This window comes from Aegilops tauschii, chromosome 3, assembly GCF_002575655.3.
Source record: "Aegilops tauschii subsp. strangulata cultivar AL8/78 chromosome 3, Aet v6.0, whole genome shotgun sequence".
NCBI classification, from domain to species: Eukaryota; Viridiplantae; Streptophyta; class Magnoliopsida; order Poales; family Poaceae; genus Aegilops; species Aegilops tauschii.
In genome coordinates, this window is record NC_053037.3 from 627,201,462 (window position 1) to 627,273,550 (window position 72,089).

The following is a 72,089-nucleotide window of genomic DNA, read 5'->3' on the forward strand; positions in this document are numbered from 1 at the left end:
ATTCTTTCTCATGAGAAAAAATTCTTCTGTAGAACAGCCTTCTTGAGATATCCTCGCAAAGAGGTTTCATATGATAAATATCATGACTAGAAGAGCAACATGTTTCAGCAACACTGACGTTGCGGGTTGTCATGATTAACCGACTTCCAATACTATTCTTAGAGAAAGCACACCTGATTAATTGCCACGCTCTTTCATCCCACGTGTCATCAATTACCATGAGGCACCTATATGAATATTTGTGAGAGTTAGTTGACAAACCAATAAATGGAGATATATCTAAGAGTTTTTTGGGCTACATGTTGGCTAATGGACCATAGTAAGCCCCAGGAATTCACATGAACACTGTATACCAATAAAAAAAGTCTAGAATGCGCTATAAGGATGTGTATGCGCCAAGGCCAAATGGTGTTTATTTTACTAGACGAAAAGACTATCGGTCAATAGTATGAAAAAGAAGCATACCTTTTTTCATCAAGGAATTCAATGACTTCATTGATGAGATGCTTTTCTTCTCGTTCGACATTATATATGCCTGAATACTTGTCCTTGTCGAGTTCAAAAAGAATATCCTTCAAGATTTTCTTCATGTTTGGGTTCTGAGAAACTGAAACAAAAGCACTGCAACCAAATTGCACTTTGATCTTGTCATACACCATTTTAGCAAGAGTTGTCTTGCCTAACTCACCAAATCCAACAACAGAGACCATCTTCAACGAATTCTTTGACCAGTCATCATCATCAAGCAACATATTGATCAATTCATCTCGTGGCTCTTCAATGCCGACGAGCTCTGTCATATCTATGTACATAGCCATGGTGCGAGGGTCAACACTAGCCCCAGCGTCGGCGTCCCGCGTCTCCAGCTCGTACCTTTGGCGAAGCTCAGCCAACTGTCTAGCCTGACCAACCGCTTCTTCTAGAGCATCGGAGATTCGATGAAGACCTTTACCCTTCTTGAATAATCTGCCTGTCTTCTTGAGTAACTTCTTCACTCTATTCTTCGGGATGGCAGATCCATTGCCCACGCGCAGCACGAAGGCATCGACGATGTCCTCCATTTGGTAGGCCAGGTCCCTCACCATTCCAGCCCAGATCTTGACCCCCTCGTCGAGCTCCTCTGGCGGCACCTTCGCCACCTTGCCGAGAGCAGCGTGCATCAGCTGCAACTCCTTGTCGAGAGTGTCAACGCCTTTCCTCATGCGCTTCTCCAGGGTGGACTCGCCTGTGAGCAGGTCCCCCAGCTTCGGGAGGAGGGGGCGGATGGCCAGCATGGCGAGCTCCATGGCTGGACCTCTATGGGTGTGAGATTGTGCTAGTGTTTTGGCAGTGTGAGCGGAACAAGGAATGCTCTCACAGTGTGCTATTCGTTTGCTGTTGTGTAGAGAAGAAGATGTGAAACTGGGTTGAGATAGGTGATTTGCCTTTGGTTTTGGGGTATGGTAAAGATAGATTATTCGTGTACTGCACAGCTTTTGGGGTATGGTAAAAGCGGTCACGCGCAGGCACGTGAGCTGTGTCTCTCCCTGTATACAAGAACACGCGACAAATGGCCTTGGATGCTGCCTGGATTACTGGGTAGTCAGGTCGGCAATTAGTTGAATAGTACTACCTGCCAAATTGCGCAAACAGTAACATCACAGAGTGATCACACACACAGAGAGAGATTACTACAACCGATGCACCATCACATGCACTGACAAGATTATTACTACTTGAATACGTACTTTTCTAAGGGTATATATACTACTTGAATACTGCTACCACCATCATTGGATGGATCAAAGCTGCAGCTAGTTAAATGCAATGACGCTATGTACGCTTTGTCTGGTATGGTTAGTCCCTCCGACCTAAAAATAAGAGCACTTAGGTTTTCCAGATTCAAATTTGACCATCAATTTAACAAATAAAATGTGGATTATATATCAGAAAGTACACCATTTTATATGATACAAAACCGTATACCGTTAACTTTGTGTCTGGAAACAATTTCAATAGTATTTATCTTAAGTTGAATGAATTGTGTATTACTTTTTTTGAAAAATCTTCTGATCTATTCATCTTCAATCATGGCAGTACAACAAACATCAGAAAAAATAAAATCGCATCCAAATCAGGAGACCACCTAGCAACGACTACAAGCACTGAAGCTAGCCGAAGGCGTGTCGCCGTCATTGCCCCTCCCTCGCCGGAGCCGGGCAAAACTTATTGTATAGTAGATAGTCGGGAAGTCATTATGCTAAGGCCTTATAGGACCAGCGCACCGGAACAGCGACCGCCGCCAATGAAGAGTAGCATTGATCAAAAGGATCCAACCTGAAGACACACAAATGTAAACAAACAATAACCAGATCCGAGCAAATCCACCAAAGAAAAATCCGCCGAAGACGCACCTCGACATGCCCACCGACGATGCTAGATGCACTACCGGGACGGGGGCTAGGCGTGGACAATCTTATTCCATCTTCAGGAAACCGCCGTTGTCTTACCTTTCTAAGCAGGACACAAACCCTAACAAAACTCAAAAGAAAACATCTAAGAACGGAGACTTCCGCCAGCAAGGGCCAGGATCTACTGCGCCACATGGCCATAAGGACACCAATGACGAGGCAGACCGGCGGCGCCGACGACGAGAGGCAGAGGAACCCTAATCTTTTTGGAGAGCATGCGGCTGCGTGGGGAGATGGCTGCAAAGAAACAAGAACCTAGAATAGTAACCAACTAAGCGAATATTCGTTTCTGAGCTCGGGCTCAGATGGTCCTGATATCACAACCTTCCATTCTCCCCGTGATCTGCGCCATAGGATGTATTCCTTTCTGTAAACATGCTGTATTGGCGTTAAATGTAAAGCGGGGCCCTGCAATTACTGCTGGTAGATGACGTTACCCGCGTCTCGCACCAGGTTTTTGCCTGTCGATACCTCCTATTTTCTGGGCCGTTCTAATCGATTTCTCCGATGTACTGACACTAGCAGCACAACGCGTCCTATCAGGTGATGCACATACCTTTCCCTCAAAAACAAATCCTACAGTATTTGTGCACCACATCTAATTTCCACAGGCACCACCGCACCAATTAATGCGTGTTTTCAGAATTCCCAGACCAAAACTAGCGATCGGGATTTCGGGTCTAGCTGAGCTCGGGCTCCGAAACGCCCTGTCCCCAACTAAGTTGTGAATTGAGCCTGACTGCACAATGAATTGTGTATTACTCCCTCCGTCCCCAAATAAGTGACTCAACTTTGTACTAACTTTAGTATTATTTAATAATAAAACGGTCAGTTAAAGTTGAACCAACTTTTTCCTTGAACGGAGTAGTTCATAAATGACTAGTGAGCGAGAGGCTACATCGAGATAAAGTATTTCTCCTCATCATCATCGTCAAAGCTAGTGGAGGCGTCGGCAAATTGGTCATCTGGGAGTGATCATTCGGGCAGCGAGAGAAGGTGATGTCTATCCCGACGCAGCATGTGGCACACCACTAGTTTCGGAGGTAGGCATGTAACAGCTGGTACTTATCGTCATGAGGGAACTGCTTGACGAACATGCAATGCCTCATGTGGTCGCCATGCAACTGGACATGCCCTCGCAGTTGTCACCGATTCCACCATTGTCCTCCGGCTTCGCCTCCTCATCGGAAGGCATCAAGATCCTATTGGACTCGCCAACATGGCGGCGTTGCTTGGCAAACCCTATTTAATGTTCAACGTATCGAGCAAACCCATAGGCAGTAATGCACATGTGTTCATAGTCCAGCCCATTCCGGGATCTCTGTTTTCTTTTTCTTCATATTTTTCATTCCTCATTTTTCGTTTTTTGTTCCTTTTTCAAATTTTGTTCTTACTTTTTTGTTGATTGTGTTTTTCTATATTTTTTACTTCTTTTTGGAAAACATTGTTTCCACATTATATGAAACTATATTATTCACATGTGTATGAACAATGTTTCTCAATCATTGAAACATTCAACAAAAAAATGCCGAACTTCTAAAGAATCATGTATAGCTTTCAGCAAAAAATCCAAACAAAAACTCTTAACTTTCAGCTTTTTTGCCAAACTTCCAATGGAAGGAAGGGAAAGGGGATAATGAAGAGAGAAACCATAGATGTGTGGGACGGCCGGTCATGAAACTGAGATGAATTGGTGCTAGGATGAAACATGGCCGCGTGAATTAGTGTCTCAACCATGAAGGGGACGACACGTCGTGGCACACCTGAGTGAAGGGAAAAGAGGAGCAAGACCGTAGACGCAGTTATTCGTGTAAGAACAAACCTAGATATTGTTTTTTATGCATTTATATAATATAAGGTATGTATAGATTTTTTTTTCATCAACTACAGTTTTTATATAAAGTTGCCTTCAACCGTCAATATCATGTAAGTTTTTTATATATAACTATCTTATAGATAGGATCACTATTTACAAATTAAAGACGTTGATATAGTTATATCTTTTAGATCTTATTTGAGTGAAATGAGAGTAAATGTTCTCTAGCATCGTGTATGCTTCTTGACGCCCAAAGAAGGACAACAAGAAGTTTGTGCCTGGTCTTATGGAGGGAAAAAATATTCTTCTTTGCCTTATGGTGATTGTGCAACTAGGAAATTCCATTCATGTCGGTACGATATCAATCTCCTACTCCCTCTGTTCCTAAATATAAGTCGTTTAGAGATTTAAATATGGACTACATACGCAGCAAAATGAGTGAATCTACACTCTAAAATACATCTATATACATCCGTATGTAGACCATATTGAAATCTGTAAAAAGACTTATCTTTAAGAACGGAGAGAGTATATCCCTATATATGTCTACAGAGGTAATTGCTTTTGCAACCGTTGTATGCTAAGAATTAGATTGCTGGTTGTCCTGCTGGAATTCTTGGGGAGATCACGTCATAAAATCTTACTGTAGGGTCGACAACCCACACGTTCAGCAACATTGTTACTGTTTTGTTTGTGACTAGGATTGCACTAAACCATCATGTTAAAAAATGGGCAATGATGTGATTCAATAATAACATATTTTTTTGTGACATGCATGTGACAATGTATAGTGATCACCAGTACTTGATTTTTTTTATTTTGCCGTGCATCCCTGGTGTTGAGCCCAATTCTCATCGCCTGCAGAAACCCTAAATGGCAGTACAGAGCGCAAGAAATGACGTTCGACGAGATCCCCATGGACATGGACGGCATTGCAGGCGCCTACCCTGGTCTGCATCACTAACAAAGCCCTAAACTAGGCTCAAGGAGTGAGGAGCGAGCCTGCTGCCTTTTTTCTATACAATATCCAGGAGCCTAGGAAAGCATGCTGCCAACCAGGCTCCAACTAAACCAGACCTTAAAGGAACAAATTTAGAAAAAGAAACGATAAATAGAAAACTGTATGCAGCAAATGTTTGTAATTCATCCATCGGTTAAATTAACACGGCAAATGTATGCACACCCATTAAATTAAGAGGCCAAGTATGTATGATGAACGTGATAAAAAGATACGTAGCATCCATTCATCCCATCTCACCACTACCTCTATAATTACACCGAGTGTTAAGGCTATGCTCAATGCACACCCAGCAACAGCAATTAATAGGCAGTGGCGGACCCAGGAATTGAAGCTAGCCGGGGCGAAATTTAAGGTCAATTTTTTTTGGATGTAAATACACGTGTACTGAATCGAAAGTCATGGCATTCAACTACCAAAATCATGAGAAGGCATAAAAAGTTATGAGAAACTACTGATAACATGGACTCTTGCCGCTCCATGCATTTTTTGTTCGATATCTTGGCATGTCACGTTCTTTCAAAAGCCAATAAGATATGACTTCATCGTGTGATTCCACTTGATCTACCACAATTCTTGGTGGTATGACATCGAAAGTGCAACTTTAGCATCAGAAGCTATTTTAAATATTGCATACAGCAATACAGTATTGATAATACCTGGATGTAACGTGTCTGCTCATTTTACTAGAATTATTAATTAACCAGACAAAGCACTTTGTTGCCAGCACTTGATCAATTGCGACATAGCTTAGCCTAGAGCAGTGTTGGCACTTGGCACTATAATTCATACCCTGATTAAGTAAGTATTCAGTAAGGGTATGAGCCAAAGAGTAGAACAAATCAAAATACACAAGAAATATGTTGCACAGTAGTGGGGGGACGCAGCAGTGAGTGGCTAGTGCTCGGGGATCGATTGGGGCTGGATCGGTTGTTTCCCCCTGTGCAAGATATGCGCGCGAGAATCCAGATGCCATCACCACCACGAGGCATCAAATCAAAGCTCACGACGGGCCAGTTGTGACTTGATCCAGATTGATATGCCGCTGAGTCTGGCGGTCAAAGTCCGACATCACCAGGTCTACAGAGACTGGCGTTGTCAAGCTCATCTTTTCCCATGGCCAAGAGGCCGGAACTCCAAGGAGGATCTCAGGAAAAAAGAGTCCAGGATGCGGCGGGCAACCCGGTTGACGATTCCACTGTAATGAACAGAGAGAAGGGCGCCAGAAGCCGGACTATCATTAGGAGAAGACCATCCGGTTTTATCATTAGGAGAAGCTTAGCCAATCTCCCAAACAGAAGCTTATTTTCTCAAGAGAAGGAAAAAAACTGCAGCTTTCAAAATAAACAAACAAATGCATGTTGAAAATCATTATTTTTGCTTGCCTCAAATAAAATTGTACTCCCTTCGTAAAGAAATATAAGAGCGTTTAGGTTACTACTTTAGTGATCTAATTATGCTCTTATATATTTCTTTACTGAGGGAGTAACACGCTCTTCGGCTAAATAAAACAAGTAACTTATATGGACCATAAAAACACGCACCCGGCAAAATTAGAAGGTTGAGTATGTATGACGAACAAGATGAAACAAAATTAAGAGGTTGAGTATGTATGATGAACATGATGAAACAAAATCAATGGTCCTAGGCTGTGCTAAGCTACCACCATAGACTAAACAATGCCATAAAAAAACAAAAAAAGACAGTATCCATGATCCATCCCTCCACTACTTCTGTAATTACACCTCAGTGACAAACTACCCTCCATACCCAGCAAGACAGCTCATCCTAAATGGGCTAAAGAAGTAAATTATCTCTAGTTACGATCTGCACCAAAGTAGGAACCCAATCTAACAATCATCAGTTACAAAAAGGGCATGAATGTATAGGTAGCACAGCCTGCACATGTCAAATATCTTGAGAAGAAACTCCATGCTTGCTCGCTAAGTCATGCGACGCTAGAGCCGATCGGATGCACCGAGTTCACGCTACAATGGTATTCCACCTCCATCCACTCCACGCCCCGGCGTAATTTTCAAAATGACAAATACCAATAGATAGAATCAAAGCCCCAGTAACATACAGTCAATACTGAATACCATCTGCCAATCCTACTCTGTCGGACCGCACACGAATAGCTGTACCATGTCTTTGCAGTGACAGGAAGCTGCCTTCCATCCATGTTTGGCCCTCCGTTACCAGTCAGCAAAGCGGAACCGGTTAGCTTAATTCCATTGGGGGTAAGGTAATGTACAAGATCTACCGGACCAATCATCTATATTAGCCTACGCTGCCGGAACCCCTTGGTGAAGTGAGGCTGCATCAACTTGATGTACAATCCATTCATCTGCACCAGTGAGTCGTGCGTCCCTTGCTCCACGATCTTGCCACCGTTCAGCACCACGATGTTGTCCACGTGCTTCATCATGGCCGCCCTGTGTGCGATGAGGATCGTCGTCTTGTTCCCCATGATCAACGTATCAAGCGCCTCCTGCACCACCCTGCTTGACTCGGACTCGATGGCGGAGCTGGCTTCGTCGAGCAGCACAATGGGCGCGTTCTTCAGCACCACACGAGCGATGGCGATCCGCTGCTTCTGCCCAGGTGTCAGATCCACTCCACGCATCCCCACGTGCGTGTCGTAGCCATGAGGCAGGCTGCTGATGAAATGGTGGGCATTGGCGATCCTGGCAGCCTCCTTCATCTCGGACTCCGTCGCGTTGTGCCTCGCGTATATGATGTTCTCTCTTATGGTTGTGGAGAATATGACAGGGTCCTGAGGAACCAGCCCCATGTGGCTCCGCAGCCATCTCACATTGAACAACTTCAGATCACGGCCATCCAGCAAAACTTGGCCAGCAGTGGGGTCATAGAACCTCTCGATCAAGGAAATTATCGTGCTCTTCCCTGACCCAGATACACCCACCACAGCGATAGTCTGTCCTCCATTGACTTTAAGGCTAAAATTACTCAAAACCATCATCTCGGGGCGAGTTGGGTAGCAAAAATCAATACTCCTGAACTCAATGCTCCCATACACATTGGGGGGTTTCAGGCCACTAGCATCATCTGGATCAATCTTGGGTACACGATCAATGATCTCAAAGACTGAGGTCAGGGATTTCCGACGCTTGAGGATGTATGGCGCAAGGCCAAATGGCTCCACCAGTGCAAAAGTCGCAAAAGAAAAGACAATGTACTCTTTGAGTGCTGTTACCAGGCTGAGATGCCCAGCCTTCACAGCTACGGCTGTATACCACAGCAGAAGCGCATTGCAGGCGAAAAGAAGGAACTGAGAGAAGCCAAATGCAAAGCCAATGCCCATCCCATGGACAAAGCTTTTTGTGAGAATACTTCCAAGCTGCAATCTGTAAAGCTCCATTATTTTGTTACCAGCACAGAATGCCACCACAGTATAGATATTCCTTACTGCATCTTCAAGAACTAAAGAAGCTTTTCTGTGCATCTCCTGAATTCCTCTAGAAAAGCCAGAAAGCCACATTTTCTGGGAAAAAAAAGAAGGAAGAATCCAAGTATCAGCTCCATTGTACAGTTTAATAAGAGCTCAGTAAGAACTTACTCAAGAGTAATGCAACTATGGGTGAAAATGTGTGCTTGGACTTACAATGGGCCGGAAACAGAATAGTAAAAGCAGTTAAAATAATTATCAGTGATACTAACTTAAGTCTCCTAGAGAGTAGACACGCTAGAAGTAGATCTTCAACGGTATTACAAGTAACTTTTGTAAATGATATGGATGGAAATACAGGAGAACTAGTATAGCCTTAACTCCGCCCATGTGGAAGATTTTACAAATCTATGTTCAATTTTGATTATATCATGTACTGTAAATTTTTTTAATACAAAACCAAGTTGTGAGAACTACCAATGACATGAGCATCTGCTAGTAAAGTGTCTCGACAGAGCTGAAGTTGTACATGTAGCACAACAACAGAAAACCTATGACACCAAGTGCACTCATCGTTCAACAGATATGTGAAGCTCAGCGTCTTGTTCTAGAAATTTGGTTATGTTATGCATGTTGTTTTAGCAGCTCAGGTATGATGGGAGATATTATTAAGAGGTTACTTTACTTGAATATTGCTAGAGAAAGGGAGGTCATCAGGGCAATTGACAGGTAATGATAACGCAACAGATATATCAAATATCATAACAATATGATTCAAGCTTCCAATGTAACTCATATTTGGACACAGCTTGAACCTTACCAAGAAATACCTAAATGAACCATTGTAACAGTACAACATAACATAGACATTTGGTATAGAGATATATCCATACATGCAAAACGGAAGGTTCGAAACAAATAGCCTTACAATCTTCAGGAATCGGAATGATGAAACCTGATGAGAGCTAACCTGTGCAACTGCAGATATCACAAGGATAGGCAAAGTTGCGAGTGCAACAAGAGCAACACGCCATTCTAGCAGCATCCCAAGAAGAAGTGCCACAAAAATAGCTGATGTATCTTGGATGAATATAGAAAGCCTGTTGCTGAAAGCAGCACGAACAAATGTTGCATCATTTGCGAGTCGCATTGACAAAATGTCCGCACTGTTCTCCTCATCATCAAACCATCCGACTTCATTGCGCAGAATTGCTGAAATGCAGTAAAGGGGCAGCAATCACAGATCACTCTTTGGCAGTACAATGACATTTTTTATACTCCCACCGTAAAGAAATATAAGAGCATTTAGATCACTAAAGTAACGCTCTTATATTTCTTTACAGAGGGAGTACTAAATTACTAATACTAAGCTATGATGTTAGATATTGATGAGATGTGGTTGATGTAACAAAATGATAATAGGTCAAGAATATGTTATAAAAGAAGGGCCCGCACCATCAAGGAAGCAAGAAAGAAACTTTTCATAATATAGGACATACCTGAAAACATCATCCTTCTTACACGCTCAGTCATTTTCTCTCCCATTATACCAAAATAGAAGTGTTGCAAGAAGTTAGCCAGCACAGTAATTATACCCATGCCAACAATGAATGAGCAATACTTGTTCACTTCATCATGTACATCGCGGACACCTATTCTGTAGTATGCCACCAGTATTAAGGATATCGTATAAGCAAGAAGAGGATTAAATGAACCAAAGCAGGCAGCACCAGCACTCCCCAGCAGAGCATAAAAATACTCGGTAAGGCTAAGCTCAGCAAGCTTCCAAAATGATGGAGCCTTTGTTTGATGCTTCTTTGATGGATCAGAACGAAAATTATCGAACATATCAAGAGTTCGGCTGAAAGTTTTCGAGTGGGAACGCTCATTTTTTGGATCAGAAGTCAATAATGGTGATATTGGTGATTCTGGATCTGAAGTATTTGAAGACTGTCGATGTAGGGGGACATCGATTTTGGGAAGATCAGGCAATTTCATTTCAAAACTATCCTGCCTTTTGATGGATGGAGCTCTCTCAGAAGGAACCATTGGTAGTCTGATTTCTGCCATTTGCTCTGAAGGAGGACTCTGAATGTTTGGCGACTCACGTGAGTTAGGGTTAGCATCAGAATTTCGAAATGCAAGAAAACCATGTGTTTTCTGAAGTGAAGGTGATTTTGACATGATAGGAGAAGATGACTCCTGGAAGCTGTGACTTGCTGACGAATCCCGTTCAATTTGGAAGGAGCTGGGCTCTTTGTAGTTTCTCATAGGTGTCCTGAAACAGTTTAGGAGAAAACAAGTGCTCCGATCAGCAGACAAAACCAATAAACACTTCAAAGGACAAACAAAACCTAACAGGTCTATGAAATCAGTATTGTATTATGCCAGTTGCTGCAGGCATGACAAACAAACATTTTATTCCAGCGGAGCAAAGTAAATTGTTAAGACCTTATAGTAGGCATATACAAGGAACTGAGCGACATCAATTTGAAGCTAATAGCACAATAAATAATTCAGAGCTTACAGAAGGTAAGGTATGTCAAGGAACTGAAACTGTTTCACTGCAATACTTAAGAAACCCCAACATATGTTGTGTGTGAAATAAGCATTCAGAAGTAACAGCTCTTCTGCAAGCTAAGAGGCAGTTACACATATTGCTTGACACAAACAGCTCAATCAAAATATACATGTACATAACTTAGATATTTCACTTTCATCATGCAGGTCACGTGTATGAAAATAAAATTTGTACAATATCAAATGCACAGATGAGTGAGCCCAGAGGAATCAGAACAAATTGCACCTTAACATCATCCGTCCAAGGTTACCATATAATATCAAAACAGAATACCACTATTCTTTGTTCGGTAAACAGAAACTAAGAGATAGATGTTACAAACAATTAAAGCAACTAGAATGAGGAAATATCACCATTCCGTTGGACATAAAAAAATCAGACAATATAACACAATAAAGTAGGCACAAAATACTGAAGGGACTAATAAACCAGGACGGAGGTAGTAAAAAAGTAAAGATGCGACAAAGTAGCCATGTTGAAATGTAATAGTGGCAGTCGCGTACATAAGCAGATTTATTTTTTATCATATTTCTACATCAACATAGGAACTCAAATCAAAATAAAACAACAGCTGTTCACCAAAGAAGAATCAGGAAAGTTTGCACAAACATAAAATTATACTTCCAAGGAAGTAACGGATCACTAGTTGCATATGAGATGATGCACTGACCTCTTCGGAAGTTTTGCTGCTTCTTCACACTTAAGAAGTTCAGCATAAAGACCATCAAGATTTAACAATTCTTCGTGTGTCCCCATCTCAACAAGTTGGCCTTCCTCCATCACCGCTATATAATCAGCATTCCTGATAAGGCTGAGACGTCTGGCTATAATGATAGTAGACCTCCCGAGCATCAAAACATCTAGTGCTTCCTGAACAGCTTTCTCAGCCTCAAAATCAAGAGCACCAGTAACCTCATCCAGCAAAAGAATTGATGGATTTGAGAGCACAGCACGAGCAATGGAGAGCTTTATCTTTTGTTCCTCAGTCAGCGAAAGCCCAGCACGGCCAACCTATTTCATATTAGTTCAAATTAAACAACATGTAAGAACTGTAAAAATAAATAAAGAAATTGCCGTTCCAGCAACTTCTAAGATAAAAGCAGCAAGGTACCTGGGTTTCATATCCTTTTTCTAGCGAACTGATGAAAGTATGTGCATGAGCTGTTTTGGCTGCCTCCTCAATCTGGTCAGTTGTAGCAGATCTTCCATAGGCGATATTTTCCCGAATGCTCAAGCTCAACAATGCTGGTTCTTGGGTCACAAGTCCTATTTGGCTTCTTAACCACTCTAGCTTTAAGTTCTTTATATTCTCCCCATCCAAAAGTACTTCACCTGTAACACATAATCACGAGTAAGCCATAAGCATAGTTGAGGTGACAAGATAATAGAAAAAATAGCTTGCAACTAATAATACCTAAGGAACCCAAAGAAAACTATAATACCTAAGGTTGGGTCATAGAATCGCTCCATGAGAGGTATTATGCTGCTTTTTCCTGAACCATTTCTGCCAACAAGAGCAACAGTCTTTCTAGCAGGTACAGTAAGGTAGAAGCCACTTAAGATGGGGATTTCTGGGCGGGAGAGATAACTGAAGTAGACATTACGAAACTCGATGTTGCCTTGTACTGAATTTAAGGTACGACCATCCTGGTTTACAGTAGAAGTTGAACGGCTTATCATTTCATAGAGTCTGTATGCAGCTATACGCCCTTGCTCGAAGGAATAGAAGTTCGTTGCTGCTTGATTAAGTCCACTACAAACAATTAAGGGCACTGGGTAAGATGATTATCAGTGCAAAAGTGTAGAAGTAAGGAAATTGTTACAATCAACATGCTTACAGTCCACTCAGAATAATAGCAAACAGGGCAACTACAATTTCACCACCATTGGCTCTTCCATGCAAAATAAGGAATCTCCCGACCCAAAGTTGTAAGGCACAAGAACATATGGCGAGCCCATATGTAAATCCGAGACCAAGACCTTGCACTAGACTTATCAGAATCCCATAGCGCAGAGTCGCTTGAAGCGAAGTAGCATAAGAATACTTTGCCAGGGTCTCATTCGTGAAGGAGTACAAAGTCCTAATGTATAAGATTGCCTGCAAAACAAGCACTGCTCAGTTGGATATACGACTTCATTTGCAGTTGGCTGATGGATGCAACTCTAAAAAACAAGCATGCTTAATTTTGCAACTAAAGTGACCCAGCCAACATAATCAATAGAAACAGTTGACATGTTTTATTTTCTTATCAGTTCACGGGCAAGTTAATATACCTGTTCAGCAATGCTTGCTGCCTCGCCATACGCATCCTGAATATTTTCTGCCAGCCTATGGAGAAATATGTTTGATATTCCTCCTGCAGCAACAATGAAGGGTCCAGTGGCCAATGTCAAAAGAGCTATTTGCCAACAGTTCACCAAACCAATGACAAGTCCACCAAAAAATGTAGCCATATTGTGGATGTAGTTTCCAACCTAAAAATAACACAATTCAAAACAATTCAATGGACCATACAATAGCAAGATAAAATTCCAAATGATCCATAGATCATATAAGATAATACATAATGATTTGATAGACCATATGGCCGGAAGATAATTAAGCATGCAATTCATTATCCACAGTTAAGAAGGTTTATCATAAACATTGAATGGATCATATAGCAGCAAGATAAACTATAGAATGGTTCAATAGACTATAGAGCAGATATGTAACGCAATTCATTATCAATGACTAAGAAGGTTCAGCAATAAAAACTCACTTTCTCGCTCAGGGCAGACTGAATGAGCAAGACATCACTCAGCACTTGACTAACAATATCACCATTGTTTCCATAGGTATCAAAGAAACTCATGTCTTGGTTTAACAAGACTTGGACATACTTTGACCTTATCACCGCTGTCTGCCTTTCCCCAGTTAAAATCCAGCATGAAACCTCTGTAAATATAGCAGACCTGATGAAATTTGCTAAACATACAAGGACCGTCTAGTGATTTTTGATAAGTTGATGCAGCCTCATCTTACCTATCCATCCAGCAAAGAACACACCAATTGCTATATAGAGGAAGTATAAAGCATGCTGCAGAGCCAACAACAAAAAGGGTGACTTGTAAAACACAAAGAGAAATAATCTGGTAGAAAAAAAACTATTATAGGCAGACAGCAAGACAAGTGAATGATACAGAAACATTTTCAGGTACAAAAGACTGCTAATATGCAGTATTTAAGCGTAGTGTGGCAAATTACAAAATTGATAAGTGAGCGCTACATCTGTGCAGAAAAGCGTGACAGAGTTACAAGTTTCCCATAGACATGCAAAGGTTCATGAAAACAAAATTTCAAGCATGAATTTGTGAAGATTCACAAGAGTGATTTTCTTCTTCCATATGGATTTGTAGAAAGTGTGGTTTGCACTCAAATTCACATACAAACAAGTGAAATAGAAAATTAATCAGGTAAAACATAGGTAGAAAATCATAATAGCAAGTTGGGGTTCCAAATTGAGATGGTATGAGCTCAGCACAATAATGCAGTAAGATCAACTGCAGAGCATAGTCAGATCATATTGGATCAAAATAAATACCATTACATAAACAGATGCGCCTATCATTTTTGGAAAACCATAAAAATAAATTATCAAAAGAAATGAAAGGTTAGCAGCCAGCCTCGCACAGCAAGCATGTCGGACGTCATGATCTGATTGGAGAAGAGCCATCCAGATTTTGGTTGACACGAACTTTGGTGTATCCATTGAATTGTACGCGGAAAGCAACAAGTACTACTTTAGTGTCGTCTAGCCCAAAGGAGAACACATGCACTTGGCCGCTACCAAGTGGGGTGAGCGTGCAGGCCTCAAATGGTTAAACCTACTTATAACGGCCATCCTAACTAAATTCCTTTGTCGGTATTCCATCCAGATAAAATGCTATAATTCCCTTCCTTCAAGGCAAACACATGCAGCACATTCAACCCCAGCAAATGGAATTAATATGATGACAACAATCTTGTAAAGCCAAGTAGCAGGCATGAATAAATAACTACTGCTTACCAAACATCACAACATCAATTATAATCTATATTAACAGTACATATCAATTATAACTTATATTAACAGAAGCACCTAAAAAGAACAGTACAGGACTCGAACAGCACATTTTCACATTCAGTCCTAAGCACGTGATTTAAGCAGATTTCTCCATAGCATCATCTTCAGGAGTCGAAAACTATAAAAATGTATTATCAGAACAAATGAAAGATATGTGGCCAGCCATGCACAGCGAGCATGTCGGACATCACGATCTGGTTGGAAGAGCCATCCAGATCTGGCTGGACGTCATTGAATTGTATGCATAAAGCAACAAGTACTACTTTTTTGGGACCTCGTGTACGCCTTACCCCTTACGTGTCGTCTAGCCCAAAGAAGAACCCATGCGCTTGGCCGCTACCGAGAACAGTGCGAGCACACGGGCCTCAAATGGCTAACCCTTTAAATAGTCATCCCGAACTAAATTCTCTTGTCGGTATCCCATCCACAAAATGGTTTGACCCTACTTAAACGGTCATCCTAACTAAATTCCCTTGTCGGTGTTCCATCACGACAGAATTATATAAACTATAATCCCCTTCCTATAAAGCAAGCCATGCAGTGCATCCAACCCCAGCAAATTGTGATGGCAACAATCTCGTAAAACAATGTAAGTAGCAGGCATGAGTAAAGAAGTATGACTTGGCAAACATCAGAACGTCATCGATTGACAATTTGTATGAACAGTGCACCAGGACTTGAACAGCCACATTCAGTCCTAGGCACTTGATTTAAGCAGACTTCTCCTAACATCAGAACATTGATTATAATTTATATGAACTGTACACCAGGACTAAGACAGCACATCTTCACATTCAGTCCTAGATAGAAGCAAATTTCTCCCTAGGATCACCGCCTCTTCTGTTTGAGCAAATTGGGCAGAATAGAACAAAACTAGCGCAAATGTTCTAAGCGAACCCAGATTGCCAACTACACCCAGGTACTGCAGGAAAACCATAAATATATACTAGCATTACTTAAACAGATGCATCTATCACTTTTGGAAAACCATAAAAATGTATTATCAGAACTAATGAAAGATATGTGGCTAGTCAAGCACAGCGAGCATGTCGGACGTCACAATCTGGTTGGAAAAGAGCCATCCAGATCTGGTTGGACGTCACTGAATTGTATCCGGAAAGCGACAAGTACTACTTTTGGGCACCTAGTGTACGTCTTACCCCTTTCATGTCGTCTAGCCCAAAGAAGAACCCATGCGGTTGGCCGCTACCGAGCAGGGCAAGCACACAGGCCTCAAATGGCTAACCCTATTTAAATGGTCATCCTGAACTAAATTCTCCTGTCGTTATCCCATCCACACAATGCTTCAACTCTACTTAAACGGTCATCCTAACTAAATTCCTTTGTCGGTGGTCCATCCAGACAAATGCTATAATCCCCTTCCTATAAAAGCAACCCATGCAGCGCATCCAGCCCCAGCAAATTATAATGGCAATAATCTCGTAAAGCTAAGTAGCACACGCGAGTAAAGAACTGTGACTTGCCAAACATCAGAACATCATTGATTACAGTTTATAGGAAACCACCGTGCACACGCGTCGCTCAAACAGCAGCGGTCAAAAAAAATCCACAAAAAAAACAGGAAAAGGGAACACCAGGACTCGAACAGTCACATTCAGTCCTAGACACTTGATTTAAGCAGATTTCTCCTCTTTGAGCAAATCAGTAGAACTAAAATGAAACTAGTAGCACAGATGTCCTAATAGGCTAATACCTAATACAAACACGTTAATCCAGATTGCTCACTACGAATAAGTTGTGATGGCAATAATCTAATGAAGCCAAGTAGCAGGCATGAATAAAGAGCAGCCATCAGAGCATCGATTATAATTTATATGAACAGTACACCAGGCAGCTAAAAAAACAGTACACCAGGACTCAGACAGCACATCTTCACATTCAGTCCTACGCACTTGATTGAAGCAAATTTCTCCCTAGGATCATCGCCTCTTCTGTTTGAGCAAATTGGGCAGAACTAGAACAAAACTAGCACAAATGTTCTAAGCGAACCCAGATTGCTAACTACACCTAGGTACTGCAGGAAAACCATAAATAAATAGCATTACTTAAACAGATGCATCTATCACTTTTGGAAAACCATAAAAGCGTATTATCAGAACTAATGAAAGATATGTGGCTGGTCACGCACAGCGAGCATGTCGGACGTCACGATCTGGTTGGAAAAGTGCCATCCGGATCTGGCAGGACATCATTGAATTATATGCGGAAAGCGACAAGTAGTACACAGGCCTCAAATGGCTAAGCCTACTTAAATGGTCATCCTGAACTAGATTCTCTTGTCGGTACCCCATCCACAAAACGGTTTAACCCTACTTAAACGGATCGTCCTAACGAAATTCCTTTGTCGGTATTCCATCCGGACAAAATGCTATAAATTATAATCGCCTTCCTATAAAGCAACCAATGCAGCGCATCCAACCCCGGCAAACTATGATGCCAATAATCTCGTAAAGCTAAGTGGCGCGAATGAGCAAAGAATTGTGACTTGCCAAACATCAGAACATCACCGATTACAATTTACATGTACAGTACACCAGGCAGCTAAAAAACGCATCAGTACACCAGGACTCGAACAGCACTTGACAGAAGCAAATTTCTCCCTAGGATCATCTCCTCTTCCGTTTGAGCAAATTCAGCGGAACTAGAACGGAACTAACACAAATGTTCTAACCGAATCCAGTACCAAGCTACTGCAGGAAAAACTTATCCAAGGAAACATGGAGCGGCATGGGCGTGAGTGAGATCTGCTGCTGCTGCGGGGGGTGAAGACGGGGGCGCGCACCTGCTTGATGTCGCGGAAGAGCTGGTCGGTGTGGCGGCCGTGGAGGGAGTTGATGGCGCGGCCGAAGAGGTGGAGGTAGACGACGAGCGCGACCCCGTGGGCGGCGGCCGCGGCGCCGCCCGCGGCCATGAGCGCCCAGTCGAGGCGGTCGGCGCAGGCGAAGAGGCGCTTGAAGGGCACGGCCGCGGGCGGGGGCTCGGGGTCCTCGCCGTCGGCCCCGTCGTCGTCGCCGCCGTCGTCCTCGGGGCCCGCGCCGTCGGGGTGGCGGGGCGGGTCCCCGGGGCCGCCGACGCCGAATGCGTCGGCCGCGTAGGGCGAGGGCGACTCGGGCGGCTCGGAGGTCTCGGAGACCGGCGTGAGCGGCTGCACGTGCGGCGGGGACCAGCCGAACAGCCCCCGCGACACCATGGCCGGCTAGGGTTCGGGGCGACCGCTGCGCCGGGCTGGGCTGCTCCCTCTGCTGGGCGAGTCTGTGCCGGGTGGCTGGGCAACGGCTACTGGGCGGGCGGGTGGGCGACTGGGTCGCTGGCGGCGGTGGCGGCGGGGGATTTGAATGGAGTGGGTGGTGGTGGGCGGGTTGGTTGGGCGGTCGGTCAAACGGGCGGGGCGGGGGGGAGATGCTGGCGGAATGAATGGCGAGGGCGACGGGGGCTTGGGCGGCCGTGGCCTCTCGCCGGCGGCGGTGGGGGAGGGGGCTCAGGGGAATGCGGCGGGGTGGCCGCGATTCGGCGGCGGGCGGCGGCGGGACGGCCGGATCGGGGCGGCGTGAATAGTGGGGTTCAGTTCCGCTCCGCTCTACTCCAGTTCCAGTTCCAGTTCCAGTCCAGGGGAGACCAGGCTGGCTGGCTGGCTTTGCTGGCCCTCTGGCGTTTTCGCGCGGGGGCCCTTGGGGTTCTGATGTTTTACCAACACGTCCCGCCAAGTCTGAATGAATGGAGGGGTGAGCACCCTCTCTTTCATACGGATGAGAGCATCTACATTTAGACGCCTCAAACCTGTCTCAAAAAAAGACCCACCCGAGCGACTCAAACTGGCCTCAAACGCCCGGGCTGCCCGGCGCCCCTCATATCCAGCCCAGATGTAGGGACGATCCAGGCAGATATGGTGACCGTATATGCTCCGAGTCCTTTATAAAAGTCGTATGTATAATTCAATGCCTCGACCTCATATGAAAAAAAAAAACAATACCTCACCTCCAACGGTTACTCACACCGAATGTGATCCGCATTAATGACCCGAATAGATTGTTCCGTCGCACGGTTAGACATCCTCGACCTCAATGGTTAGATTTTTAAACTTTTTTCCGCAAAAAAAGAATTACATACACTAGTGATGCGTGCAGAGGCGCGGATGCGGATGCGAATGCAAGATATGTGTGGCATCCCTTTGCAAAGATGGCCCCGGTTTTCAAGTCTTGTTTACCATCACAATCACAGCTCTTTCTTATTTGGTAGAGTATTCATTTCAAAAGTCTTTGAAAGGAACCTCAGGTTATGATTACTGTGAGTTGGCTGGGTTTGCATACAAATAAAGTACGTACTAGTCTAGGGCGGGGGCCACCTGCGGCTGAGATGGCGCGCGTCATGTTTGACCGACGGTTGCGATGTGACAGGCAGATGTTATAGATTGATAGATAGATTGCTGCTATAGATAGATTCCAGCACCATGAGGATTGCACATACAAATTCTCATATGCTTTACATTACACGACGGAATAGATCCAACATCGATTCGGCGTCGAAACAAGATCCAACGGTCCTGTTTAAAAACATACACGCGCGATCCGATGCACAATGACGAGGATTCCTCCCGTGGTTTTTGAGGGAAGAAAAATAAAACCTGCCGTCAGGATACCGCTGCCTCGACCATATCGTCGGGAGATGGCGCCGACGAGCACGGTGTCCTTCACAGCCGCTGGTCCACCAAGACAGGCAGGGGCTGCCACCAAAACAGACAGGCACATTTTGTAGTCAGACCTGCCTCAGCTGTTAACAACATAGGTCTATCAAGGAATTAGAGCACCAAACACACACCCAACTAAATCCAACAAAACATCAAGTGCTACAGCAAACTGAAAACAAACATAGCAAGCAGAGACGGCGCACGCCGAGCAGAAACAATACTACGAGTTACTGAAAAAAGGCTACAGATAAGCCTCCGCGCATAATAAGCCCTGCAATCTATACATAGTATGCTGTGTCCAGCTCCATCAGAAATGACAGCCATGTACTCCCTCCGTTCCTAAACACTCCCTCCACCCCAAAATTCTTGTCTTCTCCGTTCCTAAATACTCCCTCCACCCCAAAATTCTTGTCTTCAATTTGTTTACATACAGAGGTATCTATTCACATTTTAGTGTTAGATACATCCGTATCTAGATAAATTTAAGACAAAAATTTTTGGGACGGAGGGAGTATTTGTCTTTTTAGATATGTCTTTGGCATGGCATGTCTTTGGCCTCATGTGCACAGGATAGGAGACTAGGGTTGTTGATTCCTTTGAGCATATAAGATGGCAAAAACTGGTGCACTTTTGAGCTGGATGGATTGCACATACATATAGGATCCATTCGGCACACTTCGCGCGTGGAAAAAAAAGGCTGTTGATACATAAACGGTGTGTGGAGGACAGCAGTATGCATACCTGAAGACAAAACGGATGATGCGCTGCAAAGAGCTTTCTTCACATGCCCAGACAATGCTGCCGCTCGGGGTTCGGTTAGCACCAGGACAAATGGAAATGAACTCTGCAAAGAAAAAGGCAAGCTTCGCACGCAGACAAGAACAAAAGATACACTTCAGCCACAAATGTCAGTATCTTCAGCCACAAATACTAATACTAGCACTATTAATGATGAACTCTATAGTTTGCCTGTGACAGCCTGAAAGAGTGTGGTGGGTAAGAGCACCCACACGAACCACCCACAATGGTAAGCTCTAACAGCTGTCTTATGATGAGCAGTAAAACAGATAAAATCACAAACTATTAATTAATTCTCATACTACTAGAGAGATGTAAATAAACTATATTTCTACGTTGCTTAGTAAAGGTCGGATCTCTAGGGCAAAGATTAGACCATCTGGAGTCGAAACGTCACTCTACGGTCCACAGGGCATCCTATGAAACCCCTTCTAGTATCTTGCATGATGATTTGTATGCTTCAATAGGAATAAGACAAACGGTGGGAAACAAACACTGTTGAATGGTTTGCATTGCTCATGGTAGATTATTATTAACATGTGACATAACATATGTATATTTGGATAATGGGGCAGGAACAGAAGAGTTCCTCTAACTAGAAAGGCCAACATGGCAGACAAGCAAAAGAGAAAAACAGTACCAATATCAGCAATTCCAAGTTTTGGACAAGGTAAAACAGCACATATTTCCAGGTTTTGGACAAGGTAAAACAGCACATATAAGAGACTTTTTTTTCTGACATACAAAATGACCGCCGCTTACTCACATTATGAGCTTCATTGATGAGACGGCAAGACACATGGCATACAAGACAGGAATGGCTAATCCCAGACCTGCCCTTGTATGCAAAGGTAACTGTCAAAAGTATAGAAGCTAGGAAACGCTATAGAAACTAGCTAGTGCCAACAAATCTCTGATGCAAAACGGCGGGCAGATCAACAAAGATATAACGGAGTCGCAGCATCAACCATTTCAACTGGATTTAGAAGTTCCTTCTGCCTCCTCCGCTGTTTCTGTGATCCCCTGAAGAAGTTCCTTCGGAATTGCAGCTGGGTCTACCTCATAGCTATCTTTGGGGACGTTTGGAGCTTCTTCCCCAGACAACCTATAGAAGGGGACCTGATGTGAAAACCGAAACATCTCCTCTTTCGGAATCCTCTTGATGACGTTCCGGTTCTGGTGACGCTGAAAAACTGTCCGAAATCCAGTGACCTTAACCAAGGGAATTACAGAGATTCCATGATCTTCGTCATAATCATCCAGTACCTCAACCAGATCATAGACATGCAGCACATTATCTGGAGTATCTCCATCCCATTCAGGGGACCAGTTTCGGTACAAAGCCCAGATATCGCCTTCCCGTGGGTAAACGTTGACCATCCCACGTGGGCCTTTCTCCCATTTAATCTGGTGAGAGAACATGTTGACCACATCACAGATTTCATGTTTGGCAATCCTGAAATCACCACACGTCTTTGCAAAGCCAGAAGAAACCCAACTCAATGGTCCAAATTCACTATTCGTCTTCGACTCGAGGTAACTTATTTTGACCTTAAACGGGTTCAAGGAGATAACTTTCTGAATAAATGTGTAGAAACGAGGCATGCCATCATCATCGTCGTATGAAGCCCAAATTTGATCACTCTGAAAACATTCCTCGGTACGATCCTTATCAAAATCATGGAAATCAGGATCAGGAACAGTATAAGACATAGGGTCCTCATCTTCATTTCCAGCAGCTGTGCTATCATCAGAACCATTGCTATTAGCAGAACCATTCTCCTCTGGATCCACACAAACATCTTTCTTTGCAGTAGAATCAACTGTTGCTTTGCTAACCTCAACATATTTCTTGCTCGCTGGACCATCAACAGTAACTTGGATTGACCTACTTCGTATCTCACTTAGCTTCTCCTTCAAATCGCTCTTCACCTTGTCAACCAAAATTCTCTTAAGATCTGACTTAGAGAAAATCTTAGTTACGCTGAGCCGAGTAACAGGCCTGGGCTTCCAAGTGGGCACACCATTAACAATCTGAAACTCAAAGGCACTGTTGGTTGAAAATGGTATAGTTCCAACTGGCATTCTAGCAAATTGGGCCCATGGACCTGAGGGAATGGATGAACCAACTCCAGCATCAGTTCTCATCTTCTTTCCAAATGCAGTATCGCCCATTCCATGGTTCATTGACACATCTGCTTGCCTTTTTAGAGGATTGTGCTTCCTCTGAAAAGCTTCTTCCCTTCTTGCTACTGCTTGTGCCTCCTCCCTCTCTCTCTTAACTTTCTCATATGTCTGATGAACCACATTAGCAGCTTGAGCAGCAGCAGATGATGATGCAGTAGCACTGGCTGCACCAGCTGCCCTTGAGAATGGACCCCACTGAAAATTTCTCCTAGTGCTTGCATCTTGAGGTGCACCAGTGATGTTTGAGCCCCTTCCTGCATGAACATCCTCAGTTGGTGGCACCGGTACCTCTTTTGCAAGGAATGGGTCGCGGCAGCTAGGGCAGAGAAGAGTATGATTTATATACACTCTGAGATATTCAAAATTCATCTTGCATTTGTTGCATGAGGTCCAAAATGTGTCCTTCATTGCTGGAGGTGGAGCAGGAGCAGGAGCCTGATGATGAGGAGGCGGGCGCTGTGGGGGTGGGGGTGGGCGCTGGCGCGCTGCAGATGTTGTTGACCCTGTCTTTGGCTTGTTTGCTCTTGGCTTGAAAGCAGGTGATTTGGCTGCGAAACTCTCGAAGCCATTGGTTGCACCTTGAGTTGCACTTGTCCTATTTGATTGGGCTGTCTTCTGTTGTAGTACAACTACTTTCCTTTTTTGATCATACAACAGTCTCTTGGTTTTATCAGATAACACAGTCCATGCCTCTTTAACCAACTGGAAAGCACCCTCAGCGCCCACTGATTTGTTCTTGTCAGGATGGAGTAGAAGTGCCAACTTCCTGTACTGCTTCTTCACTGTTTCATCATCTGCTGACGTGTCGACAGAGAGGATAGAGTAATAGTCATTCTCACCAGCAACCTTCAGTTCTGAGGTAAGGTAAACATCAAAGGTGATGATCAGCTGCATAATGCCCTCAAGATCCGGAAAGAGAGACTTGGCCTTGAGTGCGAATTTCTTGGCACCCTGCAGGTCCTTGGATTCAAACTTCCTCTCTGCAATTTGCTTCGCCCTAAGGGCCTCATCCTTGTTGCACTCCATTCCGTCGCAGGTCAAGAATGTACAAACAGCAGGCACGCGTTCACAGTGTACTTGGAGAAATATCAGACCTCACGGCCACGCCCTCTCTTCCACCAATCAGCGTCGAGCACGTGACCAGTTTTAAAGCCCTGCCCAAAAGAAGGAACCGATGTTACCAAAAAATCATATACGACAAATAGATAAAGATTTAAAAAAAAAAATACAGCCCTCTCGTGAATGACAGGAATTATAAACTAGTGCATGGACGACAGATATAAATGCTCAGGATCAATTGAAGATACAAAATTGTCGTATAATAACAACCATTCTGGGGCACAATGGATGACGACGCAGCACCGCATTAAGGGTGCAAGACCAAGTGCAGATTTAGAAATTTACAGTAACCGTCTTAGCACAGACATAACTGTAAATGCGCATAACATAAACACTACCGTAGCATGCAACGGACAACACATCACGGAATTAAGGACCAATTGAATTGAAAGATACAGAACATCATACCGACAAAACGGAGAACCAATTAAAAGATACAGGCAGGGTGCCGACAAAACCAGCATGGCTGGAATTACAACTACACAGAGCTCAACTTAGCCCTAGTACGAAACATAGTACATTTACTTGGAGAAATATCAGACCTCTGAGCCCCGCAATATCTTCCACCAATCAGCGTCGAGCAAGTGACCATACAAGAAGCTTCCAAGTCCTGCCCAAAAGGGAACAAATGTTACCAAAAATGGTATACAACCAATGGATAAAAAAATACTTTTACAAATACAGCCCCCCCCCCCCCCCCCCCCCGGCATGACAGGAATTATAACTACACAAAACTAGTGCATGAACGGCGCACATAAATGCTCAGGATCAATTGAAGATACAAAATTGCCATATAATAACAAATAAAAAATGGCGCACAATGGGTGACAACACAACACCGCATTAAGGGTGCAAGACCAAGTGCAGATTCAGAAATTTACGGTAACCGTCTTCAGAACAGACGAAACTGTAAATGCGCATAACTGAAACACTCCCGTAGCGCGCAACGGACAACACGTCACTGAACGAAGGACCAATTGAATTGAAAGATACAGAACATCGTAGCGACAAAACGAAGGCCCAATTAAAAGATGCAGACAGGGTACCGACAAAACTTTGCGCGCGACCGGCGAAACGGCAGAATTTGCCGGAATAATTTGAACCCAAACCCTAACCCTAGCTAGCGCGCAGGCGAATCCGCCGAGAGGGCGCGGGGCTCCGGACAGGGCTGGCTTGACGCAGGGCTGGGGAATCCGGTGTAACTGACGGAAACTGGTCTTTTTCTGCAGAATTCGTTCAGCACAGCAGAACACATCGGGAGCCGGAGCATCAGTTGAACCGAGCCCGGAGCTACTGCGGAAACAAACTGCTAGAACTAATCTACGGCGCAGCGGCGAATTGCCTTCGTTTTGGGGAAAACGGGGATTTTTCGTTCGGGGCGGAGCAGAGCAGCGGCGGCCGGAGCGGCGGCCCGGGGCGGATCTAGGCGGCGGGCAGGGCGTGCTGGCTTCGAGGAGGCTGGTCCGGGACTACTAAGCGACCAGCCGCCGGAGGAGCGGAAGGTGCCCGTACCTCGGAGACAAATGCCCGAAATTCAGGGGCGGCGCCGCCGCTGAAGCCCCGGGGCATGGAGGGGGGGGGGGGGGGGGGGGGGGGTGGGTGCTCGGCGGCGGCTCAGGGGTGGGCTTGCGGCGCGGGGAGGGAGGGACGGAGGGGGAGGAGCGAGGTTATACCGGCGGAGGGGACGGAGAGGAGAGACGGCGGAGGGGACGGAGGAGGATCTAGATTCCCGGGGACATTTCTCCTCGGGTGTGTTGGGCCATGGATTTGTTTTTTTGATTGATTCAAGGGAACCTACCCAACCCTAGCTTAATCTAGGGGGAGTTCTTAACCCAACCCAAGGGTCTGGTTAGGATTTAACCATGGTTGAGTCAAGTGTGGTGGGTGGGTTTGGTTGGGTGGGTGGGGGTTGGGTGGAACACTCTAGGGGCGTGTTTGGTTGCCTACAAAGGTTCAGCCAAGGCCGGTATATGCAGGAACTTTTCGACGTCGCGCTATTTGGTTGCCCACGATACACTATTGGGCCAGCACGGCACGGTTCTTAAAGCATCTCTGGGCCTGGCTCACCAGAAACTGCCGACTCACTAGAAACAGCCGAATCGACAGTTTATAGCGAGCCTGGCCCGAGCGATGCGAGGAAGCGCACGTGGGTGGCTTGCTGGAAATGTGTTAGCAGTTAATCACCTTATCCCTCGTCTCCTTCCTCCTTCTCTAATTACTCACACTGATCTAGCCTGCTCGGGTGCCGGATCTGGCCGACGGGATCCCCTGTCGCAGCAGCCGCAGCGTTCACTGCGTGCGAGGCCATCGATGTTGGGGAACGTAGCAATAATTCAAAATTTTCCTACGTGTCACCAAGATCAATCTAGGAGATGCTAGCAACGAGAGAGAGGGAGTGCATCTTCATACCCTTGAAGATCGCTAAGTAGAAGCGTTACAAGAACGCGGTTGATGGAGTCGTACTCGCGGTGATTCAAATCGCGGAAGATCCTTCTAGCGCCGAACGGACGGCGCCTCCGCGTTCAACACACGTACAGCCCGGGGACGTCTCCTCCTTCTTGATCCAGCAAGGGGAGAGGAGAAGTTGAGGGAGAACTCCAGCAGCACGACGGCGTGGTGGCGATGGAGCTCGTGGTTCTCCGGCAGAGTTTCGCTAAGCACTACGGAGGAGGAGGAGGAGTTGGAGGAGGAGAGGGCTGCGCCAGGCAAGGGGTGCGGCTGCCCTCTCTCTCCCTCACTATATATAGGGGAAGGGGGTGGAGGAGGCGCCCTAGGGTTCCCTAGGGGAGGGGCGGCGACCACAGGGGAAACCCTAGATGGGTTTGGGCGCCCCCACCCCTGGGAAACTTGCCCCCCAAGCCGGGAGGGGTGGCTGCCCTAGGGGAGGCGCCCCCACCTCTCCACGTTACGTGAGAGGGGTTGGGAGGGGCGCACAGCCCCTTAGTGGGCTGGTTTGCCCCTTCCCCTTGGCCCATAAGGCCCCCCAACGCTTGCCGGGGCCTCCGAAACCCCTCTCGGACATGCTGGTCATAGCCTGGTACCCCCGGAACAATTCCGGACTCCAATACCCTTCGTCCAATATACCGATCTTCACCTCCGGACCATTCCGGAGCTCCTCGTCATGTCCGGGATCTCATCCGGGACTCCGAACAACCTTCGGTAACCACATACTATTTCCCATAACAACTCTAGCGTCACCGAACCTTAAGTGTGTAGACCCTACGGGTTCGGGAACCATGCAGACATGACCGAGACACCTCTCCGGCCAATAACCAATAGCGGGATCTGGATACCCATATTGGCTCCCACATGTTCCACGATGATCTCATCGGATGAACCACGATGTCGGGGATTCAATCAATCCCGTATACAATTCCCTTTGTCTATCGGTATGTTACTTGCCCGAGATTCGATCGTCGGTATCCCAATACCTCGTTCAATCTCGTTACCGGCAAGTCTCTTTACTCGTTCCGTAACGCATGATCCCGTGGCTAACTCATTAGTCACATTGAGCTCATTATGATGATGCATTACTGAGTGGGCCCAGAGATACCTCTCCGTCATACGGAGTGACAAATCCCAGTCTCGATTCGTGCCAACCCAACAAACACTTTCGGAGATACTTGTAGTGCACCTTTATAGCCACCCAGTTACGTTGTGACGTTTGGTGCACCCAAAGCACTCCTACGGTATCCGGGAGTTGCACAATCTCATGGTCTAAGGAAAAGATACTTGACATTAGAAAAGCTCTAGCAAAACGAACTACACGATCTTGTGCTATGCTTAGGATTGGGTCTTGTCCATCACATCATTCTCCTAATGATGTGATCCCGTTATCAATGACATCCAATGTCCATGGTCAGGAAACCATAACCATCTATTGATCAACGAGCTAGTCAACTAGAGGCTTACTAGGGACATGTTGTGATCTATGTATTCACACATGTATTACGGTTTCCAGTTAATACAATTATAGCATGAACAATAGACAATTATCATGTACAAGGAAATACAATACAACCATTTTATTATTGCCTCTAGGGCATATTTCCAACGGTCTCCCACTTACACTAGAGTCAATAATCTAGTTCACATCACTATGTGATTGTAATGAATCCAACACCCATGGGGTTTGTTCATATCTCGCTTGTGAGAGAGGTTTTTAGTCAACGGGTCTGAACCTTCCAGATCCGTGTGTGCTTTACAAATCTCTATGTCATCTTGTAGATGCAGCTACCACGCGCTACTTGGAGCTACTCCAAATAACTGCTCTACTATACGAATCCGGTTTAGTACTCAGAGTCATCTGGATTAGTGTCAAAGTTTGCATCGACGTAACCCTTTACGACAAACTCTTTTTCCACCTCCATGATCGAGAAAATTCCTTAGTCCACTAGATACTAAGGATAAGTTCGACCGCTGTCATGTGATCCATTTCTGGATCACTCTTGTACCCCTTGACTGACTCATGGCAAGGCACACTTCAGGTGCGGTACACAGCATAGCATACTGTAGAGCCTACGTCTAAAGCATAGGGGACAACCTTCGTCCTTTCTCTCTCTTCTGCCGTGGTCATGTTTTGAGTCTTACTCAATACTCACACCTTGTAACATAGCCAAGAACTCCTTCTTTGCTGATCTATTTTGAACTCCTTCAAAATCTTGTCACGGTATGTATTCATTTGAAAGAACTATTAAGCATTTTTTATCTATCCTTATAGATCTTGATGCTCAATGTTCAAGTAGCTTAATCCAGGTTTTCCATTGAAAAACACTTTTCAAATAACCCTGTATGCTTTCCAGAAATTCTACATCATTTCTGATCAACAATATGTTAACAACATATACTCATCAAAAAATTCTATAGTGCTCCCACTCACTTCTTTGGAAATACAAATTTCTCATAAACTTTGTAAAAACCCAAAATCTTTGATCATCTCATCAAAGCGTACATTCCAACTCCGAGATGCTTACTCCAGTCCTTAGAAGGATTGCTGGAGCTTTGCATACTTGTTAGCATCTTTCAGGATTGACAAAACCTTCTGGTTGTATCACATACAACCTTTCCTCAAGAAAATCGTCGAGGAAACAATGGTTTTTGACATCCTATCTGCAAGATTTCATAAATAATGCAGTAACTGCTAATATAATTCCAACAGACTCTTAGCATCGCTACGAGTGAGAAAATCTCATCGTAGTCAACTCCTTGAACTTGTCGGAAAACATCTTAACGACAAGTCGAGCTTTCTTAATGGTGACACTTACCATCATTGTCTGTCTTCCTTTTAAAATCCATCTGCACCCAACAGCCTTACGACCATCAAGTAGTTCTTCCAAAGTCTATACTTTGTTTTATACATGGATCCTCTCTCGGATTTTATGGCCTCGAGCCATTCGTCGGAATCTGGGCCCACCATCGCTTCTCCATAGCTCGTAGGTTCATTGTTGTCTAGCAACATGACTTCCAAGACAGGATTACGTACCACTCTGAAGTAGTACGCATCCTTGTCGTCCTACGAGGTTTGGTAGTGACTTGATCCGAAGTTTCATGATCACTATCATAAGCTTCCACTTCAATTGGTGTAGGTGCCACAGGAACAACTTCTTGTGCCCTGCTACACACTAGTTGAAGTGACGGTTCAATAACCTCATCAAGTCTCCACCATCCTCCCACTCAATTCTCTCGAGAGAAACTTTTCCTCGAGAAAGGACCCGTTTCTAGAAACAATCACTTTTGCTTCCAGATCTGAAATAGGAGGTATACCCAACTGTTTTGGGTATTCTATGAAGATGCATTTATCCACTTTGGGTTCGAGCTTATCAACCTGAAACTTTTTCACATAAGCGTCGCAGCCCCAAACTTTTAATAAACAACAGCTTAGGTTTCTCTAAACCATATTTCATACGGTGTCATCTCAACGGAATTACGTGGTGCCCTATTAAAGTGAATGCGGTTGTCTCTAATGCCTAACCCATAAACGATAGTGGTAATTCGATAAGAGACATCATGGTATGCACCATATCCAATAGGGTGCATTTATGATGTTCGGACACACCATCACACTATGGTGTTCCAGGCGGTATTAGTTGTGAAACAATTTCCACAATGTCTTAATTGTGTACCAAACTCGTAACTCAGATATTCATCTCTATGATCATATCATAGACATCTTGTCCTCTTGTCACGACGATCTTCAACTTCACTTTGAAATTACTTAAACCTTTCAATAATTCAGACGTGTGTTTCATCAAGTAAATATACTCAGCATCTACTCAAATCATCTGTGAAGTAAGAACATAACGATATCCACTGCGTGCCTCAGCACTCATTGGACTGCACACATCAAAATGTATTACTTCCAACAAGTTGCTTTCTTGTTCCATCTTACTGAAAACGAGGCCTTTCAGTCATCTTGCCCATGTGGTATGATTTGCATGTCCCAAGTGATTCAAAATCAAGTGAGTCCAAACGATCCATCTGTATGGAGTTTCTTCATGCATATCTACCAATAGACATGGTTCGCATGTCTCAATCTTTTCAAAAACGAGTGAGTCCAAAGATCCATCAACATGGAGCTTCTTCATGCATTTTATACCAATATGACTCAAATGGTAGTGCCACAAGTATGTGGTACTATCATTACTATTTTATATCTTTTGGCATGAACATGTGTATCACTACGATCGAGATTCAATAAACCATTCATTTTAGGTGCAAGACCATTGAAGGTATTATTCAAATAAACAGAGTAACCATTATTCTCCTTAAATGAATAACCATATTGCGATAAACATAATCCAATCATGTCTATGCTCAATGCAAACACCAAATAACAATTATTTAGGTTTAATACCAATCCCGATGGTAGAGGGAGCGTACGATGTTTGATTACATCAACCTTGGAAACACTTCCAACACATATCGTCATCTCACCTTTAGCTAGTCTCCGTTTATTCCGTAGCCTTTTATTTCGAGTTACCAACACTTAGCAATCGAACCGGTATCTAATACCCTGGTGCTACTAGGAGTACTAGTAAAGTACACATTAATATAATGTATATCCAATATACTTCTGTCGACCTTGCCTGCCTTCTCATCTACGTATCTAGGGTAGTTCTGCTTCAGTGACCGTTCCCCTCATTACAGAAGCACTTAGTCTCGGGTTTGGGTTCAACCTTGGGTTTCTTCACTAGAGCAGCAACTGATTTGCCGTTTCATGAAGTATCCCTTCTTTCCCTTGCCCTTCTTGAAACTAGTGGTTTTACTAACCATCAACAATTGATGCTCCTACTTGATTTCTACTTTCGCGGTGTCAAACATCGCGAATAGCTCTATCCCTGATATGTTATAGTTCATCACGAAGCTCTAGTAGCTTGGTGGCAGTGACTTTGGAGAACCATCACTATCTCTTCTCACTACTAGAAAAAGGCCTACTAATGGCGCACCTAATCTGGCCATTAATGGCGCATTAGTGGTGCGCCATTAGTAGCACGCCATTAGTATATCTGGTATACTAATGGCGCACCACAGATGCGCCATTAGTATATACAACAGTGCGCCATTAGTATGCCTCCCAGGGGGCCATCTATACCCAGGTGCTTTGGCATACTAATGGCGCACAACAAAGGGATGCGCCATTAGTAACTTCGGCATACTAATGGCGCACTGTTTAGTGATGCGCCATTAGTATCCTCTGGCATACTAATGGCGCACTATGATGTGATGCGCCATTAGTATGAATATTAGGTTTTTTTTATTTTTTTTATTTTCTGTTTTTTGCACAGGTTACAAAATGTATAATTGGACAAAATATAGACAGCACACATCAACAACAGATTCATCGAATACAATAGAAGATTAGTCTCTGAATACAATTCATCATTTTAGTCTCCGAATACAATTCATCATATTAGTCTCCGAAATCAAAAGACCGAACAAAGATAGAACATTACAAGTCTCGAGACCGCGAGTAGCGAGTTTGTCGAAATTAATACTAATCCTAACAAGTCCTACTAATCATCATCATACAACTTCTACTCGTTATTAATAACAAGTCATACGATCATCATCCTGATAGTCATCGAACCAACCCGGCCTACTTAATTGTTCTTAGCACATGATCATCAGTATTAGGCAGGACCTAAAATACCCTATTTAAGGTAAAATAGCATAAAACAATATAGACCCTGACTCTCCATTATGGAGAATGGAGATCATCCTGTCTCCAATTCTTGCGCGGCGCTTCCTTTTGCTTCCAAGAACCTCCTTACGACTGTCCATACATTTTTTCCATTCTCTGATTAGCATGTCTCCACTTCTTCTAGAAATCCGGTATGGACAGTTGAGATTTGTAGGATGACCTGGATATAAGTTCAAAACTTGAAGGCTGCCATTCTGATACATCAAATGAGGCACACAATCCTCTGGGATTCTCTGTTGAAAAACATGGTAATAACTTCATAGTTAGCAATGATGTACTAGTTTTAGAAGTATGCAAAAGATGCACGGATGTCGTAATAGTAAGAAATCTTACCAGGGTATCTCCATGGTAGTTACCGTAGTTCAACACGTGCACTAGTGACACGTATTGACCATAATGTTGAGGAGTTTGATTGTAGATATTGTAATTCTCAAGATCAGTACAAAATCCGACCAGATGATTTTTCTCCTGATAAGTTAACTCGGAGCCATCGGTGTAGTGGGTTTTGTCTACCATTTTCCGCACATTTTTTGAACAATCAAAATAAGCTGTCAATGGAAATAAGTTGTCAACTATTTTGAAATAAACAATATAGATTAGTTAATAATTAACTATGTTTGAGAAACTCACATAGCGGTAGAACTGGAGGCGTATCAACAAGGACCCAAATGTCCATATTGTCTTGGTCGATGCCAGGATCACCAAGATCCATGGTGACAAGCATACCCTCATCAAAACCATACATCTTGCAAAATGCTTCCCAATTTTTGCAACCAAAATGGGTTACGCTCTCAGCATTATACAGATTTACTTCAAAATCCACATCATGATGTGTCCTTAGGTGAATTTTCTTCGTTTCAAAATTTTCATGATCTTCAAAATCCATCCTCTCCAAGACATAGCGTCTTGCATGGCATGGGATAAACTATACTCGAATTGTAAAAGATGAAATTACACGTTGGAATAGTTGAAGTCATGCTTAATTATGAAAAAAACACTTGTCATCGTTGCGTACCGTTTCAACTTCGAAGGTCTCCTCGAGCTTAATGCTGAAGCGCCGATCATCGTCCAGGTGAGGCCTGTCGCACAGACCTCGACCGTCGTGGCACCAGTCGCACTCCCCCGAGAGACTTTCGTCGTCCGATGACGACATTTCCTATGTTCATAATTCAAAACTACATCATCTCTGTTGGGTCCAATAAGATAATCCACAGTGTGGTGAAAACACACCCATCCAAATAGAATATGTGGTATGGGCTTTTTTAGTAGGTCATCCTACCAGATTAGGGTTTATCGATGACGAGCAACTGACATTAGTAATAACTATGAGTAGATATCACACTTCTATATGAATAACACAAGAGGCAGTTGATCCTACTTAATTAAGTACTAAGATACCCCGGCCCATGCATTAGTCGGAAGTGCCCCATATGTCCTATTTTTAGCAAAGTCATGCTAAAATTCACGGAAAATTTCAGCATGACCTTTGCTGAAAATAGGACATATGGAGTACCCGAATTTGCCGGAACGGAAGTTAATCGACATTCCGGCAAACTCAAGGGCCTCTCGGGTGGACAAGGCAAAAAAGGCCTCCATCACAACATGGAAAATACATTGGCATGTCAAGAATTGATACATCTTCTTGACCATCTACTACAATTGATACATCCTATCAAGAATGGTACACATCACCATATATTGCAAAGATGTACTGGTCAGCAGCAATTTTAACAAGATGTACTGGACAGCAGCAAATTGAGCAAAAAAATGTACTGGACAGCGGTATATACAGGGGGAGAGGAAGAGGGGTTGGTACCTTGGGAGAGGAGGGTGTGCTTGGCTCTGCCGCCGTGCCTGAGTAGCAAGCACCTACGCCCCTGCCTTGTTCCACTTGTATCCTGCAGATCGAGAGAGGATGAGATGAATCAGATCAGTTGCTCATGCTTTTTACAAATTGTAGCTACTGTTTTGTATACCTAAACAAAATTTCCCTAGCTATATTTGCTACTGTTTTTATACCTAATTTTTTGCTACTGTTTTTTTAATTTGCTACTGCTTTTTTTTATTTGCTACTATTTTTATACCTAAACAAAATTTCCCTAGCTATATTTGCTACTCTTATTTTATTTGCTACTGTTTTTATACCTAATTTTTTTGCCACTGTTGTTTGGACTACTCCGTCAGCTCCTGTGACTGCCAGAATAAGTGCCGTAACATTTTTGAAGCTAACCTGACTACCCTGGCTGTGTTGTTTTGTTCCATAGTTGCTTTTTGTGTGTAGATTACTACTGGAGTAGTATTGTAACTAAACGTGTTACCGTCTGAGTATTCCACGGATGTTATTTGGGTACTTCTGACTAGATTATAGATTTTTTAGAAACATCTCTATTGCTCTGCTCTTTCTAGAACTTCAACTTTGACGTAACTGAATTATAGCTGTAGCTATGTAACTAAATCTGTTATTTTAGAACACCATTGGTGTTAATTGGGTACTGTCTCCTCGAAAGTGCAGTCGACTTTAGATTTCGGTTGTATTGATTTTCTGAACAATTGGAGAAATGATTCATAGTAATGTTCACTTGCTACATGCATGTTGTGTTATAGACTTATAGTGAGAAGGTGGTAGTCCTATACTATGCTCAAGTTCTTCTTTCTGGTGCTTGTTTGTCTGACTGACTCCTGCAGCCCTGCTGCACCAGTTTGATGTATCGGTAAAGCAAGTTCAGACTATCTCTGGCCGATGGTAGCCACTTTGCATCTTTCGATGTTTAGGCAGCTTTCTTGCCGGTTGTTGAAAAAATATTTAGGTGGAACAGTTTGGAGCACATACAATTTTGGAGTTTCAGTTTTGTCAGACTATATATGAATTTAGTTCAACAAGTGTGTCAGTCCATCACAAAACATCACCAGAAGAATATATACCTTAACGCTGCCACTATATACTCTTCGTTCTAGTGTTCTTGACATAGCAACATACTACTCGTATAGCATATAGTGTAAGTTGTGTTCCACATTAAGCATTCAAAGAGGAAGGAGGAGGCCGGAGGGGGAGGGAGAGGTGGGGCAGTACCTGAGGAGGCGGAGGAGGCCGGAGGGGACAAGGAGGAGGTCGGAGCGGCGCGGCGGTGGCGCGGACGAGGAGGAGGGCGAGGACGAGGACGACGGGGCGGCGGCGTCGGGAGAGGAGAGGGGAAGGGGATCGAGGGCGACGTCGAGGGGCGAGGAGGAGGTCGGGGCAGCGGCGTCGGGAGAGGAGAGGGGAAGGGGCAGCGGCGTCGGGGCGTCGGGGCGGAGACGAGGACGACGGGGCGGCGTCGAGGCGGCGGGGCAGCGGCGTCGGGAGAGGAGAGGGGAAGGGGATCGAGGGCGAGGGCGAGGGAGAGAGAGGGGATAGGTTTGGGCCGGGGATAGGCGAGGGCAAGGGCACAATACTAATGGCGCACCACCCCTCGGTGCGCCATAAGTACATCCATACTAATGGCGCACCTCACCCTGGTGCGCCATTAGTATTTTTTTTATTTCTGCTCGAGCCAACAGGTTATCTTCCACCTGACCTGATCCACACCAAGTTCCCTCTACTAGCTCGACTGGTCAGCAACCAGTTCTCACACCAGGAGGTCCTGGGTTCGATTCCCAGGCTCCACAATTTTTTTTTATGCATTTAAAATGTTGTTTGATATTTATTTGTGTTTAAATATGTTCAAACTTGTTTAAATCATAACAGTAATATTTTTTTTATAAGACAGCAATAATTATTTAAAAAATATCATCAAACAGTAATGCCGGTGGAGCGGGGGAGGGTGCGCGGGGTGCGGGGGGCCGGTGGACCGGGGGGTGCTCGGCGGCGAGGGGGACCGGATCTGGCGAGGTGGGATAGCGATTGAGATGGAGGGGGATCGAGATCGAGTGTCCATGAAATTTAAAAATATTCATGATAGTTCAAAAAGTGCCCATGAAATACAATCGAGAATGTGTAGCCGTTGATAGTTCAGCTCCCAGATCTCCTCGATCCTTCCGTAGTATCTGTCCTTGTCGTTACCGGTGTAGGATTCCATCGTTACCCCGGAGTTCTGATAACCATCGCTCTTCATGTCCTTGGCCTCGGTGTAGAATGTGTAGCCGTTGATATCGTACGCCTCATAGGTCATCAGGTTGTGCTCGGCGCCCTGTGACAAGGCGAATATGAGTTGTTCTTCCGCGGAAGAATCCTCATGTAAAGGGTACGACAGAAGCTTCTCATGTCATTCCCTGGTTGTTTCGGTCCTTCGATTAGCATACTCATGTGAATGTACTTCCTCTTCATGCACAACCAGGGGGGAAGGTTGTACATCCACACAAACACAGGCCAGGTGCTATGTGTGCTTCTCTGGCTGCCAAACGGATTGACTCCATCGGTGCTCGCGCCCAGCACGATGTTCCTTGGATCGTTCCCAAATTCTAGGTCTTCGAAGTTCAACGCTTGCCACTGGCTCGCATCCTTAGGGTGACTCAGCATCTTGTCTTTTTATCTATCTCCGGATCATTTGCGTCATCTTCTCGCTTCTTCTCCTCCCTATCCGCGTGCCAACGCAGGAGCTTTGCTACCTTAGGGTCCGCGAAATACCGCTGCAGACGAGGAGTGATCGGAAAGTACCACACCACTTTTCGAGGAGCTTTCTTCCTCTTCTTGTATCGAGTGACGCCGCACACCGGACATATGGTAGACTCCGCGTGCTCGTCCCGATAAATGATGCAATTGTTCATGAACACATGGTATTTCACGTGCGGTAAATCCAGAGGACACACGATTTTCTTCGCCTCCTCCAAACTGGTCGGGCACTTGTTCCCCTTGGGAAGACGTTTGTGCCAGAATGACATGTTCTCGTCGAAGCATGCGTCGGTCATTTTGTGTTTTACCTTCATCTCCAGAGCCATGAGCGTTACTTTCAGGCGGGTATCCTCGGGCCTGCATCCTTCATACAATGGAGTAACCGCGTCTAACTCAAGTTGATCTATCTTGGCTTTCTCTCGGGCGGCAGCTCTTGCGTTATCCGTCTGCTTGAGAAGCAGCTCTTGAATATGAGGGTCCTGCACCCAGCCCATCGATGGTCCAGCGTCGTCTGCTTCGCCGGCATCATCATCTTCATGATCATGCCCGTCGTCTGCTCTGGCATCTTCCTCATCATCATGTCCTGCATCTTCTACATGATGACTGTGTACAGCATCACCGTCGTGATCATCTCCTGGGGATTCTTCGTCTTCTCGCCCGCCCGAGCTGCGGTGGTTGTCTTGCTGCCCTTCCTCATTTCTTGCCCGGCCCCCATGGACGACTTCGTAGTCATCTTCATCACCTTGCCACCGATAGCCATCCATGAATTGAATGAATCTATGGTAGAAATGAGGTGAAAAAGAGGAGGCACCCGAGACAAGGAGGAGGTGGAGAGAATGAAGTGGGGAGAAAGTGAGTGTGGGTAGGAGAGGCTGTCCAAAATATCTTGTTGCTGCCCACTTACTAATGTCCCAGGGTGCGCCATTAGTATGTTTGGACAGGCGCACTAGTTAAAATTTTTTTTGATACTAATGGCGCACCCTGGGCCTGGTGCGCCATTAGTATGTTTGGACAGGCGCACTAGTTAAATTTTTTTTTTGATACTAATGGCGCACCCTGGGACAGGTGCGCCATTACTAGTTACAACTAGTAATGGCGCACTGTGTCTGGATGCGCCATTAGTATGTTTGGACAGGCGCACTAGTTAAATTTTTTTTTGATACTAATGGCGCACCCTGGGCCAGGTGCGCCATTACTAGTTACAACTAGTAATGGCGCACTGTGTCTGGATGCGCCATTAGTATGTTTGGACAGGCGCACTAGTTAAATTTTTTTTATACTAATGGCGCACCCTGCGCCTGGTGCGCCATTAGTAGTTTCAACTCTAATGGCGTATCAGAAGGTGGTGCGCCATTAGTGTCAATCCCATCTATAGCCCTTTTTCTAGTAGTGTCTGGAAGACAACTCCCACTCGATTCAAGCAATTGTAGTACTCAGACAATCCGAGCACATGCTCAACGATTGAGCTTTTCTCCCTTAGTTTGCAGGCTTAAGAAACTTGTCAGAGGTCTCACACCTCTTGACGTGGGCACGAGCCTAAAATCCCAATTTCAGCTCTTGGAACATCTCATATGTTCCGCGACGTTTCAAAATGTCTTCGGTGCCTCAATTCTAAACCGTTTAACATTGTGCACTGAACTATCACGTAGTCATCAAAACGTGTATGTCAGATGTTCGCAACATCCACAAACGACACTCGAGGTTCAGCACACCGAGCGGTGCATGAAGGACATAAGCCTTCTGTGCAGCAATGAGGACAATCCTCAGTTTACGGACCTAGTCCGCATAATTGCTACTATCAACTTTCAACTAAATTTTCTCTAGGAACATATCTTAGTAGAACTAAAGCGTAAGCTACGACATAATTTGCAAAGACCTTTTGACTATGTTCATGATAATTAAGTTCATCTAATCAAATTATTTACTGAACTCCCACTTTGATAGACATCCCTCTAGTCATCTAAGTGATACATGATCCGAGTCAATTAGGCCGTGTCCGATCATCACGTGAGACGGACTAGTCATCATCGGTGAACATCTCCATGTTGATCGTATCTACTATACGACTCATGTTCGACCTTTCGGTCTCTTGTGTTCCGAGGCCATGTCTGTACATGCTAGGCTCGTCAAGTCAACCTAAGTGTTTCGCATGTGTAAATCTGGCTTACACCCGTTGTATGCGAACGCTAGAATCTATCACACCCGATCATCACGTGGTGCTTCGAAACAACGAACCTTCGCAATGGTGCGCAGTTAGGGGGAACACATCTCTTGAAATTTTAGTGAGGGATCATCTTATTTATGCTACCGTCGTTCTAAGCAAATAAGATGTAAACATGACAAACATCACATGCAAATCATAAAGTGACATGATATGGCCAATATCATCTTGCCTTTTGATCTCCATCTTCGAGGCGCGGCATGATCACCTTCGTCACCGGCATGACACCATGATCTCCATCATCGTGTCTTCATGAAGTTGTCTCGCCAACTATTACTTCTACTACTATGGCTAACGATTAGCAATAAAGTAAAGTAATTACATGGCGTTTTTCATTGACACGCAGGTCATACAATAAATTAAGACAACTCCTATGGCTCCTGCCGGTTGTCATAATCATCGACATGCAAGTCGTGATTCCTATTACAAGAACATGATCAATCTCATACATCACATATATATAATTCATCACATCCTTTTGGCCATATCACATCACATAGCATACCCTGCAAAAACAAGTTAGACGTCCTCTAATTGTTGTTGCATGTTTTACGTGGCTGCTATGGGTTTCTAGCAAGAACGTTTCTTACCTACGCAAAAGCCACAACGGTGATATGCCAATTGCTATTTACCCTTCATAAGGACCCTCTTCATCGAATCCGATCCGACTAAAGTGGGAGAGACAGACACCCGCTAGCCACCTTATGCATCAAGTGCATGTCAGTCGGTGGAACCTGTCTCACGTAAGAGTACGTGTAAGGTCGGTCCGGTCCGCTTCATCCCACAATGCCGCCGAATCAAGATAAGACTAGTAACGGTAAGCAAATCGAACAAATCATCACCCACAACTACTTTGTGTTCTACTCGTGCATAGAATCTACGCATAGACCTAGCTCATGATGCCACTGTTGGGGAACGTAGCAATAATTCAAAATTTTCCTACGTGTCACCAAGATCAATCTAGGAGATGCTAGCAACGAGAGAGAGGGAGTGCATCTTCATACCCTTGAAGATTGCTACGCGGAAGCGTTACAAGAACGCGGTTGATGGAGTCGTACTCGTGGCGATTCAAATCGCGGAAGATCCGATCTAGCGCCGAACGGACGGCGCCTCCGCGTTCAACACACGTACAGCCCGGGGACGTCTCCTCCTTCTTGATCCGGCAAGGGGAGAGGAGAAGTTGAGGGAGAACTCCAGCAGCACGACGGCGTGGTGGCGATGGAGCTCGTGGTTCTCCGGCAGAGCTTCGCTAAGCACTACGGAGGAGGAGGAGGAGTTGGAGGAGGAGAGGGCTGCGCCAGGCAAGGGGTGCGGCTGCCCTCTCTCTCCCTCACTATATATAGGGGGAAGGGGGTGGAGGAGGCGCCCTAGGGTTCCCTAGGGGAGGGGCGGCGGCCATAGGGAAAACCCTAGATGGGTTTGGGCGCCCCCACCTTTGGGAAACTTGCCCCCCAAGCCGGGAGGGGTGGCTGCCCTAGGGGAGGCGCCCCCACCTCTCCACGTTACGTGAGAGGGGTTGGGAGGGGCGCACAGCCCCTTAGTGGGCTGGTTTGCCCCTTCCCCTTGGCCCATAAGGCCCCCCAACGCTTGCCGGGGCCTCCGAAACCCCTCTCGGACATGCTGGCCATAGCCTGGTACCCCCAGAACAATTCCGCACTCCAATACCCTTCGTCCAATATACCGATCTTCACCTCCGGACCATTCCGGAGCTCCTCGTCATGTCCGGGATCTCATCCGGGACTCTGAACAATCTTCGGTAACCACATACTATTTCCCATAACAACTCTAGTGTCACCGAACCTTAAGTGTGTAGACCCTACGAGTTCAGGAACCATGCGGACATGACCGAGACACCTCTCCGGCCAATAACCAATAGCGGGATCTGGATACCCATATTGGCTCCCACATGTTCCACGATGATCTCATCGGATGAACCACGATGTCGTGGATTCAATCAATCTCGTATACAACTCCCTTTGTCTATCGGTATGTTACTTGCCCGAGATTCGATCGTCGGTATCCCAATACCTCGTTCAATCTCGTTACCGGCAAGTCTCTTTACTCGTTCCGTAACGCATGATCCCGTGGCTAACTCATTAGTCACATTGAGCTCATTATGATGATGCATTACCGACTGGGCCCAGAGATACCTCTCCGTCATACGAATTGACAAATCCCAGTCTCGATTCGTGCCAACCCAACAGACACTTTCGGAGATACTTGTAGTGCACCTTTATAGCCACCCAGTTACATTGTGACGTTTGGTACACCCAAAGCACTCCTACGGTATCCGGGAGTTGCACAATCTCATGGTCTAAGGAAAAGATACTTGACATTAGAAAAGCTCTAGCAAAACGAACTACACGATCTTGTGCTATGCTTAGGATTGGGTCTTGTCCATCACATCATTCTCCTAATGATGTGATCCCGTTATCAATGACATCCAATGTCCATGGTCAGGATGTTGGGGATCGTAGCAGAAATTTAAAATTTTCTACGCATCACCAAGATCAATCTATGGAGTCATCTAGCAACGAGAGAGATGAGTGCATCTACATACCCTTGTAGATCGCGAGCGGAAGCGTTCAAGTGAACGGGGTTGATGGAGTCGTACTCGTCGTGATCCAAATCACCGATGACCGAGCGCCGAACGGACGGCACCTCCGCGTTCAACACACGTACGGAGCAGCGACGTCTCCTCCTTCTTGATCCAGCAAGGGGGGAGGAGAGGTTGATGGAGATCCAGCAGCACGACGGCGTGGTGGTGGAAGTAGCGGGATTCCGACAGGGCTTCGCCGAGCGCTGCGGGAGGAGGGAGATGTGTCACGGGAGGGAGAGGGAGGCGCCAGGGGCTGTGGTACGGCTGCCCTCCCTCCCCTCCTATATATAGGCCTCCTGGGGGGCGCCGGCCCTGGGAGATCTGATCTCCAGGGGGCGGCGGCCAAGGGGTGGCTTCCCCCCCAAGCCAAGTGGGGGGGCGCCCCCACCCCTAGGGTTTCCAACCCTAGGCGCAGGGGGAGGCCCAAGGGGGGGCGCACCAGCCCACCAGGGGCTGGTTCCCCTCCCACTTCAGCCCATGGGGCCCTCCGGGATAGGTGGCCCCACCCGGTGGACCCCCGGGACCCTTCTGGTGGTCCCGGTACAATACCGGTAACCCCCGAAACTTTCCCGGTGGCCGAAACTGGACTTCCTATATATAATTCTTCACCTCCGGACCATTCCGGAACTCCTCGTGACGTCCGGGTTCTCATCCGGGACTCCGAACAACTTTCGGGTTACCGCATACTAATATCTCTACAACCCTAGCGTCACCGAACCTTAAGTGTGTAGACCCTACGGGTTCGGGAGACATGCAGACATGACCGAGACGACTCTCCGGTCAATATCCAACAACGGGATCTGGATACCCATGTTGGCTCCCACATGTTCCATGATGATCTCATCGGATGAACCACGATGTCGAGGATTCAATCAATCCCGTATACAATTCCCTTTGTCAATCGGTACGTTACTTGCCCGAGATTCGATCGTCGGTATCCCAATACCTCGTTCAATCTCTTTACCGGCAAGTCACTTTACTCGTACCGTAATGCATGATCCCGTGACCACGCACTTGGTCACATTGAGCTCATTATGATGATGCATTAGCGAGTGGGCCCAGAGATACCTCTCCGTCACACGGAGTGACAAATCCCAGTCTCGATCCGTGTCAACCCAACAAACACTTTCAGAGATACCTGTAGTGTACCTTTATAGTCACCCAGTTACGTTGTGACGTTTGGTACACCCAAAGCACTCATACGGCATCCGGGAGTTACACGATCTCATGGTCTAAGGAAATGATACTTGACATTGGAAAAGCTCTAGCAAACGAACTACACGATCTTTGTGCTATGCTTAGGATTGGGTCTTGTCCATCACATCATTCTCCTAATGATGTGATCCCGTTATCAATGACATCCAATGTCCATAGTCAGGAAACCATGACTATCTGTTGATCAACGAGCTAGTCAACTAGAGGCTTACTAGGGACACGTTGTGGTCTATGTATTCACACATGTATTAAGATTTCCGGATAACACAATTATAGCATGAACAATAGACAATTATCATGAACAGGGAAATATAATAATAACCATTTTATTATTGCCTCTAGGGCATATTTCCAACAGTCTCCCACTTGCACTAGAGTCTATAATCTAGTTACATTGTGATGAATCGAACACCCATAGAGTTCTGGTGTTGATCATGTTTTGCTCTAGGGAGAGGTTTAGTGAACGGATCTGCTACATTCAGGTCCGTATGTACTTTACAAATATCTATGTCTCCATTTTGAACACTTTCACGAATGGAGTTGAAGCGACGCTTGATATGCCTGGTCTTCCTATGAAACCTGGGCTCCTTGGCAAGGGCAATAGCTCCAGTGTTGTCACAGAAGAGAGTCATCGGGCCCGACGCATTGGGAATCACCCCTAGGTCGGTAATGAACTCCTTCATCCAGATTGCTTCTTGCGCTGCCTCTGAGGCCGCCATGTACTCCGCTTCACATGTAGATCCCGCCACGACGCTTTGCTTGCAACTGCACCAGCTTACTGCCCCTCCATTCAAAATATACACGTATCCGGTTTGTGACTTCGAGTCATCCAGATCTGTCGAAGCTAGCATCGACGTAACCCTTTACGACGAGCTCTTCGTCACCTCCATAAACGAGAAACATATCCTTAGTCCTCTTCAGGTACTTCAGGATATTCTTGACCGATGTCCAGTGTTCCATGCCGGGATTACTTTGGTACCTTCCTACCAAACTTACGGCAAGGTTTACATCAGGTCTGGTACACAGCATGGCATACATAATAGACCCTATGGCCGAGGCATAGGGGATGACACTCATCTTTTCTCTATCTTCTGCCGTGGTCGGGCATTGAGCCGTGCTCAATTGCACACCTTTCAATACAGGCAAGAACCCCTTCTTGGACTGATCCATATTGAACTTCTTCAATATCTTGTCAAGGTACGTACTCTGTGAAAGACCAATGAGGTGTCTTGATCTATCTCTATAGATCTTGATGCCTAATATATAAGCAGCTTCTCCAAGGTCCTTCATTGAAAAACACTTATTCAAATAGGCCTTTATACTTTCCAAGAATTCTATATCATTTCCCATCAATAGTATGTCATCCACATATAATAAGAGAAATGCTACAGAGCTCCCACTCACTTTCTTGTAAACACAGGCTTCTCCATAAGTCTGTGTAAACCCAAACGCTTTGATCATCTCATCAAATCGAATGTTCCAACTCCGAGATGCTTGCGCCAGCCCATAGATGGAGCGCTGGAGCTTGCATACCTTGTTAGCATTCTTAGGATCGACAAAACCTTCCCGCTGCATCATATACAATTCTTCCTTAAGAAAGCCGTTAAGGAATGCCGTTTTGACGTCCATTTGCCATATTTCATAATCATAGAATGCGGCTATTGCTAGCATGATTCGGACGGACTTCAGCTTCGCTACGGGTGAGAAAGTCTCATCGTAGTCAACCCCTTGAACTTGTCGATAACCCTTAGCGACAAGTCGAGCCTTATAGATGGTCACATTACCATCCGCGTCTGTCTTCTTCTTAAAGATCCATTTATTTTCTATGGCTCGCCGATCATCGGGCAAGTCAGTCAAAGTCCATACTTCGTTTTCATACATGGATCCTATCTCGGATTGCATGGCTTCAAGCCAATTGTTGGAATCCGGGCCCGCCATCGCTTCTTCATAGTTCGAAGGTTCACCGTTGTCTAACAACATGATTTCCATGACAGGGTTGCCGTACCACTCTGGTGCGGAACGTGTCCTTGTGGACCTACGAAGTTCAGCAGTAACTTGATCTGAAGCTTCATGATCATCATCATTAACTTCCTCCCCAGTCGGTGCAGGCACCACAGGAACATCTTCCCGCGCTGCGCTACTTTCCGGTTCGGAAGGGGTGACTATCACCTCATCAAGTTCCACTTTCCTCCCACTCACTTCTTTCGAGAGAAACTCTTTCTCCAGAAAGGACCCGTTCTTGGCAACAAAGATCTTGCCTTCGGATCTGAGGTAGAAGGTATACCCAATGGTTTCCTTAGGGTATCCTATGAAGACGCATTTTTCCGACTTGGGTTCGAGCTTTTCAGGTTGAAGTTTCTTGACATAAGCATCGCATCCCCAAACTTTTAGAAACGACAGCTTAGGTTTCTTCCCAAACCATAATTCATACGGTGTCGTCTCAACGGATTTCGACGGAGCCCTATTTAAAGTGAATGCGGCAGTCTCTAAAGCATAGCCCCAAAATGAGAGCGGTAGATCGGTAAGAGACATCATAGATCGCACCATATCCAATAGAGTGCGATTACGACGTTCGGACACACCATTTCGCTGAGGTGTTCCAGGCGGCGTGAGTTGTGAAACTATTCCACATGTCCTTAAGTGTGTGCCAAATTCGTGACTCAAATATTCTCCTCCACGATCTGATCGTAAGAACTTTATTTTCCTGTCACGTTGATTCTCAACCTCACTCTGAAATTCCTTGAACTTTTCAAAGGTTTCAGACTTGTGTTTCATTAGGTAGACATACCCATATCTACTCAAGTCATCAGTGAGAGTGAGAACATAACGATAGCCACTGCGAGCCTCAACACTCATTGGACCGCACACATCAGTATGTATGATTTCCAATAAGTTGGTTGCTCGCTCCATTGTTCCGGAGAACGGAGTCTTGGTCATCTTACCCATGAGGCATGGTTCGCACGTGTCAAATGATTCGTAATCAAGAGACTCCAAAAGTCCATCTACATGGAGCTTCTTCATGCGCTTGACACCAATGTGACCAAGGCGGCAGTGCCACAAGTATGTGGGACTATCGTTATCAACTTTACATCTTTTGGTATTCACACTATGAATATGTGTAACATCACGTTCGAGATTCATTAAGAATAAACCATTGACCAGCGGGGCATGACCATAAAACATATCTCTCATATAAATAGAACAACCATTATTCTCGGATTTAAATGAGTAGCCATCTCGCATTAAACGAGATCCTGATACAATGTTCATGCTCAAAGCTGGCACTAAATAACAATTATTGAGGTTTAAAACTAATCCCGTAGGTAAATGTAGAGGTAGCGTGCCGACGGCGATCACATCGACCTTGGAACCATTCCCGACGCGCATCGTCACCTCGTCCTTCGCCAGTCTCCGCTTATTCCGCAGCTCCTGTTTTGAGTTACAAATATGAGCAACCGCGCCGGTATCAAATACCCAGGAGCTACTACGAGTACTGGTAAGGTACACATCAATTACATGTATATCACATATACCTTTGGTGTTGCCGGCCTTCTTGTCCGCTAAGTATTTGGGGCAGTTCCGCTTCCAGTGACCACTTCCCTTGCAATAAAAGCACTCAGTCTAAGGCTTGGGTCCATTCTTTGGCTTCTTCCCGGCAACTGGCTTACCGGGCGCGGCAACTCCCTTGCCGTCCTTCTTGAAGTTCTTCTTACCCTTGCCTTTCTTGAACTTAGTGGTTTTATTCACCATCAACACTTGATGTTCCTTTCTGATCTCCACCTCCGCTGATTTCAGCATTGAATATACCTCAGGAATGGTCTTTTCCATCCCCTGCATATTGAAGTTCATCACAAAGCTCTTGTAGCTTGGTGGAAGCGACTGAAGGATTCTGTCAATGACCGCGTCATCCGGGAGATTAACTCCCAGCTGAGTCAAGCGGTTGTGCAACCCAGACATTTTGAGTATGTGCTCACTGACAGAACTGTTTTCCTCCATCTTACAACTGAAGAACTTGTCGGAGACTTCATATCTCTCGACCCGGGCATGAGCTTGGAAAACCATTTTCAGCTCTTCGAACATCTCATATGCTCCGTGTTGCTCAAAACGCTTTTGGAGCCCCGGTTCTAAGCTGTAAAGCATGTCGCACTGAACGAGGGAGTAATCATCAGCACGTGATTGCCAAGCGTTCATAACGTCTTGGTTCTCTGGGATGGGTGCTTCACCTAGCGGTGCTTCTAGGACTTAATCTTTCTTGGCAGCTATGAGGATGATCCTCAGGTTCCGGACCCAGTCCGTATAGTTGCTGCCATCATCTTTCAGCTTGGTTTTCTCTAGGAACGCGTTGAAGTTGAGGGCAACGTGGGCCATTTGATCTACAAGACATATTGTAAAGATTTTAGACTAAGTTCATGATAATTAAGTTCATCTAATCAAATTATTCAATGAACTCCCACTCAGATAGACATCCCTCTAGTCATCTAAGTGAAACATGATCCGAGTCAACTAGGCCGTGTCCGATCATCACGTGAGACGGACTAGTCAACATCGGTGAACATCTTCATGTTGATCGTATCTTCTATACGACTCATGCTCGACCTTTCGGTCTTCCGTGTTCCGAGGCCATGTCTGTACATGCTAGGCTCGTCAAGTCAACCTAAGTGTATTGCGTGTGTAAATCTGGCTTACACCCGTTGTATTCGAACGTTAGAATCTATCACACCCGATCATCATGTGGTGCTTCGAAACAACGAACCTTCGCAACGGTGCACAGTTAGGGGGAACACTTTCTTGAAATTATTGCGAGAGATCATCTTATTTAAGCTACCGTCGTTCTAAGCAAATAAGATGTAAAACATGATAAACATCACATGCAATCAAATAGTGACATGATATGGCCAATACCATTTTGCTCCTTTGATCTCCATCTTCGGGGCGCCATGATCATCTTCGTCACCGGCATGACAACATGATCTCCATCATCGTGTCTTCATGAAGTTGTCACGCCAACGATTACTTCTACTTCTATGGCTAACGTGTTTAGCAATAAAGTAAAGTAATTTACATGGCGTTATTCAATGACACGCAGGTCATACAAAAAAATAAAGACAACTCCTATGGCTCCTGCCGGTTGTCATACTCATCGACATGCAAGTCGTGATTCCTATTACAAGAACATGATCAATCTCATACATCACATATATCTCATTCATCACATCCTTTTGGCCATATCACATCACAAGGCATATGCTGCAAAAACAAGTTAGACGTCCTCTAATTGTTGTTGCAAGTTTTTACGTGGCTTCTATAGGTTTCTAGCAAGAACGTTTCTTACCTACGTAAAACCACAACGTGATATGCCAATTTCTATTTACCCTTCATAAGGACCCTTTTCATCGAATCCGTTCCGACTAAAGTGGGAGAGACAGACACCCGCTAGCCACCTTATGCAACTAGTGCATGTCAGTCGGTGGAACCTGTCTCACGTAAGCGTACGTGTAAGGTCGGTCCGGGCCGCTTCATCCCACAATGCCGCCAAAACAAGATAAGACTAGTAATGGCAAGGAAATTGACAACATCTACGCCCACAACAAGTTTGTGTTCTACTTGTGCATAGAAACTACGCATAGGCCTGGCTCTGATACCACTGTTGGGATCGTAGCAGAAATTTAAAATTTTCTACGCATCACCAAGATCAATCTATGGAGTCATCTAGCAACGAGAGAGATGAGTGCATCTACATACCCTTGTAGATCGCGAGCGGAAGCATTCAAGTGAACGGGGTTGATGGAGTCGTACTCGTCGTGATCCAAATCACCGATGACCGAGCGCCGAACGGACGGCACCTCCGCGTTCAACACACGTACGGAGCAGCGACGTCTCCTCCTTCTTGATCCAGCAAGGGGGGAGGAGAGGTTGATGGAGATCCAGCAGCACGATGGCGTGGTGGTGGAAGTAGCGGGATTCCGACAGGGCTTCGCCGAGCGCTGCGGGAGGAGGGAGATGTGTCACGGGAGGGAGAGGGAGGCGCCAGGGGCTGTGGTACGGCTGCCCTCCCTCCCCCTCCTATATATAGGCCTCCTGGGGGGTGCGCCGGCCCTGGGAGATCTGATCTCCAGGGGGGCGGCGGCCAAGGGGTGGCTTCCCCCCCAAGCCAAGTGGGGGGGCGCCCCCACCCCTAGGGTTTCCAACCCTAGGCGCAGGGGGAGGCCCAAGGGGGGGAGCACCAGCCCACCAGGGGCTGGTTCCCCTCCCACTTCAACCCATGGGGCCCTCCGGGATAGGTGGACCCACTCGGTGGACCCCCGGGACCCTTCCGGTGGTCCCGGTACAATACCGGTAACCCCCGAAACTTTCCCGGTGGCCGAAACTGGACTTCCTATATATAATTCTTCACCTCCGGACCATTCCGGAACTCCTCGTGACATCCGGGATCTCATCCGGGACTCCGAACAACTTTCGGGTTACCGCATACTAATATCTCTACAACCCTAGCATCACCGAACCTTAAGTGTGTAGACCCTACGGGTTCGGGAGACATGCAGACATGACCGAGACGACTCTCCGGTCAATATCCAACAGCGGGATCTGGATACCCATGTTGGCTCCCACATGTTCCATGATGATCTCATCGGATGAACCACGATGTCGAGGATTCAATCAATCCCGTATACAATTCCCTTTGTCAATCGGTACGTTACTTGCCCGAGATTCGATCGTTGGTATCCCAATACCTCGTTCAATCTCGTTACCGGCAAGTCACTTTACTCGTACCGTAATGCATGATCCCGTGACCAAACACTTGGTCACATTGAGCTCATTATGATGATGCATTACTGAGTGGGCCCAGAGATACCTCTCCGTCACACGGAGTGACAAATCCCAGTCTCGATCCGTGTCAACCCAACAGACACTTTCAGAGATACCTGTAGTGTACCTTTATAGTCACCCAGTTACATTGTGACGTTTGGTACACCCAAAGCACTCCTATGGCATCCGGGAGTTACACGATCTCATGGTCTAAGGAAATGATACTTGACATTGGAAAAGCTCTAGCAAACGAACTACACGATCTTTGTGCTATGCTTAGGATTGGGTCTTGTCCATCACATCATTCTCCTAATGATGTGATCCCGTTATCAATGACATCCAATGTCCATAGTCAGGAAACCATGACTATCTGTTGATCAACGAGCTAGTCAACTAGAGGCTTACTAGGGACACGTTGTGGTCTATGTATTCACACATGTATTACGATTTCCGGATAACACAATTATAGCATGAACAATAGACAATTATCATGAACAGGGAAATATAATAATAACCATTTTATTATTGCCTCTAGGGCATATTTCCAACACAGGAAACCATAACCATCTATTGATCAACGAGCTAGTCAACTAGAGGCTTACCAGGGACATGTTGTGGTCTATGTATTCACACATGTATTACGGTTTCCAGTTAATAAAATTATAGCATGAACAATAGACAATTATCATGAACAAGGAAATACAATAATAACCATTTTATTATTGCCTCTAGGGCATATTTCCAACAGTCGAGGCACCCGTCGCCGCCGCGCTTGAGTTGCTCATGGCGCGGCGACTGGGAGCACGCGGGTGCTGCGGGCGTGAGGCGAGTTGCTACGGCATCACTAGTAGAAAACAGGGCTAAGGTCACAGGGCAGTTTTCACATTAGCCCCGGTTCAGTCACGAACCGGGACTAATGAGATCATTGGTCCTGGTTCGTGCGGCCAGGGGCCTGCCGGGCCTCGTGGGGGCATTGGTCCCGGTTCGTCCGGACCCTTTGGTCCCGGTTGGTGGGACAAACCGGGACCAATGGGCCACGCTCTTGGCCCACCACCCTTTAGTCCCGGTTCATACCACAAACCGGGACTAAAGGGCTGGTCCTAGTTGCGGCCAGTGTTTAGTCCCACCTCGCCAACCGAAGGGCGCTCACACCAGTTTATAAGCCCGTCCCTCTATGCCTTGTTGAGCTTCTCTTAAAGTGAAAATAGATGCCCTTATACAGAGAATTTCACCTAAATTCATAGTAAATTGAAATTTACTATGAATTTAGGTTTAATTTTCTCTATAAGCGCATCTATGTTAATTTTTTTATATTTATAAAATAAATAAACCTTAATAAAATAAATAAAACTAAATAAACCTTAATAAAATAAAATAAAATAAACTATAGTAACTACAATAAATAAACCTTAATAAATTAAGTAAAAATAGTAGCAGTAAAATAAATAAAAATAGCAGCAGTAAAATAAATAAAAATAAAATAATTAAAGTAAAATACATAAGTAATTAGAAATAAAATAAATTAGTTTTTTGTTGTAAGTAGAAACAAAACAAAACAAATAAAGCAAAAGAGAAAAAAAAACTTTCAACCTTTTCAGAGTTCATTTGAAATGCTTTTCAATTTTAACCTTTTCAGAGTTCATTTGAAATAAGCGCATCTATGTTGTGGATGAAATGATGATACCATGCCAACTTTCAACCTTTTCAGAGTTCATTTGAAATGCTTTTCAATTTTAGGGTCTTATAGCTCAAAATAATCAGTAAATGCATGAAAAATAACAAATGAAGTCAGAAAGGATTGAAAAATGATGATGTGGCTTTAAATGGTGCATTTTGAACACACAAAAAGTCAGGAGTTCAAATAAGTATTAAAAAATGAAATCCCTTTGTAACAGACGAGTTTCCGGATGAAATCCTGATACTTTGAAAGAGATTGTCCGTTTTGTACACGAAGTGCATCCAGTATTTGCCGTAACCCTCTCAACTTTCTTGCACATGCTATGTGGATGAAATGATGATACCATGCCAACTTTCAACCTTTTCAGAGTTCATTTGAAATGCTTTTCAATTTTAGGGTCTTATAGCTCAAAATAATTAGCAAATGCATGAAAAATAACAAATGAAGTCAGAAAGGATTGAAAAATGATGATGTGGCTTTGAATGGTGCATTTTGAACACACAAAAAGTCAGGAGTTCAAATAAGTATTAAAAAATGAAATCCCTTTGTAACAGACGAGTTTCCGTATGAAATCCTGATACTTTGAAAGAGATTGTCCGTTTTGTACACGAAGTGCATCCAGTATTTGCCGTAACCCTCTCAACTTTCTTGCACATGCTATGTGGATGAAATGATGATACCATGCCAACTTTCAACCTTTTCAGAGTTCATTTGAAATGCTTTTCAATTTTAGGGTCTTATAGCTCAAAATAATTAGTAAATGCATGAAAAATAACAAATGAAGTCAGAAAGGATTTAAAAATGATGATGTGGCTTTGAATGGTGCATTTTGAACACACAAAAAGTCAGGAGTTCAAATAAGTATTAAAAAATGAAATCCCTTTGTAACAGACGATTTTCCGGATGAAATCCTGATACTTTGAAAGAGATTGTCCGTTTTGTACACGAGGTGCATCCAGTATTTGCCGTAACCCTCTCAACTTTCTTGCACATGCTATGTGGATGAAATGATGATACCATGCCAACTTTCAACCTTTTCAGACTTCATTTGAAATGCTTTTCAATTTTAGGGTCTTATAGCTCAAAATAATCAGTAAATGCATGAAAAATAACAAATGAAGTCAGAAAGGATTGAAAAATGATGATGTGGCTTTAAATGGTGCATTTTGAACACACAAAAAGTCAGGAGTTCAAATAAGTATTAAAAAATGAAATCCCTTTGTAACAGACGAGTTTCCGGATGAAATCCTGATACTTTGAAAGAGATTGTCCGTTTTGTACACGAAGTGCATCCAGTATTTGCCGTAACCCTCTCAACTTTCTTGCACATGCTATGTGGATGAAATGATGATACCATGCCAACTTTCAACCTTTTCAGAGTTCATTTGAAATGCTTTTCAATTTTAGGGTCTTATAGCTCAAAATAATTAGCAAATGCATGAAAAATAACAAATGAAGTCAGAAAGGATTGAAAAATGATGATGTGGCTTTGAATGGTGCATTTTGAACACACAAAAAGTCAGGAGTTCAAATAAGTATTAAAAAATGAAATCCCTTTGTAACAGACGAGTTTCCGTATGAAATCCTGATACTTTGAAAGAGATTGTCCGTTTTGTACACGAAGTGCATCCAGTATTTGCCGTAACCCTCTCAACTTTCTTGCACATGCTATGTGGATGAAATGATGATACCATGCCAACTTTCAACCTTTTCAGAGTTCATTTGAAATGCTTTTCAATTTTAGGGTCTTATAGCTCAAAATAATTAGTAAATGCATGAAAAATAACAAATGAAGTCAGAAAGGATTGAAAAATGATGATGTGGCTTTGAATGGTGCATTTTGAACACACAAAAAGTCAGGAGTTCAAATAAGTATTAAAAAATGAAATCCCTTTGTAACAGACGATTTTCCGGATGAAATCCTGATACTTTGAAAGAGATTGTCCGTTTTGTACACGAGGTGCATCCAGTATTTGCCGTAACCCTCTCAACTTTCTTGCACATGCTATGTGGATGAAATGATGATACCATGCCAACTTTCAACCTTTTCAGACTTCATTTGAAATGCTTTTCAATTTTAGGGTCTTATAGCTCAAAATAATCAGTAAATGCATGAAAAATAACAAATGAAGTCAGAAAGGATTGAAAAATGATGATGTGGCTTTAAATGGTGCATTTTGAACACACAAAAAGTCAGGAGTTCAAATAAGTATTAAAAAATGAAATCCCTTTGTAACAGACGAGTTTCCGGATGAAATCCTGATACTTTGAAAGAGATTGTCCGTTTTGTACACGAAGTGCATCCAGTATTTGCCGTAACCCTCTCAACTTTCTTGCACATGCTATGTGGATGAAATGATGATACCATGCCAACTTTCAACCTTTTCAGAGTTCATTTGAAATGCTTTTCAATTTTAGGGTCTTATAGCTCAAAATAATTAGTAAATGCATGAAAAATAACAAATGAAGTCAGAAATGATTGAAAAATGATGATTTGGCTTTGAATGGTGCATTTTGAACACACAAAAAGTCAGGAGTTCAAATAAGTATTAAAAAATGAAATCCCTTTGTAACAGACGAGTTTCCGTATGAAATCCTGATACTTTGAAAGAGATTGTCCGTTTTGTACACGAAGTGCATCCAGTTTTTACCGTAACCCTCTCAACTTTCTTGCACATGCTATGTGGATGAAATGATGATACCATGCCAACTTTCAACCTTTTCAGAGTTCATTTGAAATGCTTTTCAATTTTAGGGTCTTATAGCTCAAAATAATTAGTAAATGCATGAAAAATAACAAATGAAGTCAGAAAGGATTGAAAATGATGATGTGGCTTTGAATGGTGCATTTTGAACACACAAAAAGTCAGGAGTTCAAATAAGTATTAAAAAATGAAATCCCTTTGTAACAGACGAGTTTCCGGATGAAATCCTGATACTTTGAAAGAGATTGTCCGTTTTGTACACGAAGTGCATCCAGTATTTTCCGTAACCCTCTCAACTTTCTTGCACATGCTATGTGGATGAAATGATGATACCATGCCAACTTTCAACCTTTTCAGAGTTCATTTGAAATGCTTTTCAATTTTAGGGTCTTATAGCTCCAAATAATTAGTAAATGCATGAAAATAACAAATGAAGTCAGAAAGGATTGAAAAATGATGATGTGGCTTTGAATGGTGCATTTTGAACACACAAAAAGTCAGGAGTTCAAATAAGTCTTAAAAAATGAAATCCCTTTGTAACAGACGAGTTTCCGTATGAAATCCTGATACTTTGAAAGAGATTGTCCGTTTTGTACCCGAAGTGCATCCAGTTTTTGCCGTAACCCTCTCAACTTTCTTGAACATGCTATGTGGATGAAATGATGATACCATGCAAACTTTCAACCTTTTCAGAGTTCATTTGATATGCTTTTATAAACTCTAATAGCAAAAGGAATCAACTAAAAAGCTTTTATAAACCTCTAGTATTTTCGTAAAGAATTAAAATTTAAACTATTCAAATTTGGAAACTAATGGAGTAACAGAAAGTTTATAATTATTCTGAGCTAAAAGCAAAAAGAATAAAAAATAAAGCAAAAATCAAAAGAAAATAAATAATTCAAAAAACAAAAAAATACTGGAAAAAATAAAAAAATGCCGCCTAATGGGCCACACGGCCTGCATACGACTAGAAACCCATCTGCACATGGGCCAGGATGCAGGCCCGCAGGCCCAATAGGCCCAACATGGCAGTGACAAGGGTAGGCATGTAATGCCTGCATATTAGAGAGGAGCTCAGCACCTGAGCTACAACGCAGCTTATAAACAGGTGCTGAGCTCTCTCAGCTAGCGAGGTGGGACTAAACTTCCCACTGCACCGCGCCAGCACATTAGTCCCGGTTGGTGGCTCCAACCGGAACCAATGCTCCCCTTTAGTCCCAGTTGGTGGCACCAACCGGGACTAAAGGGTGGGCATTGGTTCCGGTTTGTGCGTTGAACCGGGACCAAAGCCTTTGCTATATAAGCCAGCACTTAGGAAATTTTCAGATTTCCATCGCCAGTTTCCCCCCGCCCGACGACGCCGCGAGCTCGATCTACGCCGCCAGGCTGCCCCGCCGCCGTCGCCATCGCCCGTGCCCCCGAGCCCACGCCATCGCCCGTCGCCGTCGTCGTCCGCCCCCCGCCGCCGTTGTTGGGGTACGTAGCAGAAATTCAAAAATTTCTATGCATCACCAAGATCAATCTATGGAGTAATCTAGCAACGAGGGGAAGGGGAGTGCATCTACATACCCTTGTAGATCGCGATGCAGAAGCGTTGCAAGAACGCGGATGAGGGAGTCATACTCGTAGCGATTCAGATCGCGGTTGATTCCGATCTAAGCGCCGAACCACGGCGCCTCCGCGTTCAACACACGTGCAGCCCGGTGACGTCTCCCACGCCTTGACCCAGCAAGGAGAGAGGGAGAGGTTGGGGAAGACTCCATCCAGCAGCAGCACGACGGCGTGGTGGTGGTGGAGGAGCGTGGCAATCCCGCAGGGCTTCGCCAAGCACCGCGGGAGAGGAGGAGGAGGGAGAGGGGTAGGGCTGCGCCGGAAGAGAGACGTTCTCATGTCTTGGGCAGCCCCAAACCTCAACTATATATAAGGGGGGGAGGGGGCTGCGCCCCCTCTAGGGTTCCCACCCCAAGGGGAGGCGGCCAGCCCTAGATCCCATCCAAGGGGGGCGGCCAAGGGGAGGAGAGGGGGGGCGCCACTAGGGTGGGCCTTCAGGCCCATCTGGACCTAGGGTTTGCCCCCTCCCACTCTCCCATGCGCCTTGGGCCCTGGTGGGGGGCGCACCAGCCCACCTGGGGCTGGTCCCCTCCCACAGTTGGCCCACGCAGCCTTCTGGGGCTGGTGGCCCCACTTGGTGGACCCCCGGGACCCTCCCGGTGGTCCCGGTACATTACCGATATCACCCGAAACTTTTCCGCTGACCAAAACAGGACTTCCCATATATAAATCTTTACCTCCGGACCATTCCGGAACTCCTCGTGACGTCCGGGATCTCATCCGGGACTCCGAACAACATTCGGAAACCACGTATATCTATTCCCTATAACCCTAGCGTCATCGAACCTTAAGTGTGTAGACCCTACGGGTTCGGGAACCATGCAGACATGACCGAGACGTTCTCCGGTCAATAACCAACAGCGGGATCTGGATACCCATGTTGGCTCCCACATGTTCCACGATGATCTCATCGGATGAACCACGATGTCGGGGATTCAATCAATCCCGTATGCAATTCCCTTTGTCTATCGGTATGTTACTTGCCCGAGATTCGATCGTCGGTATCCCGATACCTTGTTCAATCTCGTTACCGGCAAGTCTCTTTACTCGTTCCGTACCTCACATCATCCCGTGATCAACTCCTTGGTCACACTGTGCACATTATGATGATGTCCTACCGAGTGGGCCCAGAGATAGCTCTTCGTTTACACGGAGTGACAAATCCCAGTCTCGATTCGTGCCAACCCAACAGACACTTTCGGAGATACCTGTAGTGCACCTTTATAGCCACCCAGTTACGTTGTGACGTTTGGTACACCCAAAGCATTCCTACGGTATCCGGGAGTTGCACAATCTCATGGTCTAAGGAAATGATACTTGACATTAGAAAAGCTCTGAGAAAACGAACTACACGATCTTGTGCCAGGCTTAGGATTGGGTCTTGTCCATCACATCATTCTCCTAATGATGTGATCCCGTTATCAACGACATCCAATGTCCATGGTCAGGAAACCGTAACCATCTATTGATCAACGAGCTAGTCCACTAGAGGCTTACCAGGGACATGGTGTTGTCTATGTATCCACACATGTATCTGAGTTTCCTATCAATACAATTCTAGCATGGATAATAAACGATTATCATGAACAAGGAAATATAATAATAACCTATTTATTATTGCCTCTAGGGCATATTTCCAACAGTCTCCCACTTGCACTAGAGTCAATAATCTAGTCCACATCACCATGTGATTAACACTCATAGGTCACATCACCATGTGACCAACATCCAAAGAGTTTACTAGAGTCAACAATCTAGTTCACATCACTATGTGATTAACACTCAATGAGTTCCGGTTTGATCATGTTATGCTTGTGAGAGAGGTTATTAGTCAACGGGTCTGAACCTTTCAGATCCGTGTGTGCTTTACGAATATCTATGTCATCCTTGTGGATGCTACCACACGCTACTTGGAGCCATTTCAAGTAACTGCTCTACTATACGAATCCGGTGTACTACTCAGAGTCATCCGGATTAGTGTCAAGGTTCGCATCGACGTAACCCTTTACGACGAACTCCTTTTCACCTCCATAATCGAGAAAATCCTTAGTCCACTAGATACTAAGGATAAGTTTGACCGCTGTCATGTGATCCATTCCCGGATCACTATTGTACCCCTTGACCAACTCATGGCAAGGCACACTTCATGTGCGGTACACAACATAGCATACCGTAGAGCCTACATCTGAAGCATAGGGGATGACCTTCGTCCTTTCTCTCTCTTCTGCTGTGGTCAGGTCTTGAGTCTTACTCAATACTCACACCTTGTAACACAGCCAAGAACTCTTTCTTTGCTGATCTATTTTGAACTCTTTCAAAATCATGTCAAGGTGTGCGTTCTTTGAAAGTATCATCAGGCGTCTTGATCTATCTCTATAGATCTTGATGCCCAATATGTAAGCAGCTTTATCCAGGTCTTCCTTTGAAATACTCCTTTCAAACAACCTTTTATGCTATCTAGAAATTTTACATCATTTCGGATCAACAATATGTCATTCACATATACTTATCAGAAATGTTGTAGCGCTCCCACTCACTTTATTGTAAATACAAGTTTCTAACAAACTTTGTATAAACCCAAAAACTTTGATCACTCCATCAAAGCGTATATTCTGACTCCGAGATGCTTGCTCTAGTCCTTGGAAGGATCGCTGGAGCTAGCATACCTTTTAGCATCCTTAGGATCGACAAAACCCTTCTGATTGTATCACATACAACCTTTCCTTACGAAAACTGGTAAGGAAACTTGTTTTGACATCCATCTGCCAGATTTCATAAATGCAACTAATGCTAACATGATTCCGACGGACTTAAGCATCGCTACGGATGAGAAAATCTCATCGTAGTCAACTCCTTGAACTTGTGGAAATACTCTTTGCCACAAGTCGAGCTTTATAGACGGTAACATTACCGTCCACGTCCGTCTTCTTCTCAAAGATCCATTTATCTCGGATTTCATGGCTTCTAACCATTTGTCGGAATATGGGCCCACCATCGCTTCTCCATAGCTCGTAGGTTCAGTATTGTCCAACAACATGATATCTCAGACAGGATCACGTACCACTCTGTAGTAGCACGCATCCTCGTCGTCCTACGAGGTTTGGTAGTGACTTGATCCGAAGTTTCATGATCACTATCATAAGCTTCCACTTCAATTGGTGTAGGTGCCAGTGCCACAGGAACAACTTCCTGTGCCCTGCTACACACTAGTTGAAGTTATGGTTCAATAACCTCATCAAGTCTCCACCATCCTCCCACTCAATTCTTTCGAGAGAAACTTTTCCTCGAGAAAGGATCCGTTTCTAGAAGCAATTACTTTTGCTTCCAGATCTGAAATAGGAGGTATACCCAACTGTTTTTGGGTATTCTATGAAGACGCATTTATCCGCTTTGGGTTCGAGCTTATCAGCCTGAAACTTTTTTCACATAAGCATCGCAGCCCAAATTTTTAAGAAACGACAACTTAGGTTTCTCTAAACGGTGTCGTCTCAACGGAATTGCGTGGTGCCCTATTTAAAGTGAATGCGGTTGTCTCTAATGCCTAGCCCATAAACGATAGTGGTAATTCGATAAGAAACATCATGGTATGCACCATATCCAATAGGGTGCAGTTATGATGTTCGGACACACCATCACGCTATGGTGTTCCAGGCGGTATTAATTGTGAAACACTTTCCACAATGTCTTAATTGTGTGCCAAACTCGTAACTCAGATACTCATCTCTATGATCATATCACAGACATTTTATCCTCTTGTCACGACGATCTTCAACTTCACTCTGAAATTACTTGAACCTTTCAATAATTCAGACTTGTGTTTCATCAAGTAAATACACTCAGCATCTACTCAAATCATCCGTGAAGTAAGAACATAACGATATCCACTGCATGCCTCAGCACTCATTGGACTGCACACATCAAAATGTATTACATCCAACAAGTTGCTCTCTTGTTCCATCTTACTGAAAACGAGGCTTTTCAGTCATCTTGCCCATGTGGTATGATTTGCATGTCTCAAGTGATTCAAAATCAAGTGAGTCCAAACGATCCATCTGCATGGAGTTTCTTCATGCATATATACCAATAGACATGGTTCGCATGTCTCAATCTTTTCAAAAACGACTGAGTCCAAAGATCCATCTACATGGAGCTTCTTCATACGTTCTATACCAATATGACTCAAATGGCAGTGCCACAAGTATGTGGAACTATCATTACTATTTTATATCTTTTGGCACGAACATGTGTATCACTACGATCGAGATTCATTTTAGGTGCAAGACCATTGAAGGTATTATTCAAATAAACAGAGTAACCATTATTCTCCTTAAATGAATAACCGTATAAACATAATCCAATCATGCTTAACGCAAACACCAAATCTCGATAGTAGAGGGAGCATGCGATGCTTGATCACATCAACCTTGGAAACACTTCCAACACACATCGTCATCTCACCTTTATCCTGTCTCCATTTATTCCGCAGCTTTTATTTCGAGTTACTAACACTTAGCAACCGAACCGGTATCGAATACCCTGGTGCTGCTAGGAGTACTAGTAAAGTACACATTCATATAATGCATATCCAATATACTTCTGTCGACCTTGCCTGCCTTCTCATCTACCAAGTATCTAGGGTAGTACTGCTTCAGTGACCGTTCCCCTCATTACAGAAGCACTTAGTCTCGGGTTTGGGTTCAACCTTGGGATTCTTCACTAGAGCAGCAAATGATTTGCTGTTTCATGAAGTATCCCTTTTGCCCTTGCCCTTCTAGAAACTAGTGGTTTTTACTAACCATCAACGATTGATGCTCCTTCTTGATTTCTACTTTCGCGGTGTCAAACATCGCGAGTTGCTCAAGAATCATCATCTATCCTTGATATGTTATAGTTCATCACGAAGCTCTAATAGCTTGGTGGCAGTGACTATGGAGAACCATCACTATCTCATCTGGAAGATTAACTCCCACTCGATTCAAGTGATTGTAGTACTCAGACAATCTGAGCACATGCTCAACGATTGAGCTTTTCTCCCTTAGTTTGCAGGCTTAAGAAACTTGTCAGAGGTCTCATACCTCTTGATGTGGGCACTAGTCCGAAATCCCAATTTCAGTCTTCGGAACATCTCATATGTTCTGCGACGTTTCAAAAACCGTCTTTGGTGCCTCAATTCTAAACCGTTAGCATTACGCACTGAACTATCACGTAGTCATCAAAACGTGTATGTCAGATGTTTCGCAACATCTACAGACGATGCTGAGGTTTAGCACACCGAGCGGTGCATTAAGGACATAAGCCTTCTGTGCAGCAATGAGGACAATCCTCAGTTTACGGACCCAGTCCGCATAATTGCTACTACCAACTTTCAACTAAATTTTCTCTAGGAACATATCTTAAACAATAGAACTAAAGCGCAAGATATGACATAATTTGCAAAGACCTTTTTGACTATGTTCATGATAATGAAGTTCATCTGATTATTGAACTCCCACTCAGATAGACATCCCTCTAGTCATCTAAGTGATACATGATCCGAGTCAAACTAGGCCGTGTCCGATCATCACGTGAGACGGACTAGTCATCATCAGTGAACATCTCCATGTTGATCGTATCTACTATACGACTCATGTTCGACTTTTCGGTCTCTTGTGTTCCGAGGCCATGTCTGTACATGCTAGGCTCGTCAAGTCAACCTAAGTGTTTCGCATGTGTTCCGAGGCCATGTCTGTACATGCTAGGCTCGTCAACACCCGTTTTATTCGAACATTAGAATCTATCACACCCGATCATCACGTGGTGCTTCGAAACAACGAACCTTCGCAACGGTGCACAGTTAGGGGGAACACGTCTCTTGAAATTTTAGTGAGGGATCATCTTATTTATACTACCGTCGTTCTAAGCAAATAAGATGTAAACATGATAAACATCACAAGCAATCAAATAGTGACATGATATGGCCAATATCATTTTGCTCCTTTGATCTCCATCTTCGGGGCACCATGATCATCTTCGTCACCGGCATGACACCATGATCTCCATCATCATGATCTCCATCATTGTGTCTTCATGAAGTTGTCACGCCAACGATTACTTCTACTTCTATGGCTAACGCGCTTAGCAATAAAGTAAAGTAATTTACATGGCGTTATTCAATGACACGCAGGTCATACAAAAAATAAAGACAACTCCTATGGCTCCTGCCGGTTGTCATACTCATCGACATGCAAGTCGTGATTCCTATTACAAGAATATGATCAATCTCATACATCACATATATCATTCATCACATCTTCTGGCCATATCACATCACATAGCACATGGTGCAAAAACATTCAGATCGCGGTTGATTCCGATCTAAGCGCCGAACCACGGCGCCTCCGCGTTCAACACACGTGCAGCCCGGTGACGTCTCCCACGCCTTGATCCAGCAAGGAGAGAGGGAGAGGTTGGGGAAGACTCCGTCCAGCAGCAGCACGACGACGTGGTGGTGGTGGAGGAGTGTGGCAATCCCGCAGGGCTTCGCCAAGCACCGCGGGAGAGGAGGAGGAGGGAGAGGGGTAGGGCTGCGCCGGAAGAGAGACGTTCTCATGTCTTGGGCAGCCCCAAACCTCAACTATATATAAGGGGGGAGGGGGCTGCGCCCCCTCTAGGGTTCCCACCCCAAGGGGAGGCGGCCAGCCCTAGATCCCATCAAGGGGGGCGGCCAAGGGGAGGAGAGGGGGGGCGCCACTAGGGTGGGCCTTAAGGCCCATCTGGACCTAGGGTTTGCCCCCTCCCACTCTCCCATGCGCCTTGGGCCCTGGTGGGGGCGCACCAGCCCACCTGGGGCTGGTCCCCTCCCACACTTGGCCCACGCAGCCTTCTGGGGCTGGTGGCCCCACTTGGTGGACCCCCGGGACCCTCCCGGTGGTCCCGGTACATTACCGATATCACCCGAAACTTTTCCGGTGACCAAAACAGGACTTCCCATATATAAATCTTTACCTCCGGACCATTCCGGAACTCCTCGTGACGTCCGGGATCTCATCCGGGACTCTGAACAACATTCGGCAACCACGTATATCTATTCCCTATAACCCTAGCGTCATCGAACCTTAAGTGTGTAGACCCTACGGGTTCGGGAACCATGCAGACATGACCGAGACGTTCTCCGGTCAATAACCAACAGCGGGATCTGGATACCCATGTTGGCTCCCACATGTTCCACGATGATCTCATCGGATGAACCACGATGTCGGGGATTCAATCAATCCCGTATGCAATTCCCTTTGTCTATCGGTATGTTACTTGCCCGAGATTCGATCGTCGGTATCCCGATACCTTGTTCAATCTCGTTACCGGCAAGTCTCTTTACTCGTTCCGTAACTCACATCATCCCGTGATCAACTCCTTGGTCACACTGTGCACATTATGATGATGTCCTACCGAGTGGGCCCAGAGATAGCTCTCCGTTTACACGGAGTGACAAATCCCAGTCTCGATTCGTGCCAACCCAACAGACACTTTCGGAGATACCTGTAGTGCACCTTTATAGCCACCCAGTTACGTTGTGACGTTTGGTACACCCAAAGCATTCCTACGGTATCCGGGAGTTGCACAATCTCATGGTCTAAGGAAATGATACTTGACATTAGAAAGCTCTGAGCAAACGAACTACACGATCTTGTGCCAGGCTTAGGATTGGGTCTTGTCCATCACATCATTCTCCTAATGATGTGATCCCGTTATCAACGACATCCAATGTCCATGGTCAGGAAACCGTAACCATCTATTGATCAACGAGCTAGTCCACTAGAGGCTTACCAGGGATATGGTGTTGTCTATGTATCCACACATGTATCTGAGTTTCCTATCAATACAATTCTAGCATGGATAATAAACGATTATCATGAACAAGGAAATATAATAATAACCTATTTATTATTGCCTCTAGGGCATATTTCCAACAGCCGTCGCCGTCGGCCTCCGCCGCGCGCCCCGAGCCGTCGCCCGTACGTCACCGTCGCCCTCCGCCCCCAGCCCGCCGCGGTCGCCGTCGCCCTCCACCACCCACGCCATCGCCCTCCGTCGCCCGATGTGAGCCGCCGCCACGCCACGGCTCTGTTTATTTTTTTCATATAATTTGTATTATTTTTTTGTTCATTGCATTTTTTTTAATATATATAATGTATATATATATGTATGTGGTAGCTATATGATGAATGGATGTGGCTATGTATGTATGAATATAATGTTCATACAATTTTTTTAATATATAGAAGTGGATGGATGGATGTGGTAGCTATATGATGAATGGATGTGGTAGCTATATGATGAATGGATGTGGCTAGTTGATTAATTAATAGAACTATTTTATTAAATTTTACTATATATAGAAGTAGTTTATTTTTAGTAAGAACTACTTTATTTTATATATTTATAGTAAGTGCTTAGTAGTTGAACTAGTTGATTAATTAATAGAACTATTTTATTAAATTTTACTATATATAGAAGTAGTTTATTTTTAGTAAGAACTACTTTATTTTATTTATTTATAGTAAGTGCTTAGTAGTTGAACTAGTTGATTACTTAATAAAACTACTTTATTTTATTTATAGTAAGTGCTAAATTAGTAGTTGAACTAGTTGATTTAACAAAACTAGTTTATTTTACTATAGAAGTAGTTTATTTTTAGCAAGGAAATTAATAGAACTAGTTTGTTTTTTTAGTTAAAGCAATTATTCCCGCATCGACGTCGACGATGCCTATCCCGCATCCTCGTCGTCGACTCGGTGGAGGAGGCCGGCTTGATCAGAGGGGCCATGTCCGGGACTGGGCTCCGCCGGGCTGGTTTTGGGAGGTGCTACCTTCCGGTGGGCGTAGGTTGGTGAGGAACCAGCCCGTCGTTGACCCGATCCTTGTTTGGTGGCGCTCGCGTGGGCCAGTGACGGTGCCGAGGCTTCCGGACACCGCGGAGGTGGTACGTCACCGTGTCAGCGAGGAGGACCAGCACGTCCGTCGCTACATGGTTGCGTTGGAGGGCAGGTTCGACAATACCTGGCAGGTTCTTCAGGGATCTCACTGGAGCTATGATCCTGTGATGGTTCCGTCCCTTTGGGCGTCCACCGCCTGCGCCGATACCCGTCGGGCGCTACTGTTCTAGCTGTACTAGCGATGCTATATGTATGATAGTATTCGAGGTGTATTAGTGATAATATTCGACGATGTACGGACGCATGGAGATGATGTAGTTTTGCTTATAATTGAATGCATCCTAATTTGAATACTACTTTATTTTGTGATTTGATTTTGCTTATTGAATGCTCAAAGTGGAAAACTACTCCGATCCTACTTTGAATGCTAAAATTGGAGAGCACTATGATTAGTTGATAGCTTATAGGGTTTTTGTTTTCGCAGAAATCTAGGAGCCCCCGGCCCCTCCATCATCCCCGCCGTCGTCCCCGTCATCGCCCCCTCCGACATCGAGGTGAGACCAGCCAAATCCTCTTTTAGAAAGATAATTAAACGATATTTCGGGTTGACTGTAAGTCTGTCGAGTCTCCACCATATATGAGAGGACGAAGAATCCCGACTGTTGTCGTGGGGGTAGCTTCTCCTTCATTCCCGTGTGCTAGACAATTTGGTGTAATGCACTCGAGAACGAAAGGAGGAGCTACCATCACCGACGGTCGCAAATGTCAGAGAGGAATCAGTGAGGGAGAGTTCCACCATATATATATGAGAGGACGAAGAATCCCGACTGTTGTCGTGGGGGTCGCTTCTCCTTTGTTCCCATGTGCTAGACATTTTGGTGTAATGCACACGGGGACAAAGGGAGGAGCGACCATCACCAACGGTCGAATGTATACACCACGTGAGCTGAGAGTTTTCAAGAAAAGACTCGACAAACCGATAGTCAACCCGTGATGAATAATAATGATCTAACTTAGGTTTTTTAGTACATATATTTAATTGTAGATGTTTAATATTTGAATTATGAACATAGGAAATGTCGTACTCGGACGACGAAAGTCTCCCGGGGGAGTGCGACTGGTGCCACGACGACCGAGGTCAGTGCGACAGGCCTCACCTAGACGAAGATCGGCGCTTCAGTATTAAGCTGGAGGAGACCTTCGATGTTGAAACGGTACGCAACGATGACAAGTGTTATTTTTTCGTAATTAAGCACGACTTCAACTATTTCAACGTGTACTTTTCATCTTTTACAATTCGGCTAGCTTATCCCATGCCATGCAAGACGCTACGTCTTGGAGAGGATGGGTTTTGAAGACCATGAAAGTATGGAAACAAAGAAAATTCACCTAAGGACCCATCATGATATAGATTTTGAAGTAAAGCTGTATAATTCTGAGAGCGTAACCCATTTTGGTTGCAAATATTGGGAAGCATTTTGCAAGATGTATGGTTTTGATGAGGGTATGCTTGTCACCATGGATCTTGGTGATCCTGACATCGAGCAAGACAATATGGACATTTGGGTCCTTGTTGATACGCCTCCAATTCTACCGCTATGTGAGTTTCTCAAACATAGTTAATTAGCTAATTTATATTGTTCATTTCAAAATAGTTGACAGCTTATTTTCATTGACAGCTTATTTTGATTGTTCAAACAATGTGCGGAACATGGTAGACAGAACCTACTACACCGATGGCTCTGAGTTAACTTATAAGGAGAAAACTCATCTGGTCGGATTTTGTACTGATCTTGAGAATTACAATATCTATTGTAAAACTCCTCCGCATTATGGTCAATACGTGCCACTAGTGCACGTGTTGAACTACGGTAACTACTATGGAGATACCCTGGTAAGATTTCTTACTATTACGACATCCGTGCATATTTTGCATAGTTCTAAAACTAGTACATCATTGCTAACTATGAAGTTATTACTATGTTTTTCAACAGATAATCCAATCCCAGAGGATTGTGTGCCTCATTTGATGTATCAGAATGGTAGGCTTGATGTTTTGAATATACAACCAGGTCATCCTACGAATCTCAACTGTCCATACCGGATTTCTAAAAGAAGTGGAGACATGCAAATCAAAGAATGGAAAAAATGTATGGACAGTCGCAAGGAGGTTCTTGGAAGCAAAAGGAAGCGAAGCGCAAGAATTGGAGACAGGATGATCTCCATTCTCCATAATGGAGAGTCATGGTCTATATTGTTTTATGCTATTTTACCTTAAAGAGGGTATTTCGGTCCTACCTAATACTGATGATCGTGTGCTAAGAACAATTAAGTAGGGTTGGTTCGATGACTGTGAGGATGATGATCGTATGACTTGTTATTAATAACGAGTAGAAGTTGTATGATGATGATTAGTAGGACTTGTTATTATATATGATGATGCATGATGCGCGCATGAAGAGTTATTATATATCAGCGGGTGAAATGAACATGGATTGGATTGAAGTGAAGGCAACATGCATGTGGTGCGTGTCGAAAGTAGTACAATCCAAACTTGATCAAGTTAGGATTAGTATTACTTTCGACATGCACCACATGTTGCCTTCACTTCAATCTAAGCCATGTTTAGGCATAGCAGTACGTAGCATTGGTAAACCAAGCACGGAGATATAAGAGAGGACACTTCTCTCTAATAGCTACCTAATAACAACCTAAATTAACCCCCCAAAACCCCCAAACCCCCCCCCCCCCCTTTCAAAAAAAACAAAAACCCCAACCCCTGAAATGCTGACGCGTGGATGCCTATTGGTCCCGGTTGGTGTCACCAACCGGGACCAAAGGCCCTCCGTCCTGGGCTGGCCGCAGCGGCCACGTGGAGGACCTTCTGTCCCGGTTCGTGTAAGAACCGGAACTAAAGGCCAAGGGCATTAGTAACGACCTTTTAGTCCCGGTTCACAAACCGGGACAGAAGGCCCTCACGAACCGGGACAATAGGCCCTTTTTCTACTAGTGCATGGTGCGACGGAGGCCGAGTGGCCGGCGCGACGGACGTGGGATTCCGAGTGCACCAGAGCGATGATGCCGTTGACGGTGTCCCGGATTAGGGCTGCTAACCTAGTCGGCACATGCTCCTTGGTTGGGTGATACGTCTCCGTCGTATCTACTTTTCCAGACACTTTTGCCCTTGTTTTGGACTCTAACTTGCATGATTTGAATGGAACTAACCCGGACTGACGCTGTTTTCAGCAGACTTTCCATGGTGTTATTTATGTGCAGAAACAAAAGTTCTCGGAATGACCTGAAACTCCACGGAACATCTATTTGGAAAATAAGAAAAATACTGGAAGAAAAATCCACGTCAGGGGGGCCACACCCTGTCCACGAGGGTGGGGGGCGCGCCCCCCTACCTCGTGGGCCCCCAGACGCTCCACCGACCTCAACTCCAACTCCATATATTCACTTTCGGGGAGAAAAAAATCAGAGAGAAGGATTCATCGCGTTTTACGATACGGAGCCGCCGCCAAGCCCTAAAACCTCTCGGGAGGGCTGATCTGGAGTCCGTTCGGCGCTCCGGAGAGGGGGATTCGTCGCCGTCGTCATCATCAACCATCCTCCATCCTCCATCACCAATTTCATGATGCTCACCGCCGTGCGTGAGTAATTCCATCGTAGGCTTGCTGGACGGTGATGGGTTGGATGATATCTATCATGTAATCGAGTTAGTTTTGTTAGGGTTTGATCCCTAGTATCCACTATGTTCTGAGATTGATGTTGCTATGACTTTGCTATGCTTAATGCTTGTCACTAGGGCCCGAGTGCCATGATTTCAGATCTGAACCTATTATGCTTTCATGAATATATGTGAGTTCTTGATCCTATCTTGCAAGTCTATAGTCACCTACTATGTGTTATGATCCGGCAACCCCGAAGTGACAATAATCGGGACCACTCCCGGTGATGACCGGTTTGAGGAGTTCACGTATTCACTATGTGTTAATGCTTTGTTCCGGTACTCTATTAAAAGAAGGCCTTAATATCCCTTAGTTTCCATTAGGACCTCGCTGCCACGGGAGGGTAGGACAAAAGATGTCATGCAAGTTCTTTTCCATAAGCACGTATGACTATATTCGGAATACATGCCTGCATTACATTGATGAATTGGAGCTAGTTCTGTGTCACCCTATGTTATGACTGTTACATGATGAACCGCACCCGGCATAATTCTCCATCACCGATCCAATGCTTACGAGCTTTCCATATATTGTTCTCCGCTTATTTACTTTTCCGTTGCTACTGTTACAATCACTACAAAATACCAAAAATATTACTTTTGCTACCATTACCGTTACCACTACTATCATATTACTTTGCTACTAAATACTTTGCTGCAGATACTAAGTTATCCAGGTGTGGTTGAATTGACAACTCAGCTGCTAATACTTGAGAATATTCTTTGGCTCCCCTTGTGTCGAATCAATAAATTTTGGTTGAATACTCTACCCTCGAAAACTGTTGCGATCCCCTATACTTGTGGGTTATCATTGGGCCGATGGGCCTTCATTCGTATGCAAGATAGACTCCGGAGGCAGTATGCAGGAGGCGTGATTGAGACTACCTCCATCGAAGACTTGTCATATACTCCAAGATTTCTCCCCCCGCCTTGTGCCTAGACACCGACCTTTTAACCCTAGATACCCTACCTGGCGTATATATAAGCCGTGGGATTTAGCCTGTAATGGGAAGATTAACGCAATATCATTCACCTAGCCCTAGAGTTAGACCACATCGTACGATCTCGAGGTAGATCAACCATGTACTTGATACATCTCCATTAATATAAACAAGAGCAGGACGTAGGGTTTTGCCTCCATCAAGAGGGCCCGAACCTGGGTAAAACAATGTCTCTCTGTTCCTGTTACCATCCATCCGAGATCCACACCTCGGGACCCCCTACACAGGTGCTTTCATTGAGAGTTTTGTTGTGGGATCAACAGAAGGATCGATGGCTCGCTCGTAGATCAACTGCGGCAACGGTCGCAGGAGCATTTATGCCCCCGGTCAGCTTTTCGTGTTCGGCATCATAATCTTCTGCGCTGACTCGACAGGCCACCTGGCTTCCGTCGAAAACTAGGCCCCAGGTCAGATCGTGACCTTCAGTGGCCTCGAACACACCGCACATTCCCGCGGCGAACTCATCCTGTAAGGCTGGGCGACCGGCCGGATTGAGAATCAACCCGACCCGAAGGATTGACTCCAAAACCGATCTCTGCCGAGGACGTCGGGCCAGGACCTGTGGTGTCGTCTGAGACCCCCGGCATAATAACTCTGGACGATCCTCTTTCGATCTCCGGTCTAGACGTAGATCCGGCTCCCGCCTCTGAAATTGCGTCAAGCTTAGAGTCGACCTGGCGCAGGATCTAGAATCACCTTCGGATCCCCTTCACGCCAAAAGCATGTCAAGTTATATGTCGGGCCCACTTCGGGTCAGCCCCACTTATAGCCAAGTAATAAATTCCAAAGAGTTGTCTCACCTCAATGAGATGCTTGACTGTATCCGGAGCATGTCTATCTCAGACGGCAAGGCTTCGGTTTATGATCAGATCGGACTTAAAGTCGATGATCGAGAAATTGACATCCCACCTATCGTGCGGTTAACATGGCAGATGCCCTAGTGAAAGGACTTAGGTGCGAGGTCATCGCTATGGTGACTAGCTTGAAGGGATTGAGTAGGACTAAAGACACGAGTTTACCCAGGTTCGGCCCCTCTAGATTGAGGTAAAAGCCTACGTCCTGCGTTGAGTTGTATTGCTTGAGTATCGGTTACAAGGGAGCGGATTCGCTGAACCTAGCTATCGATTGCTTATAAACTAGTGCATGAACGACACACATAGATGCTCAGGATCAATTGAAGATACAAAATTTTCATATAATAACAATCGTCCTGGCGCGCAATGGGTGACGACACAACACCGCATTAAGGATGCAAGACCAAGTGCAGATTCGGAAATTTACAGTAACCATCTTCAGAACAGACATAACTCAAAATGCACATAACTGAAATACTCCCGTAGCATGCAACGGACAATGCATCACTAAACGAAGGACCAATTGAATTGAAAGGTACAGAACGTCGTATCGACAGAACGAAGGACGAACTAAAAAGATACAGACAGGGTACCAACAAAAATTTGCGCGCGATCGGTGAAATGGACAGGGCGGGCTTGGCGCAGGGCTGGGGAATCCGGTGTAACTGACGGAAACTGATCTTTTTCTGCAGAATTCCTTCAACATAGCATAACACATCGGGAGCCGGAGCATCAGTTGAACTGAGCCTGGAGCTACCGCGGAAACAAACAGCTAGAACTACTCTACGATGCAGCAAGGAATTGCCTTCATTTTGGGGAAAACGGCGATTTTTCGTTCAGGGCGGAGCAGAGCAGCGGCAGCCAGAGCAGCGGTCCGGGGCGGATCTAGGCGGCGGGTCGGGCGTGCTGGCTTCGAGGAGGCTGGTCCAGGATTACTAAGCAACCAGCCGTCGGAGGAGCGGAAGGTGCCCGTACCTCAGAGACAAATGCCCGAAATTCAGGGGCGCCGCCGCTGAAGCCCCAGGGCATGGAGGGGGGTGCTCGGCGGCGGCTCGGGGCTGGACTAGCGACGCGGGGAGGGAGGGACGAAGGGAGGGGGAGGAACAAGGTTATACCTGCGGACGGGGACGGAGAGGAGACACGGCGGAGGGGAGGGAGGATGATCTAGATTCCCGGGGACATTTCTCCTCGGGTGTCTTGGGCCATGGATTTGTTTTTTTGATTGATTCAAGGGAACCTACCCAACCCTAGATTAATCTAGGGGGAGTTCTTCACCCAACCCAAGGGTGTGGTTAGGTTCTAACCATGGTTGGGTTAGGTGTGGTGGGTGGGGGTTGGGTGGGTAGGGTAGGGTAGGGTGGAACTCTAGAAAACTTTGATGTTAAGTAAGGCGTCTCCGGCGGTCCCCTCGTAATAGGTCTCAAGACACCTTTTGGGGGATATGGCCGAAAAAGGAGGTATGGTGGACCCAAAAGTGTGAGGCACACATTTAAAGCAAAAAGTGGGAGGCACACATTTTTTGAGCAAAAAGTGGGAGGCACACATTTTTTAAGAAAAAAGTGGGAGGCACACTTTTTTGAGCAAAAAGTGGGAGGCACACATGACACATTCACACATCCCTCCTCACAGCTATACCTGGACATGGGATACCCGGCCCAGCCGACCTAACCCGACCCGGCCCCGTCTTGCCTGTGGGTCGGGCCTGGTCCTGAGTTTTAAGCCCGAAGGACACGTTGGACCGCGCCTGGGCACACCATCAAGCTCCAGAACTGACATCCC

The 72,089-nt window shown here is 45.0% G+C and overlaps 2 protein-coding genes and 1 pseudogene across 2 annotated transcripts; all 3 read right to left on the bottom strand.

Moving 5' to 3' along the window:
* LOC109774379 (disease resistance protein RGA5-like) overlaps positions 1-1,474 on the bottom strand; it is a 3,270-nt pseudogene extending 1,796 nt beyond the window's left edge.
* A 5,360-nt stretch (positions 1,475-6,834) lies between these two features.
* On the bottom strand, positions 6,835-19,008 carry LOC109774378 (ABC transporter B family member 20). The gene is made up of 11 exons (XM_020333093.4): positions 18,184-19,008; positions 14,300-14,354; positions 14,037-14,212; positions 13,549-13,749; positions 13,113-13,372; positions 12,717-13,027; positions 12,386-12,606; positions 11,945-12,285; positions 10,193-10,971; positions 9,664-9,905; positions 6,835-8,789 (listed from the first exon to the last, which is right to left on the bottom strand). Exons 1-11 carry the CDS (start codon positions 18,589-18,591, stop codon positions 7,560-7,562), a joined length of 4,224 nt encoding a protein of 1,407 aa, XP_020188682.1. The 5' UTR covers positions 18,592-19,008; the 3' UTR covers positions 6,835-7,559.
* A 2,534-nt stretch (positions 19,009-21,542) lies between these two features.
* Positions 21,543-25,998, bottom strand: LOC109774380 (uncharacterized). Its single transcript, XM_020333094.3, has 3 exons — positions 25,863-25,998; positions 24,732-24,799; positions 21,543-24,224 (listed from the first exon to the last, which is right to left on the bottom strand). Exon 3 carries the CDS (start codon positions 24,094-24,096, stop codon positions 21,856-21,858), a length of 2,241 nt encoding a protein of 746 aa, XP_020188683.1. The 5' UTR covers positions 24,097-24,224; positions 24,732-24,799; positions 25,863-25,998; the 3' UTR covers positions 21,543-21,855.
* Positions 25,999-72,089: the final 46,091 nt, after the last annotated feature.

Bases quoted from the DNA above. Each gene is read 5' to 3' on its own strand.
- LOC109774378 (XM_020333093.4), bottom strand. From the start codon at position 18,591: ATGGTGTCGCGGGGGCTGTTCGGCTGGTCCCCGCCGCACGTGCAGCCG. The intron at 14,355-18,183 runs GTGCGCGCCCCC...TTGGCTCTGCAG, and splicing joins TCTTCCGCGACATCAAGCAG to CATGCTTTATACTTCCTCTA. The intron at 10,972-11,944 runs GTCAGTGCATCA...AAACTGTTTCAG, and splicing joins GCAGCAAAACTTCCGAAGAG to GACACCTATGAGAAACTACA.
- LOC109774380 (XM_020333094.3), bottom strand. From the start codon at position 24,096: ATGGAGTGCAACAAGGATGAGGCCCTTAGGGCGAAGCAAATTGCAGAG.